The 63,022-nt window shown below is 48.2% G+C and overlaps 8 protein-coding genes across 8 annotated transcripts; 4 read left to right on the top strand and 4 right to left on the bottom strand.

The window, feature by feature from the left end:
• Positions 1–8,618: 8,618 nt before the first annotated feature.
• EI90DRAFT_2958595 (major facilitator superfamily domain-containing protein) lies at positions 8,619–10,784 on the bottom strand (the record flags this gene model as incomplete). Its single annotated transcript, XM_039055452.1, has 9 exons — positions 8,619–8,773; positions 8,824–8,980; positions 9,217–9,335; positions 9,390–9,412; positions 9,465–9,523; positions 9,585–9,736; positions 9,827–10,114; positions 10,173–10,499; positions 10,601–10,784. 9 exons carry the CDS (start codon positions 10,782–10,784, stop codon positions 8,619–8,621), a joined length of 1,464 nt encoding a protein of 487 aa, XP_038907482.1.
• A 1,156-nt stretch (positions 10,785–11,940) lies between these two features.
• EI90DRAFT_3296564 (uncharacterized protein) lies at positions 11,941–15,516 on the bottom strand. The gene is made up of 11 exons (XM_039067473.1): positions 15,154–15,516; positions 15,019–15,101; positions 14,691–14,972; positions 14,501–14,637; positions 13,787–14,198; positions 13,702–13,732; positions 13,338–13,650; positions 13,131–13,283; positions 12,802–13,080; positions 12,328–12,745; positions 11,941–12,264 (listed from the first exon to the last, which is right to left on the bottom strand). The coding sequence occupies exons 2-11, from the start codon at positions 15,031–15,033 to the stop codon at positions 12,061–12,063; spliced, it is 2,244 nt and encodes a 747-aa protein (XP_038907481.1). The 5' UTR covers positions 15,034–15,101; positions 15,154–15,516; the 3' UTR covers positions 11,941–12,060.
• A 131-nt stretch (positions 15,517–15,647) lies between these two features.
• On the top strand, positions 15,648–18,642 carry EI90DRAFT_3161807 (uncharacterized protein). Its single transcript, XM_039066276.1, has 10 exons — positions 15,648–15,687; positions 15,716–16,643; positions 16,700–16,770; positions 16,823–16,855; positions 16,922–16,935; positions 16,993–17,244; positions 17,286–17,673; positions 17,754–17,922; positions 17,976–17,991; positions 18,053–18,642. Exons 2-10 carry the CDS (start codon positions 16,065–16,067, stop codon positions 18,181–18,183), a joined length of 1,653 nt encoding a protein of 550 aa, XP_038907480.1. The 5' UTR covers positions 15,648–15,687; positions 15,716–16,064; the 3' UTR covers positions 18,184–18,642.
• Positions 18,643–22,459: 3,817 nt separating this feature from the next.
• EI90DRAFT_1471344 (uncharacterized protein) lies at positions 22,460–23,455 on the bottom strand. Its single transcript, XM_039051818.1, has 5 exons — positions 22,900–23,455; positions 22,788–22,839; positions 22,666–22,734; positions 22,566–22,618; positions 22,460–22,513 (listed from the first exon to the last, which is right to left on the bottom strand). The coding sequence occupies exons 1-4, from the start codon at positions 23,380–23,382 to the stop codon at positions 22,587–22,589; spliced, it is 636 nt and encodes a 211-aa protein (XP_038907479.1). The 5' UTR covers positions 23,383–23,455; the 3' UTR covers positions 22,460–22,513; positions 22,566–22,586.
• A 153-nt stretch (positions 23,456–23,608) lies between these two features.
• On the bottom strand, positions 23,609–24,141 carry EI90DRAFT_3104593 (uncharacterized protein). Its single transcript, XM_039062606.1, has 3 exons — positions 24,090–24,141; positions 23,760–24,021; positions 23,609–23,705 (listed from the first exon to the last, which is right to left on the bottom strand). The coding sequence occupies exons 1-2, from the start codon at positions 24,105–24,107 to the stop codon at positions 23,872–23,874; spliced, it is 168 nt and encodes a 55-aa protein (XP_038907478.1). The 5' UTR covers positions 24,108–24,141; the 3' UTR covers positions 23,609–23,705; positions 23,760–23,871.
• Positions 24,142–29,989: 5,848 nt separating this feature from the next.
• EI90DRAFT_2958593 (uncharacterized protein) lies at positions 29,990–30,481 on the top strand (the record flags this gene model as incomplete). The annotated part of the gene is made up of 1 exon (XM_039055451.1): positions 29,990–30,481. The coding sequence occupies one exon, from the start codon at positions 29,990–29,992 to the stop codon at positions 30,479–30,481; it is 492 nt and encodes a 163-aa protein (XP_038907477.1).
• Positions 30,482–39,366: 8,885 nt separating this feature from the next.
• EI90DRAFT_3025057 (uncharacterized protein) lies at positions 39,367–41,933 on the top strand (the record flags this gene model as incomplete). Its single annotated transcript, XM_039057914.1, has 11 exons — positions 39,367–39,526; positions 39,892–39,993; positions 40,028–40,038; positions 40,085–40,184; positions 40,232–40,443; positions 40,495–40,697; positions 40,863–40,916; positions 40,968–41,140; positions 41,197–41,421; positions 41,447–41,668; positions 41,734–41,933. 11 exons carry the CDS (start codon positions 39,367–39,369, stop codon positions 41,931–41,933), a joined length of 1,662 nt encoding a protein of 553 aa, XP_038907476.1.
• Positions 41,934–44,622: 2,689 nt separating this feature from the next.
• EI90DRAFT_3025056 (uncharacterized protein) lies at positions 44,623–46,267 on the top strand (the record flags this gene model as incomplete). The annotated part of the gene is made up of 3 exons (XM_039057913.1): positions 44,623–44,756; positions 44,841–45,104; positions 45,178–46,267. 3 exons carry the CDS (start codon positions 44,623–44,625, stop codon positions 46,265–46,267), a joined length of 1,488 nt encoding a protein of 495 aa, XP_038907475.1.
• Between the last annotated feature and the right edge of the window lie 16,755 nt (positions 46,268–63,022).

The following is a 63,022-nucleotide window of genomic DNA, read 5'->3' as shown; positions in this document are numbered from 1 at the left end:
CCCCACTTGCTTAAAATAGTCTTTCTTGGCCGCGGGACCACAAGAAGTCAGCGGCTTGAATGGCTGGGAGACGCTTTCTTATATTTCTCCGTAACGCTCCTGCTAGAGGCCTTCTTTTTCCAGTCACGCACGTCCCATGTATCGCATATCAGGGAGTGGGTGCTTTCGAACGCCTTCTTTTCCAAAATGGAAGAATACTATTGTCTCTCCACCTGTTCTCCCCAAAGGGCGCTCCCTCAATAGTGGTATGGTAACAATCACACGATAGCCGAACAATGCACTCATGCGTTGTTTCCAGCAAGACTTTTTGAGGCTTACATTGGGGCCCTTTACACGGAGCAAGGTTTTGATAAGCTTCATCAGTTCATTGCAGAAGTTTTCACGGAACCACTTTGTGCCCTGCACGATGGCGTAATGAAAATAACGGGGTTGGGGATAAACCACGTTTCAGCGGAAATCTACACGGGCACACCCCCCCTCGACGGGCGCTGGTTTAGTACCAAGATCCTCGCCAATGACTGCTGGCTAGGCGCCAAGCTTAGCACCGAAACCGAAAAAACACGTCTGAGCGACGGATCTCAGCTCCACACCTCGCTCCGACCACGATCTAGAGCCCTTAAGGACGGGAAGACGATGAATGGTACTATGCTTACGCTGGTGCGTTTCAAAACTGAGTTCTAACTAAATTGGCGTATAACTACGTTCTTTGTTAGGGTTCCTGGCAGAAATTATCGGAAGCCCGTCGGGAAAGCCGGCTGCGTTACGCGACTCGACAGGACGACCAAGCTCCAGATCCTGCCGACAGGACAAGCAGAGACGACGCTCCCGATCAGATGGATGAATCGAGTGCACCTAGTGCTGGCGAGGATGGCGAGGCCTTCGAAAAGGCCAAGCCTCTGGTGCGTACCAACCCTGGCTCCAGTCGAACAAATATATATACATATCGTACAGCCAAACACTGTCTCCCAGCCAATGATCACTCCGCCAAAAGGAAGGGAAATACAATCCGTGCTACCTTCTGGTGTACAGGAGTCTCAGGCTGCAGTCCCTGAAAAGCCATCGACCAGACGCAAAAGCAAGAAGAAGGCTGAAAAAGAGGACCTTATGGAAGTGCGCTTCAAACAAATTGCCTGCTGTATCAGTGTGATATTAAAGTCAATCACTCGTAGATTCTCAGTTCATTGTTAGAAGATGCTGAGGAAGTGCCCCACGCCGGAGAACTACAGAGCACAGGCTCGGAAAGTGCGAAAACACCTGGTAAACGCAAACGAGGGGATGAGCAACGAACCGCAATCATGGCGACGGTGCATCGGCAGAAACGTCGAAAACCAAGAAAAAGAAACGGAATGGATAGCTGATCAACGTTGAAAGAAAAGTATTAGATACGATATACCTACTGTTGGAGTGCATATTAACTACTCTGCCATTTTTTCGATTTCCGGCTCATCGTCACATCCCCTTCCCGCGCCTGTCTCAAAAACGTAATGCAATTGACCATGTAGATTGCAATGTATGGTCATATGCGAGGGGGACTAGGAGATAGCATCGCGTTTTAATTTTACTAAAGAAGTTGTGGTCGTTAAATTAATAATGCATCCAGCCGTTGTACCAATTTGCCTGTGCATGTCTACGCGTTGATCAACATCATGCATCTAACTCTAACACCATCTGGATAACTAATAAATATTATATCACCTATACAACCCCAGGCAGTTACATAAAGTATACGTATATGCGCATGTTATTCTATTTAATCGATGCAAGGCCTCTTAATTGCTTGCCTAGTGCTTACCAGTTTCTTTAAACATCACTCACGACTCGACAACGGTGCCGTTTCTATTTTCCAGCCTCTGGGCCTCCGCCAACTTTCACCCTTCCGTTCCTTCCCACTCCAAACATTCCTTTGCCACACCGGACTTCAGTAGAGGATAGCAGCTTGAAAGAATCGTTCCCTTCTCAAAACAAAATACACTGCTCGCTTGTGAGGGAGTTCGAATTCCTATCAATTCATAAACAGGGTGGCGGAGCTTCTGTGCTTAGCTAGCTTCACGGCTGAGAAATGAATTAAAACAAAACTTGCCCGATTGAACTCTTGAGGGAGATAGGTAGCAAGCAACGGTATGATGGGCAAGTCGAAACGGGGTTCGCCCATGACAATATTCGTCCTGGGGTCGCGGAGAAAACAGAGGTGCTTGAGTGAGACCATCACAGCCGTAACTACCACAGAATGTCAAGTCCCACGGAGAGTTTTTTTCCTTGGGAAAAGACTCGCTTACACCTCCTTCTTCCCCGGAACTTCTCCTCTCCGACAAGGTAGTGAGTCCCCTGATCCCAAACTCCAGGTGTTTCCCCCGATCCACCCTCAACACCTCTCAAGAAAGCCGCACATCCATCTTCCAAGCTCCAAGCGACCTCAGCATATCCAGCCATCTCACCGTCCCACTCCACAATCACACTCATTGAATGTCGGTCATTGAGCATCTTCTCTAAATACCTCTTATGATGCTCGTCGTCCCCCTTTCTCTCCACCCCTCGTTTACGCGATCACTATTTTGCCATGTAGCGTATGTTCGGAAGGTCCGTGGGTCGGAAGGATTGAGATGGCGGAGGGTTAGAGTCGAGTTGAGAGAGATGATGTGTCTGCGATAGAGAATAGCATTGGGGGGCGGCTTGGGTGGGCGGAGGGGGTGGGTTGTTAAGATCGGCGGGGACATTGAGTTGGTGAAGCTTACGATTGGGGGGAAGGTCGTCCCGTGGGTGATGGGAAAAGGGCTGGGTGTCGGAGCCAGTGAAGACCCGGAGGGATTCCTGCTGCTTGCCAGAATGAGGAACGAATGAGAATAAGGCGGGTGTGAATAGATTCGGTGGTTGAGGATGGGTCTGGATTGGAAGAGGATGACCAAAAAGTGGCAATAGGTGTGTTTGGAAGGGAGGGAGAGGGATCCGGTGCTGGGTAAGCAAGACCTGTAGTTGTTAGGAAGAGGGAAAGATCGGAGAGGGTTTCATTGGTGAGAGATGGTGAGAGGATGACCGGAAGTCGTTCCGACGTTGTGCGACGGATCCAAAGAGCATAGAGCGTTTTCCAGAAATTTTCATTGGATATCTCGCTTGAGGGGATGTAAAGATGAACGCGGGGACGGGGGAGAGTCTTTCTGATTTAAAGAGGCCGGGTATGGAGGTGATGAGTGTATGGGAAGGGTCCGAGGAGGGTGTGTATAGCCCTATGAGTCTGGGATACTCCCCACTGACAGAAGATGAAGAGTGTTCGTAAATGGAGATCTGATGAATATCTTTGTCCTCAGTAACTGTTAGCTTTGACTCGCCGTCCGGAAGGAAGAAGGTGAGCGTTAGTGGCGCATCTTTGGCGTCATGTTGGAATAATTGCGGGTCAGAAATGACTTGTGGAACATCTGCCATGAAGAGGGCAGATTCTAGGGACTTAAATCGAATCTAGTTGCTTGGCGAAGTAGGGTGTAGCAGCAGAGGACATGCTGAGGGACCTAACGATATCTGATAAGTGGATGAATTGAACGAATCGATCCGAATAACTCCGAGACGGCAAGTTGCGGACGAGGCAAATGACTGGGGGTCAGGTTCAACTGGCATATGCTCTCATGTCAACTTGGCACGAATGGACGGAAATGAAGGGTGCGACGGGAGAGGAACTGAATTCATAAGCGAGAAAATCATGGGGTTCGCTTGCAGCTGTGTTCCAGGAGTAATAGGCCTCTGAATATTCACCCTCGAACTCTGCCAGTACTTAACAACTCACGAATCGTTGTTTGATTTCTCGAGTTGTTTTGATCCTCGTGAGATCCGCCGGGACTCGGAATCGGCCTTTACCGATTGAGTCTGTTCCGGAGACGACCGAAGCTGAAATAATCAGATAAGATGAGTCACAATGAATTACTTGCTCACCGCTCCGCGGGCATAAAGTTCCCTCCCCAATAAAACCACTCAACGAGGCTACCATTCCCCGCTCCCTTACCACCCTTCAGACCATGTCTTCAGCAGCATCGTCAGCAACAGACATCCCCACCGTTTGCATCTTGGGTGCTTCGTATGGAGGTCGGCCTGCTCCTCTCACACCTCTCGGCTGTAATGGCGCTAACTCATGCATGCTCCTTGATGCGTTATTTTCCTCAAACAAGGCCACCGAGCTGTCCAAGTCCTCGTTAATAGTCTTCCTCATGGCTGGAGAATTGTTGTCATCGAGCGTAACACGTAAGTTTGACGTTCGGACGAGATAACCTCTTTGACGTGTAACCGTTCTTTCTCAACTTGTAGGCATTGCAATCGTAAGTACATCCAGCTGCATCCGATGGCCATGAGCACTTATGAGTTGTTCTGTTCAATCAGACCTATACGTCTTCCCCCGTATAGCCGTCATACCAGGGCACGAACATAAAGCTTGTAAGCCACCAAGTTTCCCGCTATCATGCCACTTCAATTTCTCCCCGCTAGTCATACCCTACACCAACATCTTCAAAACATCCCAACACTCACCACTCCACAAACTCCACTGGCCGATCCGTCTTCACACGTCCTCATCCACGGTCACGTTACGGCGGTTCACCCCCACTCCGTTCGATACATCTCCCTCGACCAAGGCGCTTCGTTAGAGGAGCGTCAAGTCAGATTCAATTATTTAATCTATGCACTAGGAAGCCATTTACCAGCACCCATCAATATTTGGAGCGAAGAACCTCTGAAGAACATAGTGCGTCCTTTTCTCCTCTTCTTTGATCGTGTGTTGATCCCATCTCTGTTAATCCGAAACCCTGATTCAATGCCAATGGGGATGATCAAAAACCATCACGTCGCTTTCAATTATGTAGCCCAAGCTCCGAAAAAAATATTCACTTGGACCACCTACCCCTACAGGCTCTCACGCCCCACAACAGCGTCAACTCCATCTACACCATCAACCATAGCTTCTCGTTCTCCCACAAATTCGCTGTTCTCATTTGCACCCACAATAAGCAGCGATTCTAGTACGAACGCCACGAGCACACCGGCACAGCATGCTCCTCACAACCGCGAACACCACCATCATATCCCAGCGTCGATTCGTGCGCTTGGAGGATTGACGATCCCTTCAACACCTTCCCCATTCAATCACGTTCATGATCAGAGGCATTATACCGTGTTAAAGACGAGAAGTTTGATGAAGAGCTAGAGAGACGACTCAAGAAATTGGCAGTCCGGCCGGGCCGTAATTCTCCTTCGTCATCATTTTCATCCTCATCCGACCTCGATTACGAAGAAGCAAAATCAGAGAAAGAAGATGACGGACAACCCTACGTCCTAAATGCAGCTTCCATTCTTCAACATGGTACCAAGCCCGAAGGCCTTTTATGGTTACGTTCTGCGCAGGAAAGAGTGAAGAATAGTGAAAGTGTATTGGTGATCGGAGGAGGTGCATTAGGTGTACAGTTCGCGACGGATATCAAAGGATTTTACGGAGAAGGGAAGGAAGTGACGCTTGTCCATTCCGGAGACAGATTGTTGCCTAGATTTGACAAGTGGATGCATGAACAAAGTGAGTCGTCTTTCCAGTCATTCGAAGCGGGGAATTCAGATTGACGATCTTGTGGTTGGTTTCCATAGTTATTGTTCAGTTGGAACGGCTTGGTGTCAAAGTTTTGTTGTCCTCTAGGGTGGATCTGTCGAGCAAGACGGAACGGACGCTGAGGACCTGTGATGGACGATTGATCAGTGCAGAGTTGATCGTGCGTATCCACTTCTTTGAGTTTGGACCACATCAATGATTTGCTTGCGCATATCTAGCTCCTTTGCACCGGTCAGAAACCAAACACCTCCCTCCTCTCCAAGATAGCCCCCCACAGCATTAACCCTAGAACAGGTCTTGTTACTGTACTCCGCTCGATGCAAATCGGCTACTTTGAGCGACCCACTCCCCCTCCTGTTCCTTCTATTCTCGACGACGCTCCGCTTGCGGCCGGTTTCACCTGCGCCAAGGGATTACCGGAGGATGAATGTCTGTGTAGGGGGAGTAATAGGTTTAATTTTAAACTTCCAAAGGGTTTGGCTGGGCCTTCGGATTCCCCATCCCATCATTCTATTGTTTCTGGGAACCTCTCCAGCAGTCCTACCACCACCCTCGCCACCTCTGATATAACGATGGGAGGAAATTGGGGCGGTGAGATTCACCTCTCTTCGCCGTATCCGCATATATTCGTTATAGGTGACGCCGCCGATGCATTTGGGGCGCTCAATGCGGGCCATACAGCTTGGACTCAGGCGGAGGTCGCTAGTAGGAATGTGATAAGGATGATTGAAAGCGGTGGGAGAGCAAAGGTTGGATCGAAGCCCCCTTGTCAGGACAGAGTTCTGGAGAAGGGGGCGAATCTCGATGATGGACCTCCTTCGATGCCGCTGCGGATCAAATTGACGCCCATGGGGAATCGGAACAAGATTTGGCCCCTCGATCCTGCCGCTTCCGCTTATGACTCGACGTCGAGACGTTCACAGGAAACTGAAGACAGAGAACTTCCCGAACTTGAACACTATATAGCCCCGCCACCCAGTATCAAGATTAGTATTGGACTTGACAAAGCGATTTATCAATCTAAAGGCAATGTTGGATTCAAGGGGCCTGAGGAGTGTCCCATTGATTTAAACGCGGGGGGATGTGGAAGAGGAGGGGGTTGGGGACGGATGATATGACGATTTGAGTCACTATTCTGGTGATCTCAGTTCGGGCCGTGGTGAAGTAGCCTCCGTCTGAAAAGGTGATAACTTATTTTGCTTTCTTGCTACATACATTACTTGCTTTCAACCTGCAAAGCACAAACTACCATCCATTTGCTCTTAGAGCACGTAGATCGTGTTAGGATGTTAGGCACATTAATTCTTCTTTCCTTCGAAAATAATCTATGTATTAATTATTGTAGAGATATGATGAGTTTTCAATCTAAATTATTTGCATGGTCGTTGCGGTAGCGCCTAGAAGTGTAGCTAGCTCTATATACTCGCTCTGCTAGGCAACTCCCCACTGGCACTAACTTCCCTGAGTTTATCTTCTCTGTCATTAGTCTCGTTACTGGACCCGCTTAACATTTGGCACTTTGTGCGCAATGGGCGACCTGGAACTGCGAGGTAGCGTGGCGACGACCCCGACAAAAGTCGAAGCGACCCGGCACGATTTCATATTTGAACTGCCTCACGACCATTTGTCACACAGGAATAGACATGGTCCATGTTGGATTCGCTTTGAACGTTGCTAAATGGTTGTCACCTCCTTCCGCTTTTTATAGTTCGTTCTCGAATAATACTGACTCATATATCACAGGTCAGCAAGGAGTTCATCCGCGGTCCTCAGTATTCTCGAACTTAACTCTCTAGCTGTGTTCAATCTAAAGCAAGACTGACCTTGATCCGACATTTTATGGATGGACCAGTCTGGAGAATATTCGAGCGTACGGGGCGCGCGCGAGATGGGGCGAACGAAAAATATTGCTTTGGCTGTTAGCAAGCCATCTAATAAAGGGAACACTATGCCGTGAGAGAAAATATCATACAAGGTTGTTCTCGGGGAAAGATTCGGAGGGAATTAACAACGAACTGCGACCTTGAAAAGGGTCCTTGCGTGTTGGGAAAGTGCTCGTGAGAGTGAAAGAGATTAATAAGGGACCTCGATGAGGAAAATGGGCCGGCGATTCAGTCAAACAAACTTGCCTGGAAAGGCAGTGATGGTCCCACCTTTGTGAGAACCCTTCATATCCTAAATGAGTCTTCGGCTTTCTTCAACATGGTTCCCATCCTGATTCGCGTGCTCGTCCCCCCTCTCTGAACTGGAGTATGACTTATGCGTGCATCCTTCCATAAGTGGCGATTGCTCATCGCACAATCCATGAATGGGAGAAATACTAGGAGCGTCACGTAAGGCTTCGGTTTGGATGAACGAACCCTCCGTGTGTTGCTTAGGAGATATGTTGGGAGCAGGCCCATCTACCGTTGATAGCGAGGATGGTGACCGGGAGCGGGGGCGTCGGCGTTCGGCGGGCAAGGAGGTGCCTTCTATGACGTTGTGAGTGTCACCCAGGTAATAATTTGGAAGGAAAAGGGCCGCGATAATGGGGGGAATTGCTAATGATTTGGGAGTGCAGATGGTGGAAGGTGAGTTGTCGATTAATTGTTGGTAAGGCGGAAGCGGCCCATGTAGGTGTCGTCAGATGAATGTCCATATCATTTCCGATTCGAAGTGGAAGCGCGGACCGTATCAAGTCGTTCCGTTTACGGAGCAATGATGAGTATGTCCCAAGAGGAAGAAACATTATTGCAGCGACATGGTTCAGGATCCGTGGTTGAGAAATGAAAGCAAGTCCGTTCGGAAAGGAAACAGCGATGGGACGGGATGACAAAGGAAATTAATGAGAACCGCGGTCCGACGCAATAGGGAGTTCAAAAAAAGAATGGGTCCCAGATGGAAATGATTCACACGTTTAATCAACTACCTCAAACACGAAGGGAGAAAGTTAGCCACGCACATAAGAAAAGAGCCCAGAGCCACAATGGACGGGCCGTCTCCTCATAGGCTATTCATGACCAGACGCCTTCAGTTCTGCGTCATTCCAGATGGACCATCTTAACGACTAGCCTTTAATGACGCCTTGCCGTACCGGGTCATTGTACGGGTACTGTCGTACTTTCGAAATAGAGCCAAAAAGTTCTTGAATCTCCTCGTTGGTGAGCCATGGCAAATACTTTATGAGACACGGAACCAGGGTAGTTCGCCACAGCTTCGTAGCTGTACAACCAATGAGCGCCAGAGCGGGGACGCGAGCAGAATGGACGGACCAGTTGCACTCCCAGTAGCAGAACCAAACTGAGTGCATAAGGCCAAGATCGCGACAACGCTTGCAAGGTCAGTATGCGGTACGCTGGCTTGGGACGCAACGCGACTCCCCGCAACATTGAATGCACCGCCAGCGCCTATGAGAACCTGGGATGCGACCTAGGTGTAGGATGAAAGGGTTTTGGGTAGAAGAATTGCGCAGGTTGGCCGTGGAGTACTGGGCATATTACTTACTAGCCAATGCGAACTCCAAGAAAGAATGGATCAGATAACGCTGAGGATGGGCTTTGAGATACTTACGATGCAGTACCTGAGCTGCAAAGCGTCGTCAAGATCATTCCCCTAGAAAAGGGAACAATCAGATGAAGGAATCAAGCACGCCCGGTGGGGTACACTTGCATTAGTCGTATCGAGAGTCCCGTAACTTGGAGTGTCTTGTATCTATGAGTGTACCGCTGTATGAGACCAGCGACAGGACCCAGGATGCACAGAGAGAATGTGGTCGCATTGTTGACTTTAATGAAAGATCGGCCTCCGGTGTCTGACCAATGGTGTGAGCGATACTCACAATAGCTCCACTCTCGGGGTGTCCTGGTGTTCCGATGCTATGAATAGATTCAGGAAGATGGTATAAAAAACTTACCAGTCCTTGACGATATAGACATAACTGGAGAGGTAATTCGTTCGCATCCAACCTGACATCTACCAAAGCTCGTGAGCATCCAGCTCAGAGAAACCGAAAAAGAAAAAACGGGAAACCCACAAAGTACAAGAAGTCGATGAAGATGATGATCAACAATGTGCGGTTTCGGATGAATCGAGATGGGAAGAGTGGATATTGAGTCCATAGTCGCTCATTTAACATGAAAACACTGATGAATAACACCCCCAGCACAGTCATGACCAGCATAGAGGCTGATCCATCGGTCGGCAATTCAAATGCAAGCATAGGAGTGGAAAATGATGCTCAACTGTCATCTCGAAGAGTGAAGACCGCCTACTTACGGTGAGTCCAATCTCGCTGCGCACTCTTCGCAAGTGTCAGAGGCAATAGCAATAACGAGAAGCTTATCCCAATGAGGACCAGTCCCCCGAAATCCATCCTCACTATGACGTTCTTGAGCCTATTCCAGTAAGTCCCATCCTCGTCTTCCAGTTGCTTCGTTCCCGCAGCTGAGCAATTGGAGGGGGAATTCTGGGATACAGACTGCATTCGACGGTGGTGGTGTTTGTGATGGAGGATGTATATCGCGGGGAGCGTGACAACGGGGAGGATGATCACGAACATCCCGTCTGAATAATAGTTATGTGAACTAGGAAAATATCCTGGGAGGAAGGACGAATGACTCACATCCCCATCTCCAAGCATTCCTCTTCAGGACAGCGTTGACGATCTCCGCACCGATGAAAGTGTTCACAAGGAAAGGCAACCCCGTCAAGCTCAGTACAAACCCTCTCCATTTAAGGGAGCTTATATCAGCCACAATGATGTCTGTGACGAGGTTCAAGCCTGAGTGGCCCACAGTATACAACATACATCCAGTGATGACATGTGTAATCGAGGATGAAAGTGCAATCATGAGGTAGCCCGCAGTATAGAACACCAGTGAGCACATGCAAGCTGAGGGACGGGAGATAACATCTGCAATTTTCGCTATGAATGGTTTCGATACGCCATCTAGCGAGCAACGTCCAGAACATCATGTTGTCGCCACAGAATCGACGAGGTCACCACCCTCATGAGCATGAAGAATATGAAGGTTTTTTTTTGGCACTCACTAATGATGCTTTCCACAGTGAAGATTGTTCCGATACTCGAATGCTTTCCATACGCGCTCGCGGCGATTGGGAGGTAATTTGGAGTTATGTTTTGATCCAAACTGTACACATAGGCTACAGCGGCGACAGAAGCGTACAGCCAACCGATCGGAAGACCACTTTTTTCCGTAGTGAGAGACCCCATTCGAGAATCACCACACTCGGCATCTCGTGCTGGAAAATCCTCGTGTGGGGTTGGAAAAGATAGGAGTGCATTGTCCTCGACATTCGGGTTGAATTCAACATAGTATGGAGTATTTCCAATTACAGGGGGAGAAACAGAAGTTTCGTCTGGAGTGGAGTGTGTCGGGCGCACTGGAGAAGTGTTAGAGAGGGGGAGGTAATTGTAGTCTGTCCGGGCAGTGAAGACACTAGGCCGATTACGAGTTGATGTTCTCCCTCTCAGGCATGACCTCACGCTCTTGGAGAGGCTGCTTAGTGTTCTTTGATCCCCGCTTGAACTCATTGGGGGTGAAAGCTGGAGTAAGAAGATGGAAGGGATGGCACGCGCTTCGTGTTATGAGGAAATAGCACCTATTCGTGTTTTGGGGAGGCGGTCCCTGTTGATCCGGCAACCTACTTGCAACAACAGTATTCCGTCACAATGAATACATATCTGATAAGCCACCGATTATTACGGCAATGTCCTCCCATTCAAACTTTTAAAAACCGATTTTTGCTACAAACCAAACTGGGTGATGTTGCAGGATTCCGCTTGCTCATATTTATCATGACATGCCAGTACCACCTGCCCCATATCATCCATGGTCCCAGTATGAGCCTTGGTGGTGTCCATCAGTGAGGTACTTGTGAGGCGCCGAGGCGGTAGTCTTTCGCGCCAACTGGACAACTGTAGGCTGTTATGGTCGTGTTACCACGCTGAACCTGTCTCGTTTGGTTCGCACGCATCTCTGCACGTGGTCTCCGGAAATCTAGCAGGATGCACTTGTATATGAATCATCGAAAGAGGCGCCGTTTTTACACCGTCGGAAGCCATCCGTTCATATGAAAGTTCTATCCTTTACGGCCCCCCACGCTTCGATGGTATCTGAAGAAGGAACGAACGCATAGGATTCCACTGCTCTTGATATACCCAGTTGGGGATAAAACTGAGTGGACATGTATCCTGGAGTCCCTTTCCCACGGTAGGGGACAATTTCACTCACACAGGGTTCCCGGGTGCCACGGTACAAAGATGCGCGTTGCGGAGTGGCGTTTGGTGAGCTTGCCCGCCCTTGGTAAACAACCTCTGTGTAATTCCCGAAAACGACAGGGAATTGATTAACCACGTACAGAGGGAAATCGACCTCTTCAATTTTCTCTTACTCTAGCTTGGACCGAGATAGGGGTATTGTAACCTGCTTGTGACTAATAAGCTGAGGCGGGGTAACGGATGATGATGCTAGGAAAGCATAGATAGCCTAGATACGCTGTAACTGATCTGAGTCTGCAATAGGGGCGGGTGCAGGGGCATCCCGAGAGTCCATACCCCCCAAAAACACCACACCCGTAAGCGGTTCGGGCTCAGTAACACCGCGAGTCATAAGCAAGGACCACAATTCGATCTGGAAACCTGCTGAGCGACGCGCGGCTAAAGCACTCTTTGACATCCAAAATGTCGCTGTCTAATGGCAGCTCGTTGAGTATGAAATGCGTACAAAACCCGTCCAAATACAGGCACCACGTACCTTGGATTGACGATGCCATTCCAACGTGGAAATCATGATAACATCCGGCTGTGGTCGAAAGAACGATAATGCTGGCACCGACGCTGAGGATTTTGCGAGCCGAAGAGCAAGAGCATTGACGCGCTCTGATCCAAGGATAATCATGTCCGGGTAGACGGAAGAGAACGTAATCTGAAATGCCCCAATATCGCAGATGGACAGCATGCACGGTGAACAGACCGTGAATGGTAGGAGGAGCGCCCATAGTGTGGTCGCTGTCCTGATTTCGTCCAGGTACGGACCCAGAAAGATTTTTGTACCAGGGGGTTGCTCCCTAAGCTTTCTCAATGGGACTGGGTTCTCAGTTGCAGGCACGGCATCTGTCACGGCACGATCCTCGAGAATCCTCTCTATCACGTCGGCGAGCCAGTGTGCAGGGCTAGTGATTTAGGGCACATTAAAACATACCATCAGGAGCAATGGAAATAGACATACTATCCGATATCCGCTAGCCTTTTGACGAACAGCAAGAAAGCATGAATATTCAAGGGTTCCCTTATGTGCGTTGGGACGGGATAGTCCCAAGGGACCGGACGCAAGGTTTTGAACAGAATATCATACATAACTCGTGTTATCCTTTGCCTACTCAAGAGTTTCTCCCGGGGCACTGTGGGGATACGAGAAAAAGCAATATAGTTTGCCATGTAAGAATACAGGGTTTCAGCTTTTACACCGAAAGCGCCTTCAACTTCGTCCAGCGAGACCCCGGTATACCTAGACAACAAGCTCAGCCACCTAACAAAATCAACCGCCGGTGGACGCACGTGTATATATAAGAGCTCATGGAGATGTAGAATGGACCTCCTATCCCGTTCTCAAACAATCCTGTATTAAGCAGGCAAGCGAACATGATGCATACACAAGGATGAGGTTTTAGGAGAGCATTGGCTACGGTGAATGTTGTTAGTGCGCCTCCTCTTAGATGAAAACGATTAAGATAAGATCAAGGATGAGGTGGGGGCCTCACTTACGTATAATCAGGGACGTTGCTTAGATGAATGCGATCGTATAAAATGGGCCATTCAGGCTCACGTCCCAACGACGAAAGGCGAATGGACTCCATTGCACGAAGTCCATCGCTAGCGATCAGCTCGATCATCAAACTGCTTGGATATTGGAATGATTTTCTGACCCCCTCAGCAGCGCGAGAGAAAAAGGCAACGGAATAATCATATAGGGAGGCTGTATCGTCATCAGGCTTGAAATTCTTTGGCACCTGAGAATTGAAGAATTCGCTGGCAATTCTGAATGGATCATGGCTCAGAGAGCCGCGCCATTCAGGAGCTGAAAAGTAGAATTAGCACCAGATGACCATGTGAAAGATGAATGACCTGCAAGTGAATGTTATATTCGGGAGCCATGTCCTCTGAAAGAGCCAAGGGTCAGTACTGCCGTTATTCCATACGACAGAAGTACGCACCAGAATAGCCTTGCGGGCCAAATTTACCTTCTCAGCTAGCGGCTTTTGGTACACCGCTCGAGACCTGTTCATGACCTCCTGAAGGATTGGAGGTTCTTCTGACATAAGGTGAGTCGGCGGCCAAAGAACTCGGAGCTCATTATAGAGCGATCTCTCATTCACCGACCCCTCCATGATGTCGAGATTTTCGAACACAGTCTCCAGAACGCCGGTGTCCATCATTCCCTCAACGATCTTCTTGGCCTCAGATGGCCTCTCCCCTTGTGCGATGAGTTTCTCCTCCATTTGAGGCGCTATCATCGATATCATTGCATCACGCTCGGAAGCTGCTTGGTTCTGCAATTGGCTGACATCATTCCCCGGCAACCCCAGCGCTTGGAGGTAGGCCAAGTTCCCAGATTTATCAAGGATACTGGAGAGGCGATACTAGGTCAGCGCGAATCAATGCCGAAAAAATACATATACGAACTGGACTCCAGAAGTAATATCTTCGACGGTGTGTTTTTTGGACGCTTCGTTCAGCCAATAATTTATGGTAGGCCTAATTCCTTTAATGGTGGAAGGCTCGAGAACTACCCATTCGAGGTTTGGGTTTGCATGAATTTTAGCGATGATGTCCATCAGAGTACGGTAGATTCATGGGGGCATCGCGCAAGACCAGCTACATGTCTCCAACAGTCAGAGTAACGAAGGATGAATAATGTGGTCACTTACAACACAAAGTGCAGCATGGCCAGGAGATCCAGTGCCCTTTTATTCGTCTGGACGTGTTTCCCAGGGAATCTTGCAAGCTCATCCAACGTGTGAAGAACCACGAGGTTCCGGGCGATGGAGGTAGGATGTATGTCAACCTTTGGGGTGGCTATGGGTCATGTACTCCAAGAGACCATACATCCAGGCTCACCAAGGTGAAATGAAACTTGGGCCCATGCGACTTGCGCTCGCTCTTGAGTTTTGGCGCAGGAAGTTGTTGGCTCATATCGAGAAGCGTCGCGTAGAGATTGCGAGCATCCCCTGAGCCAATCATCAGAGCAGAAAACTTCCAATCAGACAAGCCTTTCAAGGCTTGCTCGGATGGACGCATACGCAAACGATTGTAGTCGATCTTAGCTCTGCGTTTCTCTTCCTCAGAGGGATTTGTTATCTCCGGACATCCCAAGAGGCTTTGAGGAGCATCTTGACCGACCTGGAACTGCGTAAGACGGCTACGAATGGGTTTTAGGCACACATACCGTGTAATATTCCATGGATGGCGATAACGCGGGACGATAACGGGGTACCGACGCAAGCCTGGCTTCCGCTCCTGCCCTGTTATCTGGAATAAGACCAGTCAAGTGATTAATGGCACCCAACAAGGCCATACAAACTGTTTTGGTCTTCTCATCTATACCCGCATAGCCAGACAAAGAATTCAGCATGTCCAACGCGTCATCTAGTTTCCGCAATGCAATGAACGACCGAGCGATCCTCAGTTTGTTCTTTATTTGCAAAGCAGGAGAAGCATTAGGATCGATTCCCTTCTCGGCAAGGGAAATGACTCTCTGAGAGTTCTTGATGGACTCCTGATACTCTCCAAGTTCATACTGGGCCGCGGACACATTCGACCTCAAGGTAACAGTTTCCTGAAGTTCAATCGCCTCCAGATAGAAGTCCCGTGCATGAGAGAAGCAACCTTTGCGGTAAGCTTCATCTCCACGCACTTTGACCTCTGCAGCTGATCTTGAGCTCATGAAAAGTGTTCTCTGGCAGACAACGCGGTGTCAAGTCTCTGAGTTTCAATTTCCAAAATGGGTCATTGAGGTGGAGGCTTCGGCTAATGCCGCACCCCGAGACCCCGAGACGCCAATTAGACCATTCATATGTAATATTAGCTGTCAGCTTCACACAGCTAATCCGCTTACACACACTCCCACTCCTCCTCAGTTGCACTGCTGTAGGCGCCCCCCCCCCCCCCCTTTACATCCCTTCTGTGAGCAGTAATATTACATAATTCGTTTTTCGCTCATGAGCCCGAGATCGGACTTTGCCAAGGGAATCTCAATTCGAACTATGTTATTTATATGCACTGGAGAAAGTGAATACATATAAAACTGCACATTACCAAGATTTGTCCGACTCGTAGGCGCTTCGTGTATAGCACCTGCGGGAGGGACTCACTTTCATAGTCGCCTTCCACCTTCTCTTTATGATACCTTAGTCTATCCGTCGTTTTGATTCTCTCGAAACTTGGCACCATTGGGTCGCTGGATTTCAACATCGATATCTGACCGGTTTTGCTATGCCACACCCACGTCAACGACGAAGAACTGCTATTATCATCGCCTTTGTCTTTGTCTTTGGTATCACCTACTGTCTCTTTCCTGGGACTGTCAAGAAAGCGCACCATGGCGATTCAGTGACTTGGCCGGACGACCGCCGTAAAAAAATGACGGTCGCCGCACTCTCCAAAGATCCCGCTCAGAATGAAAGAATTGGCACCATCCACCATCCCAAACGCCCCAAATCTTCAACTAAGCAGAATTTGTATCCTATCCCTCCACCGAGGATCACGATAATCGCAATCTGGGCAACGACGAATGAGCCCAGATCATACCTTCCCAACTTCTTCGCATCTGTAGCCGAAAACCCCTCAATCGACCTCCTCTTCGTCAAGTTCGACAAGTATGGTGTTGGTTGTGGCTTGTCGTTGGTACCGCCCTCAATCGAGCATACCAATATCCGCCAGTTATGTTTCCGATACCAGGAGTATTGGGACTTACATCGGGACTTCCTTTGTGACAAAAGGCGATGGAATTGCACACTGGAAGAAAGAGATACCCTTGGCGAAGCGCTCTACAAAAGGGGGAAAATTGATTGGGTATGCTTCTATTTGCCTTATCGGACCCTGGCCCTGACCTGAAAATCTATTTTCAGGTGAACTCTCATTTTCGCCCATTCCGCTCCGCAGTCTTTCGAAAATGGCTAAATCCTGGAACTCCTACATGGTCCGTCCGTGCGCTGTGGTGTCGCCCTGTGTCTACTAACTGATCTGTCAAGGGGATGGTGCGATATGGACACAATGTTCGGAAAGTGAGTTCATCTGCGTTGATCTTCCAACAAATACCGTTTTGAACGAGTTTTCCTGTGTGTTGTTAGCTTCGAGCGGAATTGTACGCCCCATACGCAAACCATTGCTACTAAACATTCTCACATCGAGACTCTTCTAGTTCCTTTTGACGTTTCGTCGCAATTCGATGTTCTCATTCCCGGGCAACCTGCCCACGATGAACAAGTGCTGTTGTTCCATCCCGGACACTTAACCTTCTTTCGTCATTCCGAGCGTGTGATCGACGAGTACATGAAGTATCCACGACTAAAAGATCTCAAGACTTGGCTAAGAATCGGTGAAGACAAGACACTGGAGGAGGACCAGGGCTGGGAGTCACATCGCCTTCGAGATTGGATTAGTGAAGGAGCCGGTGAGTCCGTCGACTTAACGTTTGTTTGCTACCCATCCAAGGTGTCGACGCAGAGGAAGTCGAATACTCGACCTATACCCTCACGAATCCTCGATTAACCTTCCTCCGATTCCCCGCATTGAGCTTCACATCACACCACTTATCCTCAGCATCACTCGGGGTTTATGGTGTCACGGATGGCGATCGTTTGGACTTAATCACGCCAGCTACCAGCGCCGCAAATCGTGAGCTAATACGAAATATTTTGGAGGAGCGGAAAGAGGCGACTGTTCCTCGCCACAACCCGTTCCAACTATTCTCACCCGAAGGCTACGAATACGTTGTCAAGTTACATAATGCGACATTTTCAGGATGGCTTTGGTTTCCACTCCGTTATTCTGTGCACTATGAGCCGGATTTCAAGTTGGCGGATGCGATGGGGTTCAGGAGGTGGGAATGTCTAAGGCAAGCGGCTGCCGCCTCGGTTTTGACGTGTTCTTTTCTGATACATATTGTTACAACCATGTCAGGTATGTGATGCGTCGAGCTGCTAATGGTCCTGTCACGGAACGCCTGGAACCGGCCGAACCCATCTTCATGCAGCCTCCATCGGGCAACTTGAAAAACGATCCGAACGCGAATAAGGAGGCCCGATCTGGGCAGCCGATACTGTTTGAGTTCCTTTACAATCATTTCCAGGTACGGGAAGATCCATATCGCCTGTCGTGCCCTATTTCTAATACAACGCTCAGGTTGAGAAGTTTCAAAGTGGGATACATCTTTTTATCTTTTGTCCCTTGAGATTGGGCTGGCTGATCGTGTACTCTAGAATGGTGGATACTCCCTGACACTGCCCTTCAGCCTTCGGATATTATGTTCATTGATCGTGACAGAGGGATGCAAATCTGGAATCGGGGCGGAACTGTCACTTTCCGCGTCCGAAAAGAGGATGTCGAATGATTGAACCTTTCACACACGCCCGTCGGCCTTACTAACTGGATATTGCGCTGGTTCAAGCTCAGGGATTGCAATTCTCGGTTACGGCAGCAATTATTTATTACACATTCCCAAATAGAATTTTTCTCATGTATTTCTTTTGTTTTCTTCGGCATGCATTTTCCTTTTTCTATACCCATTCCTGGATAGATTGATGCACTTGTTTTCCAATTCCCCCATCCTTGTGGGACTTAGATGCCCGTGAGGACGCATCACGTAGGCACCACGAAGGTCCACCGGCACCCAACAATACTGTACCGAACGCCCTCAGTGTAGGGCGGTAGGAGTGATTTTGGAATCCCCTATCTAACACTACCAGCACCCCAAATCCAAAAAACGTTGGGAATGGGTACTTGATTGTATAAGGCGTTACCGCTTACATAACCTGTTTCCCTCTGTATATAAAGCAAGAAAACGAACCAGTTAGAGCTCGATCCTCTTGTACATATCTGACAACCAATCGAGTTCGTTGGCCAGTGACTTATCTGCGTGACCCGGTGAGTTCCAGCCTTCCCGCTCGCATATATCGCTCGACCTGAAGAGCTCACATTTTTTCACTCCACGTACAACTTCATTAATCTAACCTCTCTCTTTCGATCGGCTTGGGACTGGCCACCCCGAGTCTCTCTATTCTTGCCCCCTTTCTCGAATCACGTTGCAACATGATGAATCTACGGGGCGGACGGAATTACACACCACTAGTAGGTAGGCGCGCCCGATCTGTCTCTGTTGATACCTTGGCGCCGGAAACCCAGAATATCCAACGCCGAAGCAGCGAAGAACGCTGACAAGTACGGCGTAGCGCAAGAACGGGACCCCGATGGATCTATGAGAGATCCGGTGAGTACTCCAGTTTATCTTAAGAGCGATGTGGATTCCGCTCGCGGGCCTAGTCCCGTTATTCCCTCCCTTAAGGTTGAGGATGCCCTCGCAGCCGAGGATGTATATGAGGATGATGCAATTCCCTCTTGTACCCGCGATAAAAATACCCTTGAAAAGGATGTCTGCGTTGCGGATGCCCCTGAACGGGATGCCCTCTCTGATGACGAGGAGGATACGGATTGCACGGACTTATACCTCGAGATAGGAAACCTAGCGATAGATCTAACGCACCGTCTATCCATGCACTCCCTCAGACCGCGTCGCCACTTGACCCTTATGCTAGTCTTAAGGAGAAGTCCTTCTCCCTCTCCGATATTCTGTTAATGCCAGATGACGCCTTCAGTAAGATTACCCGCTTCCACGAGCTCGTCGTGAAGTATGAGCCCGAGAACCCTCCACCACCGGACATGAGGACAGACACTCACTCCGAGGCTAGAACAACCTGGGTCTACTCTGCTACGGAGACCAAGACCGCTGAAGCATCTACATCGACCCTGAAGGGCAAGGGTCGAGAAACTACCCCACCTCTGTCGGTTTTACAGCCTATGTCTGAAGAATCTGAGGGCACCTCGCACCCTGACTCGGATGAGCCTAAATCACACACGCGCAAACTGTTCCGTAAACGTTCTACTACTGAAGCTGTAATGAATGACTTAGCCTTCGAGAGACTCGCCAAGCACAAGGCAAATAAACGTGAATCCGCCTTACCTCGAAAGAAGGATCTAAGGCGAAACCCACGGTACGAAACCATACGACGCTGGAAGTGCCTAGAACATCGTCGTCCGTCCGTCCTTCATCTTTCATCACAAAACACCTCACTCCTTCTGATCCGTCCAACGATGGTAGTGATAGTTCGACATCCCATTCATCGTTTAAAACGAGTACCATACATTCAAGTGACTCAGATCTGTTGAAACTAGGGAAGCTGAACAGGCTAAACTTGAAGTCTCTTCCTCTCTTTGTTGGAAAAAGACAAACACTCTGGCTCGCGCGTTAAGGTCAAAGGACTGAACCATACAACGGCGAAGCTAACTACGATAAGTTTGAAGTGTAAAGAACTACTTCGAACTGAACAAGGTCCAAAAACAGGACGAGGTGAAACACCTACAACAAATGCTGACTGGGAAAGCGGCTACATGGTTCGTATCAACAATCGCGTTGAGACCATGCGCTACCAAAGCTCTGTTTAATGAGTGTTCCCCCCCTGAGTTCAGACAAATACAGCGCGATCGCTTCGAGCGATGGAGTCAGCGCAACTCAACAATTCAGGGGGAAATGGATCGCTTCCGGAATAGAATAAATGATACAAACGCCTCGCAAGCTCGGCTAATTACAGATCGCCAGTTTGTACAACGAGTGTTCAATGGCTTGGAATTATCGAATCAAACTTTTGGACTACTGATTCAGCCCCGATACTGGCGAAATAAATGAGCTGCGCTAAGGACCTGTGCTTTAATTATAAGTAGTCAGAGCATCTAGCAAAAGATTGTCCCATAACTAAGGATGGCCCGAATGTAAGCGCTCACGCTGTGAATGTGGAGAATTTGGAAAGTATGATAAATGAAGAACTCACCGAGTTCATATACGCAATGAGCACTTCTGTGCCTAGTGTCCAAGCTAACGTAGTGACATCCAGAGGGTCAAGGCTCCGAAAGGAGGGCGCGCAATTAGTCGATAGCCTTGAGCGAAACACCGCCACTCCGAAGGATGTTACACGCGATGTAAGCCTTTATCATCATTCCCAGGGGTAGGATTGCGTGTAAGTAACATCCTTCGGAGTGGCGGTGTTTCGCTCAAGGCTATCGACTAATTGCGCGCCCTCCTTTCGGAGCCTTGACCCTCTGGATGTCACTACGTTAGCTTGGACACTAGGCACAGAAGTGCTCATTGCGTATATGAACTCGGTGAGTTCTTCATTTATCATACTTTCCAAATTCTCCACATTCACAGCGTGAGCGCTTACATTCGGGCCATCCTTAGTTATGGGACAATCTTTTGCTAGATGCTCTGACTACTTATAATTAAAGCACAGGCCCTTAGCGCGCAGCTCATCGCTTTCCTCTTTGGACATCCTAGTCCGCGCGTGTCTGGACTTGCGCCCTCCAGACTTTCTCTCTCGGCGTTCATAGCAATTACCTTTAGCTCATCTATTTCGGGGCTGAATCCGTAGTCCAAAAGTTTGATTCAATAATATTGATCCAAGCCATTGAACACTTGTTGTACGAACTGGCGATCTGTAATATTATTTATTCTATTTCGGATGCGATCCATTTCCCTGATGTACTCCTAGTTGCGCTGACTCCATCGCTCGAAGCGATTGCGCTGTATTTATCTGAACTCAGAGGGAAAACACTCATCAAACAGAGCTTAATTTGATAGTCGACTTTAATGTCCACTAGAAAGGTTGCTTCGCAACCATGACCTTGCTTGTGGATCATGTGAACATTTCACAGGTTGTCGCAACATTTACTCATGTGAGTTCAAGAGAATTAGCAATACTAGCAAACGAACATATGGGTCGAATCGAAGACAAATTCTGAGTTGAATCAGGGATGGGATGCGGAACTATCAAGCGAACATCGTGAATTGAATAAAAAAGGCTCTTCTTGTGAACATATGTGACCCTTTTGAGTTGAATCGTGGATGAGTTTGTTCACGCAATGCCATAAGATGCTAGGTCTGGGGCAGAGTAGGCAAATACTGAGTGGTTCCCTTCGTTGGCGGGGTTGAGACAGACATACCTATTTCTCAAGCTTCCGTCGCTTCGTGGGAGAGAAGGATGGTCCGGAGAACAGCCGCTTAGATGGCGATCCAGAATCTGTACGATTACTGACAAGAGTGGCTGGTTTTTTGAGGATTATTATCTCTTCAACACGTGCGGAGAAAGTTGTTTTCTTCCCGGTGCGAGATCCTATCAAGTGGCACGCAAGTGTAAAAGACATTTGTACAGTGGCCCCTGGAAGCGCAGTTGCATACTCCGAAGGAGCAATAACTCCTTCAATTCCTTCACGATATGCGCGAAGAGGATTCGTCTGCCATCTTTTCTCCTCGAACATCTTGTCTCGGAGGTCAATGTTTTCTGGCGCCACTGGCCAGTGTTCCAAACCAAACTCGGGCCCCAAGAAGCCATGGACTGTTGGCACCATCAGCTTATGCACAGGATATAGGTGATGCTGAGGGAACAAACCCGATTCATCATCGCTGCTATCATCGTATCCACCCAATTCCGGTAATGCTGCGCATAAACTGAATGAATTATCACGATAGTTGGTGGGAAACTTCCTACCTTTGGCTTTGTTTTCTGGTGTGCTGGGCTCTGTTGGTGGTGTCGTACGCTCCGTCTGTAGCGTGACTGACTCAAGGTTTGGTGGTTCACCCAAAGCGTTCGCCGTTTCGCTGCAGGAAAGGCTCTCTGTTCTTGGTGTTGAGCTGTGCATTGTGCAGAGAGTGTGTTAGATGCTTACTACGTGGATCATCTAATGGTGTTACTGTTCCGCTGCAGGAAGGGCTTTCTGTTCTTGGTTTTGAGTTATATGTTGTGTAGAGTTTGCGTTAAATGCTTACTACTGTTAGCCAATCTCACAGCAACAGGGTGATCCCCAGGGGTAAGCTTGTACCGCATCTTCAACTTGGCTATCACCAAAATCAGTTGGTCCGTTGTAATTGTGTGAGACCCATCGACATACCTTCAATATCTTGCTGAGGTGTTGTTGTCACACGAATCGTATCCCAGCAGGACTATAACGTGCCCCTCTCAGCAACCCGCAGCAAAACGGAAAGAATAAATATAACACTTACCTCGAACATCCTATGAATGACTTTGACCTGCGGGCCAGTTGCACCTTCGTCATTGACCAATGAGTGTTGCAGCGAATCACCGGCATGCATTAAACTCTCAAAGCCCTTGAGGTTCTTGATGTACTGCGAAAAGTCATTGTATCCAAGAAGGTCCTTGTCATGAACTTTCTCCAGCCGCGCCCAAGCATTTGTTCTTGCCATTGCCTCGTGAAGGGGTGTGTGACCAAAGTATAGTTCGGCAGTAGACTCGAGAAAACCGCCATCAGGAACTAGCTTGAATGGGTGTCGGGCCAAGGTGAAGATTCCATGAAGCACCACAGGTGTGGGATTGAGAGTGGTCTTATTGATGCCATGAAGGCAGAGGACGTGACAGCGTCGAGCCTTTGCATAAACCCAGACAGCCTTAGACGCAATATTGGCATCACCAAGGTATAAGCTGGCAAGACGCTGACGAAGTTCGGTATTGTCAGGCAGAGAGGACATTGTGAGATGTGAGAGCGGGAGCTGGAGATGGTCTGAACGAGCAAGGGGATGAAGGAGGAAGAGGGTTAGTCAGTCATAATATTATAAACGCTTTGAGTTTATACTTACCTAACAGCCCATGTTGCCACTATATTAGGGGCCCTTTTCAGGAAAGCGTCGAACATCCATGCTTACCCAACAACTCATGAGTGTCACTTTAGCCCGTTTATGGGAGATATCTATTGGAAAAGGATTCAGGTGTCCGGGATAGTGATGGACATATTGGCATCAACGTAATGGATATTGGGGTCAATGTGAGACTGACGGGTGCTTCTAGTTCAGCGCTAGGAGATGGCCATTTCATGGTGAAAGACAGAAACCAATAAGTAATCACTTACGATCCCGACTCTAGAATCACTTCTGAAGCTTCTCTAGCTGAAAAGAAGCGGCGGTGAAACAGTACATTGACATATGGATTGGCTGGACTAAAACAAGAGCAAAATCAGTTACTCAAAAATCACAAGCACAGATATGTGACAGAGAGAATGGTTGAATTGTCGTAATTGATCGAAGCGAAGCCTGGATTCCCCATGACAGGTAGCTTGGTGGCGGTGGCAGATCTGATTCAAAGCCTGGCCGACAGTCAGAGAACGACCTATGCTTCTCCATAAATTAGCTAATTTGTCCTCGGCACCATGACAGTGCCTGAGATAGAGTGGTCTACATACAGTTTCGCTTCGAGTCATGATTATGAGCTTCCCCTCTGTATTACGTAGGAACATCCCTTCCATCAGAAACCAATAATTAGGGTTGGTGTTAGAGCTTCGAAGGCCCGAGTACACCGAACCTATATGCTTACCTGGACCTGTAAGAGCCTCTGTATCACGAAGCGCAAAGAAGATCTAGCTGGAAACATCAGCACTAGCCATTCGGAGAAATCCGAACGCGTTTCCATCAGAAAGTAATCATTGAACGACGGGAACTAGCTCGCATAAAATGTCAATTTACTGTCAGGATAGTGAATATATGCTTATCTTGTCGCCCATTTGGAGAAATCAGCACTGTTTTCCATCAGAAAGCAATAGTTCGACGACTTCAAACGGCTTGAATGAATGTCAATATGCCGTGCTGGGTAGGCAGTATTCCCGCATGCCTGCGGAACCGAAGAGTGTATTGAGAGATACTCATACTCAGCGCTTAGTAGCAAACTGGAGCAACGACAGCTGCAAGGCCATGAAGGACTCGCTTTCACCGTTGACGATGGCAGATATTATTGCAATTTGCAAAGAGCACTCCATCTTGGTCTCCACCAGTGCTCGTCGGAACCGTGAAAAGTTGCTCGATCTTATCTTAGCCCTTCCTCCTGATGTGCAAAACATCTTTGAGCAACATCGTGATAACAAGCAGTCAGCCCCTCCGCGAAATAAGAGAAGATTGGGCTCACCGACACCGGGACCAGCACCAAAACAAAGGCAACAACCTACATCAACTTGCGTTGACGGCGAGGATACAGAAATGAATGAACTAGGCCCCACAACATCCACTCTTCTTGTTGATGATAATCACCATGCCGCTTCCACCCAGTTCCTGCATATACCCTCTAAAGAAGAACTTCATGATTGCCAGGCCGCCTTCTTGGAAAGAATCTCCTCTGCATCAGTTCGAGAGGCTGTTTGCGCTGCATGTGCATGCCTGCACTGGGAACGCGAGTGTATGATGGTTGATGTGAACAAAATTCCAAATGCCAGTCATTTGAAACCAGCCGCTCAGGACCGACATCCTGCTCAGATCCTTATCGATGGCATGTTGTTGGAGAGGAAGGGAGTAATTGAGACTGAAGGGAAACGGTATGCGATGCTTTGTAGAACGTGTCTTCAGGACCTTCAGCGTAATAAAATCCCTCGGTTTTCCCTATCAAACAACATGTGGATAGGCGACGTACCTGATGTACTCTCCTGCCTCACTATTCCAGAGCAGCTTCTACTATCTCCCATTTACCCGCGCTGCTTCGTCGTCAAGATGTTTCCCAAAGGTGGACCAAGGGATGATCCTACACGCTTGCAGTCAGGATTACGGGGGAATGTGACGAGCTTTCCTATGAACACAGAAGATATCCTCAGTATGCTTCAAGGGCAGAAATTGCCCCGTCCTGTGGAGATCCTCGCCTCTGTCATATCAGTAACTTATGTTGGTGTCGGCAATGTGCCGCAGCATATGCTCAAATCGACATTTTGTATTCGGAGAAAGGCAGTATTGGCTGCACTTCAATGGCTGATGAAGCATAATAAATGCTTCTCAGAATATACGATGGACAAGGCTGTGTTGAACTCCCTGCCAGAAGATGACGTACCTTTGGAGATAAAGGCCGCCATTCGTCAAGAAACAGAAATAAGTGCTCTCCTCAAAGAGCATGACTCATACGTACCTGGAAATGGTGTGTTCCTGCCTGCATTCAAGCACTCTAAACTTACCTTCTTGCAATGATAGACATTGATGACGGTGACGAATCATGTAGCGAGGAAGGGGTTGACAAACCTAGTACCTCTTGTGGTGAGTCCGGTCATATTGAATACTTGAATATTACACTTACGGCGGAATGTTAGACGAGGGGGATGTCATCCCATTGCAATATCTTGGCAGCAGCCAAACGGAGCTCACTGCAGTCTCCACATCAGAGTTACTAGCCCAGGGAGTAACTAACCTGGTCAAGGAATCTGAGGCAGAACCCCCATACGCTGTTCGACACGGATGGAAATTAGTAAGAGATTTTGGCAAACTACGAACCAACGAAGCATCTTTGGACCCTCGCTATCACATACCCAAATTTAATTTTTGGGCATTGGCCTTTCCAGTTCTATTTCCGTATGGAGAAGGTGGGATTGAAGATAGTCGGCCGGTGAATGTGTCCTTTACGGAACATGTTCGTTACTGTCTTGAGCATCATTCAAGACGATTCCGCACTCACCACTCCTTTCCATTTGTTGCATTTGGTATCGAGCAAAGACGCCAGGCCCTATCCTCTGCAAAGGTTCAAATGGGAAGAAAGGATTTTGACTTCGATGCATCCCTGCTGTCCAAAGTAACCATCGACGACTTGAAAGCGGCAAGCCATGAAGAGGCACGGGGACTTCCGATCTCAAATCCGGGAGTGCAGCGACTAATGAAGCATATTCGAGCGACAGCGAGCCGGGTGATGGGGACAGATCCATCCCGTGCAGCGATTCGCAGCCAAGTCTGGAGCACGACACTAAAATATGGCCCACCTAGTATCTGGCTGACTGTCAATCCAAGCGATATACATGATCCACTGGCACAAGTCCTTGTGGGGAAGGAGATTGATTTGGATGCTCTAGATAAAGTAATTAGCAACTCGATCGATCGTGAGCGGGCAATTGCAAAAGATCCCTACGCGGCTGCGAAGTTTTTCCATTTCACAATTCAAGCGATGTTGAGCACACTGTTGGGGATTTCGGTTGAAGGGCACCGCATCAAACGGAAATGTGGCATTTTGGGTTATATCCAAGCATATGTCGGTGTTGTCGAGGCACAGAACCATGGAACCCTGCATCTCCACATGATCATCTGGCTACAAAACGCCCCAGATGCAGAGAAGCTGCGATCCAGCTTCCGTTCGGTGGTTTTCCGTGACAAGATGAAGGCGTATATAGAGGCAAATATCCGGGCCCACCTCCCTGGTATGGACGAACAGACGTTGAAGGCGATGCAACGTGAAAACGATGTCGGGTTCTGTCGTCCGCCCCATCCCAATAATGCTGATTTCCATAATCAAGCTGCTGCACTTGAGAGACGTCTTATGCGTTCCTGCCAAATCCACACATGCAAGGCCAACCTGTGCCTTCGAGAAGACTGGAATACTCACAAGCTGAAATGCAAGCGAGGAGCACCATTCCCCTTATCTGACAGTGCTGTCGTGGATGAGAATGGAAACTGGAAACCTCAACGCTCATATGGCTATGTGAATAACTACAACCCTCACCTCCTTGTGTTCCTGCGCTGCAACCATGATATTAAACTTCTCACGAATGGCGAGGATACCAAAAATATCTGTTGGTACATCACTAAGTATGCGACCAAAGCGCAGACAAAGTTAGCCAATGCGTCAGCACTGCTGGCTCAGAAGCTTGCTTACCACTTTGCTGAAGATGAGCGTACAAATGGTATCCGTGACCGTAACCGTAAGCTGGTGTTTCGTTGCATAAATACCCTTAATAGGGATATGGAGCAATCGGGACCCCAGGTGATTTCATACCTGATGGGTTGGGGAGATACATTCAAATCTCACTACTATGTACCGTTATATTGGACATCGTTTTCTCGCCTGTTACTGCGTCAATGGCCAACACTCCAACATACGACATGGTAAGGAGAAATATTAAAAGATGTTTTCATAATTGACTGACCTCTCGTTAGGAAACCTGGGCCCGATCAAGACCAGCAAAGAACTGAGGATATGGATGATAATGGCAAAGATGTAAGCGGCCATATGGACATCCCCACAGATGTGGACGAGGACGGCTGCAAGTCCACCCCACCAGATGCTGTTCAAGCTTCTCAGGGCTTAAATTGTGACATCGAGCTTCTGACATTGGGTCTGAGCCCAGAAGGGGCCTTGGTCACAAAGTCGCAGGTGGATGACTATGTTTTCAGAGGCGATGAGCTGGAAGACATGTCACTCCTTGAGTTTATCTCGGACACTTACGAGGAGCAGGTTTCCCACAAGAAAGGGCCCATATCTGAACAGGGGGATAAAGTCCGAAATGACGTCGCTAGACATGCGGGCAGACCTACAAACATGCGTGTCAAATACCACACACAGCATCCATGGCATGCATCTCGAATCCATGCTGTGCGCCCCAAGAATCACCGCACCATTGCCAACATCGTCGGAAAATGGCTCCCTCGGTCAGATGATGCTGATGAAGCAGACGTACATAGAGCCTCTATCCTTTGCCTTCTCAAACCATGGCGCAAGATGAGCTCACTAAAAATGTCCGAGGAAACATGGAAAGATTCTTACGACTCGTTCTTGCGGGCAGCAGGCAATGACAAAGTCGCCATGATTGGCAATGCACAGTTCTACTACGATTGCAAGGATGCTGCTGAACGGTCACGCACACAAGATACGGTGGTGAATGATTTGATCGATGCAGGAGATGAATCAGACGATGGTCACGAAAAGGATGAGTCCAGCCAAGGCTTCGACCATGACCTAAGCGAAGCAAATTTGGAAGCTTTTGTTAGCAAGCAGGAACCTACACGAGAGATCATTCATGGCTTACAGGCAGTTGAACACGCAAAGGCGGCACATGTCTTCGGGTCATGGGTTGAGGCTTGGGGAATTGAGCCCGGCCATTCCGGCATTGGAATCTACAACGATGAAAGACAGGCAGTATGGAAATCAGCGATCAAGAACGAGCGTGGAGGGTGTGCAGAACCTGGCGGATCACCGATGGGAGCCGTTGGCACCGTAGAAGTCGTTTCTGGGACTGCAGAGCCAGCGATCTCGCAAGGTGGTGTAGAATCCCTAGGCGGCAGCACTCAAGTTGCAACGCAGCAAGCGGATTCTGCGCTTCAGCTTGGAGTTGACCAAATACGAGCGTATGACCTCATTTCAGTTCACGTCCTCAATACAATAAGAGGGATTCACCAGGATCAACTCTCCATGCTTCTTTTGGGCGAAGGGGGCACTGGGAAGTCTGTGGTAATTCAAGCTATTACCCGTCTGTTTGAAGCAAACAACTCATCTGGTATGCTTGCCAAAGGAGCTTACACCGGAATTGCGGCGTGCCACATTGGAGGTAGGACACTGCACACCCTGGCCGGTATCCCATTGGGGAAAAAAATGCCGACAATGCAACAGATTGCAGATTTGGCTAAGGAATGGCAAATGCGGCGATATCTCATCATTGATGAGTGCTCAATGATTTCGCGATCATTCTTGGCAAAACTTTCATCAGTTCTTTGCATCATCATGACGCAGGTGCATGGAACTAGGCAAGACGAACCATTCGGAGGTTTAAACCTCATTCTCTGCGGCGATTTCCACCAGTTCCCTCCAGTCAGCGAGGGCACCGCTGCACCCTTATACTGGCCATCATCCCTCTCGGATTCTCCAGAGGCAGCTTTGGGAAGCAGCCTGTTCGAGAAATTCAACACAGTTGTTATTCTGAAGGAACAGATGAGAGTCACAGATCCGGAGTGGGTCGAGTTACTTCGGCACTGCCGCGATGGAACCTGCAATCCCCAACATCTGACTTTGCTGAAGAATCTGGTTCTGTTATCCAGAGACGGATCCACACCAGATTTTGTGAACTCACCGTGGCGCAACGCGAGGCTGGTCACACCTCGACATGGGGTCCGCGAGCAATGGAATGCAGCGGCTCTGGAGAGTCACTGCAAAGGAGCGCATCAGCGATTGTTTTCATGTGGAGCAGAGGATACCATCAAAGGGAGGCCACTCAACTTACGCGAGAGGTGGATCCGCGCTGCACAAGGAAAGCTCTCCAAAAACAACAGCAAGGCGGTCCTTGAAGGCGCAAGACTCCCTGATATCATTCATTTCGCCATCGGCGCAAAGGTTATGGTGACGTCAAACATAAACACGGATATGAATATTGCCAATGGTACTCGCGGCGAGGTTGTGGAAATAATCCCTGATCCGAGGGAGGCTACGACATCCAACTGGGGGCCTAGAGTATCGCTGGTTTACCCACCATCGTGCATTCTTATTAGGCTGGAATATGGCAATCCAAGCCGGGTGGGAGACTTACCCGATGGAGTGGTGCCAATTTTCCCTAAGGAACAAACATACCAACTGAAGATTGGAGGAGGGAAAGCCAAAAGTGTGAAGCGGAAACAACTCCCTATAACGGGAGCATATGGTTTCACGGACTATCGCGCGCAAGGCCAAATGATCGGACATGTAATAATCGACCTAGCAAGTCCTCCTACTGGAGCACTGACACCATTCAGTGCATACGTTGCATTATCGCGGAGCTCGGGGAGAGAAACCATCCGCTTATTGAGAGATTTCGATGAAACCCTTTTCACACGGCCTGTGTGCGAGGCTCTAAAGCGGGCGGCCGCACTCACGGTTTGAAGAGTTGAACAAGAAGACAAAGGAACACTGGGAACAGCGTTGCGTTGCTGGAACAATGGCACACACATGAGGCAGAGATTGCGACCACGAGGACCATGTGATGGAGCACCATGTGATGTGTTTGCAAATAGTAATTGATTCAGAGGAACCATGTGATGTGTTCATAGGAATTTGCAATAGTTACATATTTCCCACGGCAATTATGACCTGGCAATGACCTTGCAAGCAAGGTAATCTGCGTGGTCTCAACCCTCAAGTGTGGGAATTACCGCACACGTGAGGAAACTTTGAACAGAGCTCCACTCACTCGTATCAGTTTCAAGTGTCATCTAAGTCGCTCGCTGAGATGTTTGGGTGCCTTGTAGCTGGACGGCTTCTGTGCGCACGCATCTATTTCTTTATCACCTCTCAAAGCGACATTGCTTACATCTGGGCTTCGATCGTTCACGCATCTTTCGGCGGCAGGCAAACCAATCTTGTGCAAGTCGATGAAACAAAGGCGACGTTCTCGATCCCGAATCCCGAGACGTAAGTCGTCAGGATATCTGCTCGCGCAACCCTCGACGTGTTGTTGTTACTGGCCTCTGACAGTTTCAACAAATGTCATGAAGGATAAATCATCTATGTGTCTTTCTTCTTGGAACTGGTGAGAGATTCCAGGGGCTGTTTGTATTTCACTGCCAAGTCCGATTGTGCAGCAACTTACCTCCATTAATTTGACTGTTGACATGAAGTGCCATTCCCCGATGGCTACGCCGCCACTGTGCATTTTCATTTACCGGGGAAGGGATTTCAGCTTTTAGGGATGTGAGTGGTATTTTTGGCCCACGGAAACTCCTCATGCCTTCTAAAAATTGACCTCATCCTCAGGCTATCTAATGAAAAGCCTTCCGCCATTTTTCGAGTAAAATCAGTCAGCCAGGCACTCGTCGCCGAACCCAGCGATACGGAGGCCGTAGTAGGGGTCTCCATCGAGCCATTACAAGCGGTTCTGGCACAAGTGGCATCCCTTTCATCGAACCAAGCAGCACTTGCTGTCACCCACCCGCCTACAATACTCCCGTCACCGTCCTCCCGTCTTGCAGATCCGACATTCCTTGCACAACAGATAGGAAAACATCTATTCAATTTCCTCTCATCATTTGCTGTATCTGGAGCGAGGGGACAAGGAGATAGTGTGGTTTTTTCTATGGCGGACCTGAATCATTGGTATGAGAAATTAGTGATGAAAATTAGGAATGGAGGAACAGCGTTTTTGGAACGAGAGGCATGATTGCTTTCGTGTTGGACTCGTCGCAAAATCTTCATACTTGGGTGGTACAGGGTACAAGTGCAGGCTGAATGTGCGGTGCATGTTCGCGGCTGCTGTAAATACCATTGCTCGTGTTACATGGCCTGTCCTGGAGGGTAAGTCGGCTAGTTGAGGTGGGGTTCCGCAGGTCAAAGATGTTCATGTGATATAACCAAACCTTTGCACAAACACGGGCCCGCGCTGGTTGCATGTGTGCGCCTCACTAAATGGCCATTGATCTTCAGTAGAACTTAGAGGGATAGATCCCACACATCTCCAGGAGGGCCACAGTACGGAGCGCGGGTTTTCACCGGCAGAAGTTCAAGGGAGAACGATTGGCGACTGGTGGTTACTTCCGTGATTCCGAAGTAAAGGCGACAAGCCAGCGAAACGGGAACTACCCGAGTCCGTGTTTGATGGTCAATCCTCGAGCATCCGAGTGAGCCACCCTCGCGGTGAAACTTCTCATCTTCATGCAATGCGCTGACACGCGTCATTCTTCTGAGTAGCTCGGGGATTCAAAGCTATTTTGACATTGCCTCCCACCAAAACACTTTCCTGACTCACCGGTCTATGTTACGCGGAGGCATACTTTTATGCTTCCCCATTATTCTATGCATCGTTATACGTCCAGCCTTAGCGCAGACTGACTCCGGGACTCCAGTCTACTTTGCACCTCCACCAGAGACAACACAGATGAGCTCCTCATCCACTTATGATTACTGGTGGCCTTACCCCCCTTGGACCGCTGCTCAGCTTTCCTCCACGACTCCGGGGTTTAGTCTGACAGCTGCTTTAAGTACTTCGAGTCCTTTCTCCTCTCTTCCCAATGCAATCTCCATCTCTACTGTTAGTGCTATCCGCAGCGGCCTGGGTTATTCTGGGTATACACGCGTATCGCTGAATAAGACTGGCCCAATGGCGCCGTCTACAACGCCAAATAAAACGACTACTGATTCCTCCCCTTCAAGCACGGATGTCATCAAAATTACTGCTACTACATCGCCAAAACCTCATCTTTCTTCCTTACCCACTTTCAAACTCGTTTATCTGACACCCTTGTTTGCCATTTTGGGTATATTTGCCGGAGCAACTGTAGCAGGTATGATGTACTCAAGAGTAGTTCGACGCTACCAGAGGAAACTTCAGCCTGTACAGCCGTCTCACCTAGCGCCCGACCCTTTTCCGTACCGATTCCCCCCTTCTCGTTCTCTGCAAATGGAGCTTGGCAGGAAGCATACTTTACGCTCAATGCATTATGAGTGGGTGGGTCCTTCGGAAGGCGACCATACTGGAGATGGACTTGACAATAACAGGAGAAACAAAGCGGAGAGTGCTCATGAAGATAGTCCCGGAATAAGGGCGCTTAAAGCATTCATTTCTGGTTCTGCGCCCCGCTGGTTTGTCGATAACGAGGGGGACAGGGCTCCTCTGGTCTCGCCCTACCCCGATCTTGCCCAATCGTCCCACCTCGATGCTAAGGGACCGCCTATCGGTCCTAGCGGTGATCTAGTAGCTCCAGGGATTGACCCAATAACGCCTTTAACGGTTGCTTCTAATGCCAGCCTGGATGACGATGAGAGAATTTATGGCCACAAAACTCATGGCAGCATTCGGCGCAAAATAGCTGAGCGACTTAGGATGGGCTCAAGGAGGCTCAGGCACGGGGGTCGGGAAACTGATGCTACTGAAGACGAAGGGGGCTCTAGTGCCGATCCTAATGAGGGAACTGTGCTTCTCGGAGTCCCAAACCCAAATGGGCTAATCGACTGTGGTCCTAGCGCAAGTTCTGCTGGCGTCAGGAAGGTATCTGGATCTAAAACTAGAGCGGAGGGCACACAGGCCTTCCTGCGCTCTGCCCGTTCTCACCGAGAAACTGGTCGCGATGATTCAAGCTATATAGACTCTTCCCACTCGCCCGCATCTCACAGAATCGTGCTTCCTTCTGATCGCATCTCTCCATTAAACGTATCACGCTCGGGTAGGTCACGAGTGGCCCCTGCTTCGATCCCTAGAGATCCGTCTATTAATGAGGCACCTATCACACCGACGGCATCTCGCTACAAAGCCCGTTCACGGCCTTTCGCAGATTCCCCCGTGGCACTCTCAGCGGCTCATCATTCCCATCCTATTCCCGATGCACCACAGCGAGTCATTTCTCCACCTGCGCATCCGGAGTTGTTCTTCGCTGACCCGATTCTTGGACATTATCTTCCGTCACATCAGGAACGTAGGAAGGCACGTCGTTCTCGCGCACCTCTGGCTCCTCCGAATGAGGGACCATCTCGTTCACGGCGTATGAATCCTGGTTTTCAGCGATCACCAGCTCCATCCCCTGAGGAAAACAGTCCAAACCCACCGTCCACTGCATCCTCCTTTCTTCCACCAGCAAAGACGAAAGAGGTGTTAGGTCGTGTCAATGCCGTAGTGAAGAACGCATACGGACTCCGAGAAACTCCCCAAATCAACGTCAAGAATGCCTTTAGGGAACACCAGGAGTTTACTGAACCCATAAATCGTGAGAACTAAGAGGGAGGAGAGCTGTAGGATGGCGAGCAGCTTTGGAAATCCCAAATGGATTGGAACTCCTGCGGTGGTAGCAAGAAGTGAGTATAGAACTATGGACTCGTAGCAGATGATTGATGAAAGAACTGGCTGGGGCAATACTCTTTGGATATTATCATAATATACAGGAGCTTGATCATGTTTAAAGCCAAATAGTGGCAAACAAATGCTGGTCAAATCCACGGAGCCCTGAAAAGTGGAGGCGCATTGAGAGTGCCAGGCAATGTATCGAGTGCTACGAGAAGTCGAGAAAGAGCGGGTTTCGCAAATGAAATCTAACTTGTTCACAGGAATACTCCAGCCGCGGGCAACGTAAAACGAACATGAACATCCAACAGGCCAGTATATCTATCCTGTGTGTTACATCTCATCAAGAGCACATTTCCAGAGTCTCTGCGGTATGATAGGCTGGGTCTTGGATTCAGAGAGATCTTCTATCACGTAAGAACAACGAGTGACAGCTGCAGCCAGTGTTGGCCAATGCAGTTCTCGCGGACTAGCAAAGAGAGAACACAATCCAAGGCCAACGAATACGATCTGCTCGTGCAAAAGTATAATACCGGGGTCACACCAGTAAAGGACAAACAACTAAATGGTCGTGTTTGAGTGTTGTGAGATACCTGAATTATTTACTGAACGTAAAGCGACTGCATCTGCATGAGGCCATAAATACTCGGTAGTGGCTGCTGGACACCGATAGAACGATAGAAGACACGCACGTAGGTCGTGGAGAAGTATGGGGGGCTTTTCTATGAAGGAGTTTTTCGTTCAGCCGGTGTTGTCCCGTTCAGTGGACACAGTAGTGGTCTCGTGAGGGGTGAATCATGGTTTAATATTCTTATTTCACACGACTAATCTCGACGGTAATTGACGCTGAATGGTGCCGCATGGTCCTGCGTTGTTGCAGCGTGGATGGGACTTTGCACTATCCTGGGTTTTTCGCGTTCCTCACGTGTTTTTTGACGTGCATGTGATACTGGCAGAAGGTTTCCTTCCGCCTGCTCCCTCAGCGCTGCCTTCGCGTCTGCTCCATCGGGACTGGTAAGTCCTCAGTTGGTTGCAACAGGGGCTGGAAGCTTATATGTGCGCCACAGACAAGTCATCTGCATTTAAGCTCCATTCTTAAGTTCATATTGCGCTGTGCTTTCAAGTAGGTCTACTTTACCTTGCGCAAACTCCGTGCAGGTCTCACTGTAGCGCCTGTGCTACTTCTTTCAGCTTCTTTTAGTTGTTTTGCCTTCTGTCGCGTCTACCCACCACCTCCCCTTTCACCAACCTGATATCTGCTGTATCTCGCTGAACTGTGTATTTGGATATTCGTGTATTCTGTTGTACATTACAGGTTGCAGGTCGCACAATGCCCGTGCACGCCAATTCACAGGCCAGGTGTAAGGAAGGGGTCCTACTATTTTATTCATTTGTTATTTTCTTGTTGTAACCATGTATTTACATATGTGTGGCCCAGAGTCGAGTGAAGTCCCTTCACTCTTCTCCTCACCCACGTTGAAATACTAAGTTCTGTATAACCTAGCTTTCAACTGCCTGGGGATTGAAGAGGCACCAAGGTTGGCACCTACACTGACCTTACACCAGGACCGCTTGGGTTCCGGCTGTTTCCACTAAAAGTGCTTACACCATCTGATTAGACAGGGGAATGTATGGCCTAAATGGGAAGTTGGCACAGCCACCGATCCCATGCCTGTTCAGCACATTACCGGCACATGTAGTCCAGTCGATTGACCCCTGATTCTGCTTGGAGCAATGGAGGACATTGAGGAAAGACTTGTGGATGCATGTGCTTGAATTCAAATCCAGTGATTGTCCTGAAATGGCATGACCAGGGCTGAATATGCATTGAAACTTAGGCAGGTGACCAGCCTCTTACAGCAAGCCAAAGAAAAATCGGCGCATCCGATTTGGATGAATGGCCAGTTAGGTCATGTGATTGACCCTATTTAGGAAATTGGAGATCGATCATCATTTATTTGCTACCATTTTTGGATGATCACATGATCCGCACAGCCATTCATCCAAATTGGGTGTGCCGATTTTTCTTTGGCTTGCTGTAAGTGAAACTCCATGAATTTAACATTGTATAGTGTAGCAGCAGGGCCTTTGCAGCTTTAAGTACATTGGGAAACACTAAAATATGAAAAACGGGATCCTAGCAGACATAAATGACCTTACAACAGTCACAGAAAGCTGTCATGAATGTCTTTCCTTGGAGGATAGGTCGATCGCTATCCAGGCGATGCTGTCGGATGGAGCTTGGTGTTCCGGGTCATCTGATGGTGGGTCAGAGACAGACCAGAGGTGGGGCGGAGCTCTGAGGGTGATGGGGTGTTGAAGGGACTTGGCTTCAGTGACTCGGAACGGAGCACTGCACCTGGTACGTTCTTGTTGTCCCCATTTGTCAGGGGAGCTGGCGACAGAGGAACTGAGGCCACCAGCAGAAGGGGCCTGGGGGCCCTCCCCTCACTACTTAATGGAGGAGGCATTAGTGAGGGTCAATTGTTCATCACGCAATTTGTTGGGTGTTTGTGAGGCCCCGGCCCATGTCTATATTCCGCCCACAACATCAGTTGATGTTGTGTTGTGTAATAATTATGTCGCGACGCTAATTTAGCATCGCGGAAGCTTCTCTATTTATTTGTGCCGAGAATGTATAAGATTGTATATAAACCCTCGGGGTAGCTGTAAAAGGCGGATCAGCCTTTACTTCTACCCCATTAATATACAGCCAAATCAAGCGTATACTTAGACGGACTACTGAGGCCTGAGGCGAATGGGGGAATGGAACGTTACCGTCCCCAAACTAGTAAGATACCTTTCAGTGTTATACCAAGGTGTCTCTGGGAGTGCCTGTTACTCAGTTCTTAGGGGCGGCAGGCGAGTGGGACACGATAGACATCCTGGAAGAGGTTTTGGAGGGCTGAAGACTGTTTATATTATAACTGGGGGGAACTATTTACTAGAGGGGTACACATGTACATATAGTGGAAACAATTGGATCCAAAGGTAAACAAAGGTTACCAAGGGAGGGGAAGGAAGTCCACAAGACAAATAGGAATAGGCGAAAAGCCTGAATTACGTTGCAAGAGGGCTAGCGGCTCTCTATGCCGACTAAGCTCGTGGGGCCAAACTCTCCAAAACCTCTACTCTCTCTCTAAACTTCGCTTGACTCTCGATCCTTAAACTCCGTGTGGGTTCTCCGGGATTCCGCAAGGTCCGGGCTCAACTAATCTACTACCCACTCGTTGTGGGCTAGACAGTTGCCCTTATTCCTACTGTTGGATTCCACTCACTCACACCCTCTCTAGCGCGTCCTAGCACCTTAGAGAAAATGGGGGAGGGGAGAACTTCTATTCCAAAATCCGGTATGTACAGGATATAAGGAACAATTATTTTTAGAATAATTGATGAGAAATATTGGTACCATATGGCACCTGCATACCTTATTAGGCAAAGTAATAAAAAAAGGTAACAGTAACAATAAAAGAATATCAATCAATATCTGAAATGATGGCAAAATATGAAAATAAGAGAAAATAAGCGATATCTCAATGGATTTACGGAATTAAGAGCCTAAATTGGAAATGTAGCCGGAGATAACTCTCACGCAGCCAATGAGCATTTTTACCAATTTATTAGACGCCGTGGGAACGAGTGAGGCTGGAATTCTGGGTTGCCGCCTGAGATTCCCACGCCCGCACATGCCCGTGACCTGCTGTGCCTAACTTCTCCAACACGGAACTCCGTCAAATCTCCACCGATTGGGACATTCTTGGTATCGTCAGAATCGTACGAATTAGGACTATTTTTGGATACCAAATTTGTACCGAGTCGTCGCGTGAATGAAAGTTGTTTTCTGATCGTGGAAGTGGGTATCCGAGCCGAGTCTGTGCGTGGGCGATTATCCCGCCTACAACGTCTGAGGTTTTGTGGAGTGAGAGAAATAAAAGCCAACTGAATGGCAAGGTCTGGAAGCATCTATGAACAAGCAGGGAACTACAGAGAAGACGTCTGGAAAGATCCAGAGCCTGGAAGTTGTAGTCCGGAAGATTGGGGTTATAGAAAATATCAAATGATAAAACAATAAGATTATCAAGACCAGAGGTAATATAGGAATGAGGAGGTACTGGAGGTAAGGAGGTACCGGAGGTGAGGAGATACTGGAGGTGAGGAGGAGGGTGGAGTGACAAGTTGGGATTCATCAACAACAAGCAAGCCCATCTCCTTCAAACAAGGGTTCTGAGGAGGTGGAGGTATGGTGGTGGAGGTCTGGAGGTGGAGGTCTGGAGGTGGAGGTCTGGAGGTGATGCGGACGTAGGTGGGTGGCAGAGTCGGAGAGAGTCGGAGCAGGAGGTAGTCCTAGGTTTGTTGGCATCGACCAGAGGCAGTGGAGAGAGATTGGGAGGGCTGGTGGAGGTCATAGGAGTCATGTATGGATAGAGCGGAGGGAGGTGGAAGATCCAGGATATGACAAAAGCGCAAAATACCAAAATTGGTGTCACACTGGTGCATAGATCATGCTTCTGTGAACCTTTGGGGGAAATAACTCAGAACAACGTGCAATGGTGGGTAAATGAGATAGAACGGTTTTGGAACAACTTAGGTAGACACACTCATGTCCAATCTCTTGGATGCAAAGTCAGGATTTTGATTGCGAACCTCCGTGAATGTAACATTGTATGGTGTAGTGGGGTCTTTGCAGCTCTAAGTACATTGGGAAACACTAAAATACAACAAATGGGATCCTAGTAGACACAAATGACCCCACAACAGTTACAGAAAGCGTGAAATATCACATTAGGCATTACACTGGCCATGTACATCATGCTACTGTGAAACTTTGGGGGAAATAACTCAAAACGATGTGCAATGGTGGGTAAACAAGATAGAACAGTTTTGGAACAACTTAGGTAGACACACTTAGGCTGATCTTGGGGATGCAAAATCGAAATTTTGAAATTTCCGATTGCAATTCTGAAAAATCCCCCTCATCCATTGGATGGCATCATTTGAAGACATGTCTGAAAACATGTCGAATGCACCAATATTTTCCTTAGATGTTGATAGCATTCCTGATGGGTTAACTGTTTTTGCTGCAAACCCAAGTGTAAATGAGTTCCTCCAGGCTGAGGAGGGCCCATTTGTGCGGCTAAGGGAAAAAATGGCAAGAAGCTGCGGTACCAAGGACCCAATCTTAAAGCCCTTCCCATCATTTGAGCCACTTGTGTGTCAGGGCACACCCTGACTAGCGTGGACCTGGACTTGCATCTGGACCCACTACACTTCCCACATGTGCACTTCCTGCACTGCATGCTCCACACACCGCATGATCCAGCCCCAGATCCTACCTCATGTGACTTCCGGGTATCCCCAGAAGTTTTCACCATATTGGGGCCACTGTGGGAAAGTGAGAAGTTAACCTTCTTCTCACTTTCTTACCCACAGTAGCATTGTGCCCTGAGATGGGCTGTTACAGGTCAGGTTGTGGGTTATAGAGAGAGGGGTCATGGGGACCTGGGTTTGTCCCCTGACATTGTGGCAGGCCTTGTTGAAACCCTGTGGGGACACACTAATCCTGAAAAGCAGGAATCCATTGGCAACATGCTTGATGAGGCTGGCATTACAGATGATCTTCAGTTTGAAAGTATGTCCTTCATTCCATGTTATTAATGTCACAGGATTTCTCAATGTATGAACAAGTATTTATTGAAATGTGTGCTGTGGCATATGTGCAGAAACATGGAAAATCACTGCAGGAGGTGATGAAAAACCTCTGGCACTACCATCCAGCTGTCAACGCCAAGGCTGGATGGCAGTCCTGGCTGAAACTTCAATGTAAGTTCATCGCTTCACTTACATTCAGTGTTAAATGTCTCCAGCAGGGACAGACAGCAAGGAGGCCGCTGTACAACTGAAGCAAGAGTTGATGGCCCTTGAGTCACAATACCCTGATAGAAAAGAAGAGGCCAAAGCAATGTATCAAAAACTGCTGACTCACTATGCTGATATCAGCATGAGCAAGGGTGAAAAGGAGATCAGTGTGAATGAGGGTATGTTTTTACTCGCAAAGTCCACTGCCACCTACACAGCCCAGGTAAGGACCACACCAGAGTTTGTTGCCTTTGTTCACATCTCTATTCGATAGGTGACAGCACTGAGTACATATTACAATATTGGAGTGGCCATTCTAGGCTTTATTGTTGATGAATCACTTCCTCCTGTGGAATCAACAATTGCATTTACCAGTTCACACACTGTGGCAGAAATGGTTAAAATGCTACAAGTTCCAATCACTCAGGAAGCTGCACTGGCAATGTGCCAGCTCTATGATGGCTTGTCCACATTTAGGTAAGTGAGAATGACATGGAAAGAGTTAAGTAGTTCTGATGTTTCATATTCCTCAAGTCCTTATCAGCCAAATGCTCAGAAACAAAGGTGCATTACAATAAATTACCTTGGACATCTAATAGCATCTGAAACTCAATCCAGAAACTTTATTGAATACCTCCACAGGTTTGAGGGAGAGAGGTCCAGCAACAAAGATGTTACTCTTTCTCACCTGATGAAGTGTGTCATTAGCCATACAGCACATAGTGTGCATTTCACTGATCATCTCAGTGAAAACCTTGGAGAAGATGCAGAGATGAAGCTTGAAGATGTGGAGGTGGAGGTAGATGAAGTTGACATCCATACACCACAGCTGGTGGGATCACTTACTTCGGCAGACAACAAATTTGGCAACCATTCACAAAGACATACTCAGTGTGGTGCATTGCTCAAAAACCTGATAGGTAAGCCCTAGGGCAAATAAGAGTCGATATGCATGCTGACCTCATGTACTATTCAGGGGAAGCTGTTGGTCAGAAAACAATCAGTGCTAGTTGGGGCACTAGCAAGATATTCCCATTTTTACTTGAAAACCACCTGCACTTCAAGAACTGGCATCGTGGCGTTCCCCTCCTAAACAAAAAGCTCCCATCTTCATGGAGTCCATGCAAAAGTGCATGCTGCATAGTGGTGCTCACCCATGAGCGCTTGGAAATCAAACTAGAGGTAGTTAAAATGACGCTGGGTGAGATGTTGCCAATTATTGTCAGCAAAGGAAATGAGCTCACACCTAGTTGGGCAGATGAGCATGAAAGGCATGAAGTCATTCATTATGCCCTGGATAGAGATGGCAATATCCTTGCCTATTCTCTCAGAAAGAACGATGCAGTTAGAAGCACAGCCAAGGTGTCCTGCTTGGAGAAAAGGAAGGTTGCAAGCTCACCTATTGAGGAGGATGTGGTGCCCAAGACCCCACCCCAGAAATGACAGAAGTCAGTGACAAAGGGGAAAGGAAGGTGTGAAGACACTCCTCAGGCAAACATTGTTCATCATGCAGGCACTGTTCCAGAGGAGATTATGCTGACAAACGACTTGCACTCAGCGAAGGCAAGCAACAACGCCACCACCGCAGCCCAGACCAAGGTGGAACCAGAAAACATCCCGGAGGCTGCAGCTTTCAATGGCCTGGATCTTGCCAACATCTTAAATGACGAGATTTTCGTGGAAGCATCAGGAGACATGGCAGATGGTGGCTGATGGCCCTGGATGGCAGTACCGCAGTGGGGGCTCCTCCCATTCTAATTATCCACCCCACTCCAAGCAGCAGCCCAACAAAGTCACAGTTGACTTTGGATAGGGCACCTGTGAGCATGACCCATCTTCATGTTTCCAGTGGAGGTTTTGGCAACCTGGGACAGGCACACTCTGAGACTCCCTCCTCCACGGGGAGTATTGTTGGAGACACAACGAGCTTTAATTCAGTGCTCAAACAGGCAAGAAACGGTTTGTGGGTGCTGGCAGTGTAGGAGAAATAATATTCAAAGAATAAAACAATGATCTATCAGAATAGTCAACAAAAAGGTGACAAGTTCAGACGTTTAACAGATCTCATGATCTTTATGAGACTGGACAGACATTAGAAGATCATTATAAATTATCTACACCCATGTAGCATGAGATTTAATCTACTACAAGCATGCCTAGAACCTGGCATAGGTGTAATACTCAAAGAATATATCCCTACAACAAGAAAATAGCACATAGACAGCAGAATAAGAAGGAACATTGGGAAAGAAATGTGAATATCTCGAGAACCAGTAAACTTTTGACTGTAATCTTTTTACCATCTGAAAGGACTGTTTCTAAACTTTATCCACGGTTTTGTTTCATTCTAAAAGCTTCAAAACTGACGGAGATATCGCTCAAACGGCGAAACACCTTATAATTCATATATATTTATTTGCTAATTCTTATAAAAAGTAATGTGACTCAAGGGAAATATATTGGCGCCCGGAAGTCTGGCGGACCGAATACCATATGACAGAGTATTTCCTGACGTGGGCGGACAGTTTTTGATCGCATCAGAAGAGGAGAAAATGCTAAAAAACTGGATCTTGTATATTTTCCCATGATTCATCAAAACTTTTTGATTTTAAGCTCAAATAAATCGGAACAAAGGAATGATTGATGATCTGGATCTCAGATTATAAGCATAAAGTGATTCAGAAGTCCGCGGATCAGTTAATTAATTGGGAAAGCTCTAGAACATTAGTAATGATGCGGCTTCACAAAAAGGGGTGAATTAGAGAACAGTCTAGAAAGTTCCTTTATAGCCGAGTCATTTCTAAAGATAACCGTTCGTAATTAAGGCAGTGTAGAGCATAGCTTTAGCGCTACAAGACCCCGCTAAGATCGGCCCAAAAGACAAAGAACTGAATTACTTATTGCTGAGTCATGTCCTAAGTCCATTATTAAGCTTACACAGTCCAAGCCCCTATATCATTCTAGAACTATCTATAATACAAATGTAGCACATGTAACTAGTGCGAGGCGTGGGAGTAGAGAGGCCTCTGAAAAGCATAAAAGGCCGCCGCTTCTGCCCCCTCTCAAACCTCAGGTAGAAATAAAAGTTTAATTCTCCTCACCAGTGGTTGGTTCATTTGCTCCAAAAGATAAAAGCAAATATTAGTTGTTAGCTAATATAAAACTAACACGTCACTCTAAGCATGAGTTAGGGTCAGTTAGACACAGCTGAACAAAAGTGTCATAGTGAGAATTAGTGAGAATTTGGTGGAGGGACTTCTTAATTGAATAATCTCTCAGCAATACTTGTTATCACACCACAGGAGAAAAGTGAGCGATCCTGAACCTGCTAGATAACTAGCATGCACTCTAAGCGATAAGAGCAGTTTGGTCACTCCTGTATTGAGTAACATTTATTGCGGAATTATTTAGTAGTTTTCCTTCAGTAAATTATCAGGAAAATCACGTCCTACTGAAAAGTGGTATATCTAGGTGTAATATTGACTAGAAATCATAGTAAAGTCAATATAGAATTTTATCCATAGACGATCTATACATCAGGTGAGATCGTTGGGGGGTGTTTATTGTTGTTTAGACAGTGAACAATTATATATTTGGCAACCAAAACACGGTCAGTACGCAAATCAGCACAAACTCTAATATCGTTATTGGACGTAGGAAACTGGTTACATAAGGTGATCCAGCTCCGCTCCTTCAGCGGACAGTGCGGCAGCTAAGCTCTGGATGGAGGCAATCAACAACAAGGATTTGGCCATGATAGTCAGGACTGACATCATTACATCCTACATCCAGAGGATGGAGAAGCGTAAGGAAGGGATGGTGACTACATTATTCCTTTATTATTCCTTGTTGTACTTTTGTATTTACACATGTATGGTACGGAGTTGGGTAAAGGGTTCTTTACTCTTCTCCACACCACGTCGAATACTAAGTTCTGTATAACCTAGATATCGACTGACCTGAGGACTGAAGAGGCACCAAGGTCGGCACCTACACCAACCTTACACCAGTGTAAGGGAGATAGGCCACATACTTGCAGCCCTCCCTAATTCATTTTCTCATTGGTACCATGCAGTCCCAAGCTGCACTAATCACATGTAATTACATTATGTATATATAACCTACATGAGAGGGGATAAAGGCTTCCCCAGCCTTTACTCCCCCATTGATAATATAGCTACATACAGTGTATATCTGACAGACTGGGAGTGTGAGGCAACACTTGACTATCATGAGATCACTCATGAACTCAACAACCTTAACAACGCTTACACTTTTTTACGCTCAGTGAGTTATATTCAACAAACCCCACATTACCAACACCCTTGTTGGTAAGATCAACACCATGAAGCGCATCAATCTTTAGTTCCTGCTTCACACAACTACTGTTTCTACTGTCACCATGGGACCCAACTGGTTGCCCCATGGTTCACTGCCTTCTTGCAACAAGAAGGCAACACGGTCCAATGCAACCGGTCCTAAGGCTGACAACTACGGCACTGCCGGAGTCGGTCCACCTGACATTTGCAATGTCAGGTGCAGTAACACATTTATGAGACCTTCCCAGGTCTCTGACATGCTTATGCCTTCCCCAATGAGGCAGAACAACGCAATAGATAGGTCAACACCAGACCTTGTTGCGTCCCCATCCCACACATGGATGTTCCCGGATGTGTGTGTACTCACTGCTATGGGTCTACCCAGCAGTTATCCCCCTGGATCCCATGATCAGGGCACACCTCACTCTCCTAGTGAGTCAGGTAGTGATGAGGACAGCATCCTCAAATATGTCCCGACCCTCATCCTGAAGGTCAGCACACTTTTGCATTCATGGGGGATGCACAGCACATCTGGTGCTGATCTCCATGTTGACCCCCTTCAGAGGTACATGCAATGGCGTCAGGACCCTCACCAGGTTGACATGCATGCACATGCATGAGATTCTGCCTTCCGGAAGGTGGAATCAGATTGCAATGCTGAACTCTGGAGAGTCTGCAAAGGACTTACTCATCCCTCCCATGTCTTTGAATGGGAGAGGCACTTGGAAAGGAGGTTCAAACGAGAGTTTGGATGTTTTCCCAGACAGTGGCCAGGTCACCATCTGGTCTGCAGTTTCCGCCACAGAAACTGTGCTGACTACCCTGGTCCCAACCTTTCCCTCTCATTGCGAGAGGTCAAAGACATTCTATCCGACAGTCTTCCATCCAGTTTCATGCCGGAATGAGGGCGGCTCAGCTTCAGCTGAGTGCCAGCTCACCGAAGTGCCCTGCACTTCGGTTTCTTCTAGGGCCACTAAATCTCCAGCCTCTGCCCTTTCCTCTCAGTCTGGGAGGACAGCGATAGTCCCTATGACCACTTCCCCACTGTTTCTGGTTGGGGGAAAGCACTTACCAACCCAGGCTGGGTGCCAGTTCACTGAGCACCCACACACTTTGACCCTTTCTGGGTCAAACTGTCCAGTGGTTTCTACCACTGTTCCTGGGCATCCAGCTCTACCTGCGCACGTAGGAATGACACAGGAAACGTTTCCTATGTCATTTCCAGCCCAGGAAGATGGCTTTTCAGCCATTGCTGGTTGTTGGCCCTCAGGGCCAACTTGCGCAGACATTCCAACTCGGTCTAAGGAAGTAGGGGTTCTAACCCCTACTCACTCTTGCTCTGGGTGGACACAAATGGCATCTCAAGCCATCTCCTTACTGGGTTTGGGCCAGACGGATGGCAGCTCAACTGCTGGTTATCCAATCATTGAAGCGCTGCCCACTTCAACATGTTCCGAGCCTGAAAAGGCTCCCCCTTTTTCTCCTGAACTTGGAATTGTCCCAGATTCCCTCATATGCTCTCTGTCTCCTGAGGAACCCCAAATCCTGGAGTTCCAAGAGGAGAGTGAGTCTTCTGGGGACAACTCTGTGCTTGCCATTCTGGCAAGCACAATTCTTCTTCTGCCCAGTCGGCATACTGGGCTGCATCACCTGCAATCAGCTGAAAAGGCTGATCGCCTCCCTTCATATCTGAAGGGAGAACGTGACTCCAAAGTGAAGATCAAGTGATGATCCTCTCAATGGGGTGATGTGCAGACTGGATAACAGTCAGCACTAATTTGCTGCCAATCAACGGCAGCACTCCTCTCATTCTGAAAGGCTAGAAGCCTCTCAGACTCTCTGCTAGCTCAGCACTGGCATACCTGCTCCTCAGTTGCTGAGGAGCATTTCACAACTTCTGGAAGTGCTCTGTGCTTCATCAATTTTTGGGCTTTTTCAAAATAAAGCCTTATCTTTTTTCCTTTCATGCTGAAAGGCTTTAGACGGTCTGTGTGACTGTCTCTCCACTAGTTTCGCACCGGTATTGTGGCTCTTCAGCTTCTGTTGAGAGCTGACTCCTAGAAGCACCCTGCACTTTGTCGTTTTTTTGGGCTTTTTGAAAATAAAGCCCCCGCTTTTTCCTCTTATTGTGAGAGGCTATAGATAGTCTGCCCGACTGTCTATCCACCAATTTTATGCCAGAGTAATGGCTACTCAGTGTCTGCTGAGTGCCACCTGTTGGAGTAACAACGACCCGTGACTTACCAACCAACACCACATGATCCCTCTTACATCCGTATTTGCCTCGTGACACAATGTATATAATTGTATATACTGTTTTCGCTCTACTTTCCTTTTCTCCTCAGTTCTTCATTTACGGAGACTGAGCTCCCGCTTTAGCCCTCCTATTAGGTTATAAGCCCAGAGGCTCTCTAATTCTAACCAGAAAGAACTCCCATCAATCCAGTATCAATCATGACCACCATTTCCCACAAAGTCGATACCAGAATCTTCGAGAATGACCGGCTACGAGCCGATGGATCGAACTCGTACTCGAGAATCACCACTTACTGGAATACATTGATGGTTCAATCCTGAAACCTTCCTCCACTCCCCCTGCTCCCACACCCACTACTGCGCCTGCCAATACTGGTACAGGTTCAGGAAACACTCCCCCTGCTACTCCTGCTCCACAACCCAGCACCGCGTTAACTCCACTCCAAATATGGAAAGAGGGTAATTCTGTGGCTTTACTCCAACTTGTCGTGTCCGTCGATGAGGAAGTCAAACTCCTCATAAAGGGTATCAAAGAAGCTCCTATAGCATGGGCGGAAATCAAAAAGAAGTTTGAAGGAAAAGGCGCGAAGTCTGTCTTTTACCTTATGAAGAAACTCTTCCGCACCGTTATGCCCCCCGAAAAGGATATCTACAGTCAAATTCAGGAGCTAAAGGATTTGTTCATTAAACTTGACTCACTCGGAACCAATATTAGCGAGGAAATCCAGACAGTTGCCATACTCATGGCACTTCCGGAAGAGTGGGAGATGATTCAGGAAATTCTCCTGAACAAGGACAAACTTACCCTGCAAGATACAATAGACGCGATCCTCGTACATGAGAGTAAACTCAAGCACAAGCAGGAAACTGCTATGCTAGTCCGAGTTGGGAAGGGAACCCCAAAAGGGAAGGCCTCTTCAGGCCAGCTGAGTCAGAGATCTAGGGAGGGAAACAAATTAACGTGCGGCAACTGCAAGAAAGAGGGGCACACTGCAGAGCAATGTTGGGCAGAAGGAGGTGGGGCAGAAGGGAAAGCCCCAAAGGGAAGAGGTCCGAGACGGAAGAAGTCGGGGAAAGGGCAATCAGCTAAAGTAGCTGAAGCCGAAGAATCAGGAGAGGGGTTATTGGTATACCTCGCGCATGAGACCCTCAAGTCTGAGACTGCGCTAGTAGCCTCAAAAACTTCCCCCTTCACCCACTTTGTCATCGACACAGGGGCTTCATCGCATATGACCCCCGACTCCTCAATGTTCTCGACTTATCAGAAACTCACTCACCCAAAGAAGATCAAAACCACTGACGCTTATATCGACGCAGTTGGTATTGGTGATATCGAGGTCCAAACATTCATGGGAGATCAATCCCATCCTGGCCGATTCACAAATGTTCTTCATGTGCCCCACTTAAACGAAAATCTTCTATCTGGCCGACAACTTGCAAAGAATGGTCTCAGAACCATTATTGAGGATGACCGCATCGACATCGTAAATTCCAAATCTGGAAGAGTCGTTAATCGCGCATACCCACATGGAAGTCTCTATAGACTCCGGGTAAAGATCATGCATCCCGAAACCGCAAAGTTTTGTCGAGTCGAAGTTGCAGAGGATGATGAGCATGCACTCACGACCCAAACCATGTCAACTTCCAAAGCCAGCCTAGCCCTATGGCACCGGAGGCTTGGACACATTACCGAGGATACAATCCTAAACATGGAGAAACATGGGTCAGTGGGCGAAATGGAAATTATGGAGAAAGGAAAGGGACGCTGCATACCTTGCCTAAAGGGAAAGCAAACACGCGATCCAATCCCTAAATCCACCTCAACCCGCTCATCCGAACCACTAGGCCGAGTCTTTAGCGACTTATGCAGCCCAATCACTCCAGAGACCTGCGAGGGTCACTGTTATTTCATCACTTTCACCGACGATTATAGCCAGTACACCCATATCGGACTTGCAAAGACCAAGGACTCAGCGCTAAATCTATTCAAAGCCTGGAAAGCGAAAGCTGAAAAGGAATCTGGAAGAAAGGTTAAAACCCTGCGCACAGATGGAGGTGGCGAATACACATCCACCGACTTCAAAACTTACCTTGAGTCCGAGGGAATCACCCACGAGATCACAAACGCCTACACCCCGCAACAGAACGGAGTTGCCGAAAGGGTAAACCGCACTCTAAATGACCGCGCACGGTCAATGCTAGAAGATGCGAAAGAAGTGCTTAAAGTCAAGCAACTTCCTCCGAGTTTCTGGGGTATTGCCATACGACATGCTGTCTGGATTAAGAACCGGGTATTAACCCGAGCACTAAACCAGAACCAGACACCCTTCGAGGCATATTTCGGTCACTTGTGCGTGGGCGAAGGCGCAACGGATAGCGGGGCCGTCGAGCGTGGCGATGGCCCCGACAAGATGTCGAAGCCTCTTGATTTGAAGCGAGCCGGTAGATACAAAAATCCCCCCCAAAAAAAAGGAGGTGAAGGGGCAGGTGGAGGGTAACGATGAAGACAGACAGAGAGTAGCAGCAAGAAGCGCCAACAAAAGAGAAGAAGTGAAGTTACAAGAAACAAGGCATGAGCCGAAAAATGAAAGACACCATAAACATCCGGGATCCAACTTGCAAAGGGTAACCAAGGCTAACTGCCTTATCCAATGCAAGACCGAATATTCAACACCAACCAACCACCCTAACCAGAACTAATAAGAGAATTGGTCAGAAAAATATGTCAGAGTCATAGAAAAAGGAAATAAACTCCAGCGTGCGCAGACGCAAGAGGAGGTAAAAGACTGTAGAACAACAGCGTGCAGCGGACGCGAGAGGTGGTGGCTGAGAAGCCAAAGCGTACCGCGGACGCAGAAGAGAAGGCACGGAGGCCGAAGCGCTCAGCGGGCGCGCATAAAGGAAAGAAGGCACAGAGGCCGAAGCGTACAGCGGACGTGTGTAAAGAGAAAGAAAATCCACTGACATACCAATCAAGCAGCAGAGTATCAGAAACATGGACACAATTGCATACCAGACAACTGAGAAAAACTGAACATCGCGGATGAACAGTCTAAAGGCATAAGGCAATGAAAATTGTGTACAGACGAGGACTTGACCTAGCAAGGGGGCACGGTGGATACCCAGAAGAAAACTGAGGCGCTGAGGCCGGCGCACACAAGTCATATTTAATCTCGTGCCTCCATTAAATTTAAAAAAACCTTCACTCAAATCACTGCGACTATTCGGATGTGTTGCCTATGCACACATTCCCCAAAAGTTTCAAACAAAACTTGGGGCCCAGACAGTCGAGTGTATTCACGTTGGGTTTGCCGAAGACAAAAGAGCGTACTTGTTGTGGGACCGCGCTAAACGCCAGATGATAGAGTCGAGGGACGTTGAATTTATTGAGGGAGGTGAACATGAGAGGGTGAGGGTGAATGTAGATGATGAGGAAGAGGGAGTGGAAGACGAAGTTGGAAGCCCTAAAGGAAGTCCAAGTAGTCAGAATGCTGTTTCAGGGGGGGACAAGGATGGAAATGGCGAGAATGATACAAAGATCAACTCACCTAACGTACCCAAGAACCCGTCAATCGAGAACCAACATTCCGACCTTAATCCTAAACCCAACACCGCTCCGAACCCAAATCCCAATCCAGACCCAAATCCTACTCTAACTCCACCACTCCGTCGGACGACTCGTAAGAACGCTGGAAAGCGACCCATCAGACCGGATGAAGATCCGAAGATGGATTTGGGTTCTAGACGCACCCAAGTAACCATGCAACCAATCCTGAATGCGGAAACAGTGGGCGATTCTGAAAAGAATACAACTTCAGTGGGCGAAAATGAAGAGAAAGTTGAAACACTCAACTTTGCTATCGTGCGCGATGGCGAAGAATTCGCCTATGTCGCAGCAACCTCTCCCCGGAGTTACCACGAAGCGATGAAAAGGAATGATGCTGATGGCTGGACGGCAGCGATAACCGAAGAATATCAGAACCTTGTCAACTGAAAGGTATTCGAGGAAACCGATGTTCCCGAAGGCATTCGAGTCCACGATGGCCGATTGGTTTTTGCCAAGAAAACTAATGCCGAAGGAGAAATCGTAAAAAAGAAAGTTAGACTGGTGGCAAAAGGATATACCGAGGTTCTGGGAGTGGACTACTTCCAGACTTACTCACCCACACTTGGCCGTGACACTTTATTTGCATGCCTCACCTATGCCGCTGGACACGACCTCGAAATCCACCAGTTAGATGCCGTCGCTGCTTACCTGAATAGTGACCTCCAGGAGGAGATCTACATCAAACCTCCTGCCGGAGTCCCGACAACACCGGGAAAGGTGTGGTTGCTAAAGAAGGCCCTGTATGGCTTAAAGCAAGCCGGCCTGGAATGGTACCGCACGCTCCGAAAGCACCTGAAGTCACTCGGATATCAGCAATCTGGATATGATCCATGCTTATACTACGTGGATCACTCACGCTTCATCCTCATCTATGTCGACGATCTGTTACTCGTTGCTCCGAAGCCCGAGTTGGCCATCATGAAGGCCGAGGTTACCGGAAAATTCGAGATGCGGGACCTAGGAGAAGTCCATTGGTTTTTAGCGATGGAAATCATGCGCGATAGAGCTGCACGTACTATTACAATAAGCCAGCGACAATATGTCACCGACATCCTCGCGTGATTCAGGCTGGAAAAAGCACAACCAATGAGTACCCCAATGGCCGCAAATTTAAAACTTGAAAAGTTGAACTCACCAGAAATCGATCAAACGCTTTACCAATCAATGCTTGGGTCACTCATGTATGCAGCGATCAGTACCCGCCCGGATATTTCTTTCACCGTCGGACTATTATCTCAACATGCTGTGGCTCCCGGACAACAACACCTATCCGCTATTAAGCGGGTGTACCGATATCTGAATGGGACGCGTGACTTAGTCTTGACATTTGATGGAAAGAGGTTGAAAGAGGGGGTATGGGGATATTCTGATGCCGATTGGGCTGGAGATCCTAGCACAAGGAGATCAGTGTCAGGTTATTGCTTTATTTTCGGTGGTGCCGCGATAGCGTGGTCTTCGAAGAAGCAACCAACAATCGCTTTATCAAGCATGGAGGCCGAGTACATGGCCACAACACATGCTGGAAAAGAAGCTACATACCTTGACAACTTATTCGACGATTCCGGGATGTTTTCCGACGAAATCCCAGTCAAAATCTTTGTCGACAACCAATCAGCACTCGCTATTGCCGAAAATCCCGTGTTCCATGCTCGAACAAAGCATATTGATGTGCGACATCATTGGATCCGCGAGAAAATCGAGAACGGTATCTTGGAGCTTGAATATATCCCTACAGCCGATCAGGTTGCGGACATATTCACCAAAGCGCTGCCACAGGTAAAATATGTGAAGTTTAGATCGGAGTTGGGTCTAAGGTAAAGTCAACAAGCGTTGAGTGGGCGTGTTGGAGTAACAACGACCCGTGACTTACCAACCAACACCACATGATCCCTCTTACATCTGTATTTGCCTCATGACACAATGTATATAATTGTATATACTGTTTTCGCTCTACTTTCCTTTTCTCCTCAGTTCTTCATTTACGGAGACTGAGCTCCCGCTTTAGCCCTCCTATTATCACCTCATAGAGGTGCCTAGTGCTTCGGCATTTTTGGGAGAGGTCAAGCAATTGACCTCCATCATCTCACTGGGAGGATAGAGATGATTACTACGACCGTCTCTATACTGGTCTTATGCCAGTATTGCAGCTCTCCAGCTTCTGCTGAGCACTGGCTTATTGATGCACCCATGCTTCAATATGCTTCGGGACTATTATGGCCCTTACTTCCCTCTCACATGCCGAGAGGCCCTAGATGGCCTACGCAACCATCTCTACTGGTTTTACACCAGTACTCCCACTCCTCAGCCTTTGCTGAGGGCCAACATGCAGAAGCGCACCTGCGCTTTGTCAATCTTTGGGCCTGCATCAAGTATGCGGCTCTTCTCATTCTGAGAGGCTGGGGACGGCTTGTTTGGTCGTCTCCATCCCTATTATAAGTGCAAATAGGCACTTCTCAGTTGATGCTGAACACTGGGCCATAAAAGCGCGCTGCACTTGAAGTCCCAATCCAGTTTTACCCATCTGGGTGAAATTCCCGTTGTCCCTCCCTAACAATCGGTTAGGGAGGAGCAGCTTCTATCAGCCTGGGTTCATTGACCCAGACACAACCCTAAAAATCGTTTAGGGAGGAGCAGCCATTGCTGGCCCTCCTACTTTATTTTATTGTTTCTTTCTCTTTCTTATTCTACTTTAGGTTTATTACTGGCAAAGCAGGAATGAACCATGAAGGTCTACCTTTGAGAACAGAGGCATAACTGCCTCCATCTATGAAAGCTTTGAAGAAATTGCACGTTGCCTGCCCAGACTTACTCCATGATATCCAAATGAGGTAAACCAGGTGACTGGACAAATGACATAAAATGGACAAGCCTGGTATCGAACCCAGGACCTCTAGCATGCATCCATACACTACTCGCCCGTTATGCCAGGGAGGTTACTCCATCCCATATTCCAACAAGCTTAACCGCTTTCATTTCCCATATTGGGTTTGGCAAAGGCCTAACTGCCTTTGCATTCTATTTCTTCCTTTGCTTCTTGAACCATCAATATAACGGTTCTGCAAAAGCTTAGCTGCTTTTGCATTATCTTCTCTTTCTGGACTGTCAAACCAACAGTTCTGTAAAAGCTTAACAGCTTTTACTTAATTCTATTCTCAGATCCATCGAAATAATGGATCCGTGGAGGCTTAATGGCCTCTACCTTACATACATTTTTGCTTTGGTCTGTTGAAACAACAGACCCATGGAGGCTTAACGGCCTCTAACTTGTATCCTTTGGTCTGTCAAAACAACAGACCTGTGGAGGCTTAGCGGCCTCCACATTACACATGTTTCTAGATCCGTTGAAACAATGGATCTGTGGAGGCTTAACAGCCTCTACTTTATTTCTATTCTCTAAAACCATTGAAAGAATGGTTGTATCAAGGCTTAACAGCCTTGTATTGTTCCATGGTGGATGGCTAACACCCCTCCTGGTTATATTCTTGTTATTCTTGTTATTCTTGGAGGGAATGGGCATAACTGCCGTTCCCCACTTTATTATTATCTTAAGCAATAATAACTTCTTGTTAAACCTGCCTGTGCGATATTAATATCGCAAGGGAGGAGAGTGTAAGGGAGATGGGCCGCGTACTCGCAGCCTTCCCTAATTCATTTTCTCATTGGTACCATGCAGTCCCAAGCCGCACTAATCACATGTAATTACATTATGTATATATAACCTACATGAGAGGGGATAAAGGCTTCCCCAGCCTTTACTCCCCCGTTGATAATATAGCTACATACAGCGTACAGTTGTGGACATGCAAAGACTGGAAATTTAACTCAACCCAAAATTCTCATGGGAAATACCTGAATTTGTCATCAAATCATCATAATTTAGCAATAGAAGTCATTATCCACACTCAGAAGCCCGAAAACAAGCATTTGGTTTTTTGTCAGACTCGAAAAATTTGCGGGGTGCTAAAAAATAAGCGCCCAGGTGCAATCTGGGGCTCATTTTGTAGCTTTGATGGTCTACATGATGATTACGGAAAATTGGAAGCAGGAGTACTGTACTAACATGACCAACAACCTGTCACGCGTCACGCTGGCCTCGAGGTCCGGCCCAAATCAAGGTTTTGTCACGCATCACGCTGGGAAAAAGGTTGAGTTAGTTGTGTCACGCTGTAAACCTGGTTTGTGGGTGGCTGTGCAAACTGTAATTCAAATTTCCCTTTTTCGGAAGTAAATACATTCAAAAAATGACCATTTCCTTGTCCAAATGGCGCACCTGTCTGGCCCGCTTTCTGCGGCCAAAGTCACACTTCTGTGGGCTTGAGGGGGGTATCCTCAGCACAGGTTGATGCAACTTGTAAGGTGCCATTGCAGCCTAATCAGCCAGGATCCAGGCCCAATAGGCCTACTATGGGTAAAAACTACCTGGTGGCTTGGGATATTATTTCTGTATGAAATAGGTTCATTTGTGCAAGAACAAATTTGTTGTGCAAGCGCAAAACCATCCATATGTGATATCTGGGTGCAGGAAATTTTTCAGAAAGGCGCTCTAAGCACATTTTCAAATTCTTTTGCATTTAGTTACTTATTATGGCAATACCCGATAGTATTGCATTCCTTTTATGGTAAGTTCGCCGGTTGGGTGTCACGCATCAACATGAGCTGCCGGTTCAGTACTTTTTGTCACGCTCCGGATGCAACTGGTAGTTGGTCGTGTGAGTACAGTAATTGAACTGAGGCATCAAAGTCAATTTTCGTGAAACAACCTGAATTGGTTCCGACCCGACTGCAAGTGCCTGCACATGCCACCAAGAGCAGGCAGCATAACTTCAATCTTTAAACAACCTATGGAGGGCATTGAATATATTTCAGACTCAAGTGATAAAGATAATGATGACTGGAGCCCCTACCTTTGCTGAAGTGATGCAATCACGCAATATCAGAGAGCACAACCAAGCTCAAAGCTGACATTTTCTTCTTGAAAGCGTATATTCTGTTCCAGATTTTGTAGATACATACACGGAAATGCTCAAAGCCATTAAATAAGGATTCCAAAATTCAGCTCAAATTTTTGCGGGGTGCTAGAAAAAATAGAGAAAAATCTAAGGATTGTGTTTTTATGCGTATCCTGTCAAAAGGGTTCCAATTTTGACAAAATAAAGCTAACTGATTCAAAGAATCCTGCTGTAGAAAATTTCTTGTCTTTGCATGTCCGCAACTGTATATCTGACGGACTGGGAGTGTGAGGCAACACTTGACTATCGCGAGATCACTCGCGAACTCAACCATAACAACCTTACAAGAAGCCACCTCTGACCTTCGACTTCGCCTGCCATTTCGAGCTTATCGATTCCGCCAGAAATAAACTGGTAAGGCACGGGATGGGCGAGGACGACGTTGCCTGTATGGTAATGCAACTCCTTAATAAGGTTGGGGTTGACGTCGACTCCGACCCCAGCGGATTCATGGCAAAGTGGTTTGACAAGCTCCCTGCCTGAAGGAACTATGGCCGTCCCGAACACCTGTAATTACCCACCATTGTCCCCTTCACTATGATAATGCACGTCACAAAGCTAACATGTAGTGAGCAGAGTCTTAAAATCTGTGTTAGAATAGTATGCGTACTTGAGGAATAAAACAACAATATAAGAGTTACAGGCGCAAGAGGTGGCAGCGAGTAACTTGCGGGGATAACATGGAGTTGCTATGGCTGAAAGGATACAAGATGAAGCGGTGGGGACTAAGCGGGATCATCGAAGGTATGGGAACACTTACGAGACACAGAGGAAACGAAGAACAGGGTAGGCGTAGAGCCAGACGAAGAAGTAGATGTCTATATAGGTAGGAAGGACTGACAATATGGATGGGGAGCGAACGCAGGCAGGAGCCAGGCCAAACGAGAGAAAAGTGATTAATGGGATGCCTTCTGAGGCGGTACTTTGTAGGATACACGATAAACACTTGCATGGGTGCAAATCAACAAAGGGGCTACACGAACATGACATAGACGTGGAAGATGCTGCTCCAATCGGCAAGAAACGACGTCAAGCTCACGAAGACAAGGCAAGGAGCAATGAAAGAGTACTGGGAAGTGGGAAAGTCAAAGTAAGAACGTCGGCTCGATTCGCTCCGTGATGCGATCGATGCTTCGAACGGCGAGACGCCAGATGTGGCAGCTCACCAGCTCCAAACGTTGCGTCGACAAAGACTGCACCAACACAAGGTCGGAGGCGTCCTTACTCCAAGGAATGCAGGAAAGTGGAAAAGCCATAGGAGTAAGGATTTAAGCTCGATTTTCTCCGTGACACCATTGGTGTCCCGGGCGGTCGGGGGACAGGTGTTCCGGTTCATCAGCTCCAAACGCTACATCGACATTCAACCAAGTCTTCATCGTCGAAGAAGACAGCGCCAGGAAGCTCAAGAATGACGCTTCCCTTACTTCCGACGTGGTAGCATAGGAGGGGGAGCTGTGAAATGAATCGTTGAAGAGTGGAGCACCCGCTTGAGGCAGCATGTTTCGACCAAACGCTCGAAAGTGGTGTTGGATCCTACTTCGCGCGTACTCAGAGTACATCGAAATGGTGGACCCCACTAGCTCCCCCTATGCTTTGCCCTCTAGCTCGGCCTGGGTTGGCTTGTTCCGAGGAATGAGAGGATCCTCAGCAACCTTAAGAGTGTAACATCTAGTTCTGGGCTGCCAACGAATAGATTCGAAGAGGTCCTGTGGAGAGCTACCTGACCTCCTTAATATTTCATTTGGCCTTAGCTCGAAACCATCAAACAGTTGCGTTGCCTCGTTTGAAATGAAGTTGAGGACACGAGGATACAACGATCCTTCTGAAGGGTAAATCCGCTGACGGAACGAGCGTTTGAACCGGGTCAATCGACATAGCATGAGACAGAAGCGAAGGAACGCATGGTATTCGCTCTCGTTCAGTCCAATGGGTCTGCACATACACATCCGTTCGAGTAAATCTCGCCCGAATACCACCTCAACCAAATTTAACGGCTTGCGTCCTGCCTCCGACGTCGTTTGCGATATTTTGAACCGACCATACTCAAACAGGTCCTCCGAGTACATCCGCTTCCACAACTGCGTGTTCTCCTCAGGCGAAGTGTCTAAGCCTTGGGGAATGAGAGCGGCCGGGGCATGTGCCATGAGCGCACTGACAACCGTCTGGTTGAATCCCCTGGCGAAAACTTCACTAACAAATCCAAGTTCAAACACCCCGATGTATCCGGTTGGAGCATAATCGCATACAGGAAAATTCATGATCAACGTGCAAGGGAAGGCTGTCTGCAGATATTGTTTGACACGACGGCTGTTATGTGTGGTTTTGCATAGCAGGTTGAGGCAATGAGTCGACCCATCCCATCCGCTCACCCGCCGATTCACTGTCAAATCTCGAACTTTACGGTACGCCAGAACCCCCCTGTCCTTGACTGCCTCAAGGCCATCCTCCAGCTCAAGAGCTGCTCCCGAAAGGCGTATCGATGTACCATACCAGATATCAGTCATCGATCGAATAATTGGTGGTGATGGTGGTGATGGGGCAATGGAGGTATCAACCAGAGGCGTTGTCTGCATCCATGTAGGAAGGGGCTCTTCGGGATGATAATATGAGATTGGGGTTGTGGTGAACGCCCTCATGAGGGGTGGATGTGCCCCAATAGGAAACGGCACCCGCATGTTCTTCCATCTACTACCCACCAGCCCACGGTTGTTGTATGGACCCTCCTCGTACCTCAGGCCGAGCCAGATCCCGTTAAGATTCCATTTCATCTGGTTGGAGAAATCACTAAATCGGAGAGGCTGGTGAAGTGGGGCGAGAGCTAGAATGCACCTCTCGAGGAGAAATTGTTCCATCGTGGGGTCAAAGGCACCAGAGAAGATATGTTGCTGTGGACGGCTGCACGTCACCGTTTCAGTGACGACAAAATCAAATCCCACCACCAGCTCCGCTCGCGCATTGCCTTTCGGGGCAGTCGATTGGGCACGTCCGCGAATCTCGCGCTGTAAGGCTGCCTCACGGGCTGTGTCCACCATGGGGGGGCATGACCTACAAACGGCGAAGCGCTTTTCGCCTAATTGAACCCTCCAATGAGGGATCCCCCAGCGTTCCAGCGTTGAGGCAAATGCTTTGGCAGTCAGACTCAGGGATGAGTCATGGACCTCAAGTTCAATGCCGTCAGAGGCATCAAAGATAGTGCCAATGGCGAGTTCGTTGATTGGCCAGATCGGCAGTTCAGTACCACCCAGTATGGCGCTCGCATCGAGACAAACCATGAGACAATAGCGGATGATTGCTCGCAGCTCAGCTATGTGACGTTCGGCCTCGAGGACAGTTTCCTTATGGTAGTCTTCCGTTTCCGCCACCATGCGAGATAGGAAAAGTTGTTGGAAGTACTGCTGGGTCTCATATCTGATGAGGGTAGCAAACTCTTGGTGAGAAGGGAGAATCTCCGCATTGCAGAGACGCGAGACAATGCCTTGGGCGAGATTGAGAAGTTTCATCAGGTTAGACTCGCTTCCCATTATCTTTTCTCGCCATTCAACGGATGGCACCCAGTTTGCGTCGTCAGTCACAGGCAGCAAGTCGATGTTAATTATCGGCGCTCGTTGGTAAGTAAAGGTTGGCCTTTGCTCGATGAGCGCAAGATGCAAGCGAAGGGGATCAAAGCTCACGGGCCGCCTGGTGAAATCCAAGTTATCACGACGGTGCAATGGAACCTTAAGCACGCTGGGTTTACGTCCCGCCTTGATGCCAACCCAGGAAGCATAAGTGCCGTTGTACGAACAGGTCTGGTGCGTATTGACGGCGATCACGCGGACTGGCGCTTGGCGGTACGCCCGTTTAGGCTGATCTGGCAATAAGATGACATATTATGCACGTAAAAAGGAACCAATGCTCACTCGATACCTCGTTTCTCCACCTATTGACGAGCACTTCGGCTTCCAAAGTCGGAGCGAGGGGCTGGACAGCTCGGATCGGGGCACCTGGAAAGTAGTATTAGAAGATAAATACAGCAACCGGAATGATTCCAACGTCACCTTGGATAATTGCGATTTCGCTTGCCCAGTTTGGCTCAGTGTCCTCCGTGCCGCACAGCTGTTGGACAGTGAAACAGCGGTGAAAGTCGGGCAAGGGGATGATTGATCGTGGAGTGGGATCGAATGCAGGCTGCAACCGGCGTGGGATAGGGATGGAATTGGGAAGAAGTGGTTGAATGCTTTGGCTGACTTTTCTGCTCATCAGAAAGACTGGGACGCGATGGCAAGGTGGAAGATGGAGGGCAACGAAGTTCTGGTATCGACCTAACGGGTATCGACTCGACAGAAGGCGGACAATGACGGAAGGTGCCTTGGGAGCTGGGTCGACCTATAGCTCCAAACCCACTCGAGGGGGTACTAGGCAGTATGCCGCGTGAGTCCTGGGAATAATGGCCTGAGCAATCCCCACCCGATCGACGTGCATGCTCATAGTCCCATGATGGGCTTCCGGGTAAACGATGAGAGGCGTCATACCGCGTCCGAAGTGGTCGGTTCCGGTGATCGAACGAACTTGGAGACTTACTGTTAGGGGATGACGAGCGGCAGCGGGAGTAGGGAGACATTCGATATGGAGAACGTCCACCCCGCGGATGGCGCCGAGGTGCTGAGTGGGCTGGCCGTGAAAATGTTTGCGGCTCAGGCTCAGGACGGCCAGTGGTGATCGTATAGTCGGAGAACGCGGAGGATGATACGTTGTGGCAACCGCCATTAGCTAAGAATGATGTATTGCTTTGAGCTGGATGCCCTCCCACATGAGCGCCCCCGTTTTCTTTATCGGGCAGGGGGAGCTCTTGTGGGTGACCACGGAACACAGAAGTCTGGCCCCTGAACATGGAAGAGAAACGAGCGAAATGATGAGTCCAGCGAGGCTTGCGTGCAGAGTTAGCGGCCTCTAGGCGTTCTCCTTCACCAAATGAAGGGGGAGGCACAACCACAAGCAAATCCACCCTGGGGGTGACTCCACGCCACCAGAGCGGCACACACTAATTGCCTTGTACGGCCTTACGACCCCCGTATCAGCAGCGAACCACAATGGAACACCGATGTTCAGAGAGGGCAACAGCGAGGGTAGGTGACTGTCGGCTCAACATTGAAAGCGTAACAAATAAGCCAGCCTGGTCATAGCCAAATAAACATTGATGCTACTCGCCTAAGGTTACCTCTTCCACGCTCGGCTGTCGCGATTCCTGCTCCGCTATGTTTGGCGGATAGCCGTAAGACGATGCTTCTAGCGTTTGAATGAAGACGGAGTTGCAAGGTTGCTGTACCGTGGACTCTGGACACTGGACTGTGGACTGAGGTTCAATTCATTTACGACTGAAAATGCAAGGGTCGAAGAATTGAGAAGCCAGGTCATTGAATTGAGACCCCCCATAGAGAAGGATCACGTTCATCCATCCTTGTTTTTGTTTACTTATGTATGTATATGCTCGATTTGTTTATTTATGTCAAGTTTGCATCCGGATGCCACATAGGACTCATGGACTCATATAAGGAAAGCTCAATGGTCATTGACACCTCTCATCCACACTCTCTACGTTGCGTTTCATCACTTCAACCTATCCTTATCTTGTCTTAAACACCCCACATCGCATCACTTGACAATGTCTGGCCGTGGAAAGGGAGGCAAGGGTCTCGGAAAGTGAGTCCAATCTCGGGGCCTGAAGTGAACACATCGAGTCTCATTCTTACTCCCTTGCTCTTCAGGGGTGGTGCTAAGCGTCACCGAAAGATCCTTCGCGACAACATTCAAGGCATAACCAAGCCTGCCATTCGGCGCCTCGCCCGCCGTGGTGGTGTCAAGCGTATCAGTGGTCTGATTTACGAGGAGACGCGTGGTGTGCTCAAGATTTTCCTTGAGAGTGAGTCTTCGTCTAGCCGTGTTAACTACCGCTCTTTGGATGCGTTAGATTTATTTCTTCATTTATTCGTAGACATTGTTCGCGACTCTGTTACATACACAGAACATGCGAAACGCAAGACTGTTACTGCACTTGACGTCGTCTATGCTTTGAAACGATCGGGGAAGACACTGTATGGTTTTGGTGCCTAATTCCTTCTCGTAATGTCCATTCCAAACCTGTACAGAAGACTTAGTTCTGATTATTTGCCTTATTCAGTTCTTTGTATTTCTATCTGTTGTCACTATGGATCAGCTACCTTAAATTCTGCGCGTAGCGAGTCTAATTCTGGGACGTTGTGGGACAATTGCATGCTTGCATATTCGAACTCTTAAGTCGGTGCTCCTGATGATGGATGGATGGTTCGGTTTAATTCGAAGTAAATAGTACATGTTACAAGAGAACTAGTGTATATACAGAACCGGAGGCACATAGGCAGTTGTGTGCGAGGGTATGACCGTCGTGGTTCGTGTTGGCGCGAAATGAAGCTAGTGCCGTCATAGTCGTGGCTTTGGCTGCGTCTCGTGGGTGGTCGGGAGGAGGATGGAGCCGAAGTATTTATCGATTGCAATGAAGCCTGCCTGAGTGATTGGTACAACGATACCGACTAAACGAAAACCCGTTTGATGTGAGCGGGGAATAATCAATCGTCAACGACAGAGACACACCATATCCGTCTGGACGGCAAATAACAATACCCCCGTCATTGTCGAGGCCATACTTGCGATGCACTCCACCAACCGTAGCATCTCCATCTTGTTTTGGCCAAAATGAGGTGTAGTGAGTATTGTGACGCACTGACGCAATGAAGCGACAACATACCGGCATCACCAATCTTATCGCCTCCTTGTTCCTCATCATCAGCGTACAACATCGAGTTCAGACCGGGGAAGTCCTTGAAATCCTCCAAATTGAATCGGAAGCGACTATTTCGAATGATAGTAAGGATATTGAACCACAGATTCAGCTCCCTATCATTAACCAGTAATTCAGCCCTTCGGTCAGTTCTGAGGGATCACGAAAACTCACTCGTAACCTGTGACACCCGTATTCATAGCAGCAGGCAGAACACTCTTCGCACCCTCCGGCAATGCGGGCTTGAACCTCTGAACGAAGCTGTTCGGTTTGAGAAGGTACGTAGAGAAGGCCCGCAGTCTTCGCTTGCAGGAGTCAAATGCACCACCGAACACATAAAGGCGGAAAGCACCAGGTGCATCAAATTGGATCTCGTGAATGAGACGAACAGGCTGAAGGTTCGACACCCGGGTGACGCTAGAGTGCAAAATACGGCCGGCCAAAGTGAGATAAGGTTCCTTTGAACCAAGGTTGAATAACACTTACAAAGCAGATAATAACCGTTCACCAGCACGCAGCTTCAGGTCTTTGATAAGTTCTAAACCAAACTTCAATAACTTGGCATTCGAAACCGTAAGTGGATCATCTGCATAAACAACCCCAACCCCTGAAGTGAAGTCCGCATTTCTCCGTTGAACGTGAAGGAAATAGTCCGCCAATTCTTCCGCAGATAATTTAGCCAATTCAGGCCGATTCTTTGGAATCTCGCCTGAGAAAATTGCAGCGTACTCTGCATCGAAATCAATAAGTTGTTTGCCTATTTTCCACCTTTCGGTGTGGTAGGTGGAGAGAAGATTTGGTTTAGCTAGCCCAGAAAG

Source organism: Cantharellus anzutake (assembly GCF_015039405.1).
Source record: "Cantharellus anzutake strain C23 chromosome Unknown EI90scaffold_327, whole genome shotgun sequence".
Taxonomy (NCBI): Eukaryota; Fungi; Basidiomycota; class Agaricomycetes; order Cantharellales; family Hydnaceae; genus Cantharellus; species Cantharellus anzutake.
Note: the sequence above shows the minus strand (reverse complement) of the source record. Positions and strands in the feature narration are given on the sequence as shown.

Excerpts from the sequence above, each read along its gene's own strand:
- EI90DRAFT_1471344 (XM_039051818.1), bottom strand. The coding sequence starts at position 23,382 with ATGTCCTCTCTGCCTGACAATACCGAACTTCGTCAGCGTCTTGCCAGC. Across the intron at positions 22,840-22,899 it reads TCATTCATAGGATGTTCGAG|TCCTGCTGGGATACGATTCG; the intron begins GTAAGTGTTATA and ends GGCACGTTATAG. Across the intron at positions 22,735-22,787 it reads ACCTCAGCAAGATATTGAAG|CCAAGTTGAAGATGCGGTAC; the intron begins GTATGTCGATGG and ends TTTTGGTGATAG.
- EI90DRAFT_3161807 (XM_039066276.1), top strand. The coding sequence starts at position 16,065 with ATGCCACACCCACGTCAACGACGAAGAACTGCTATTATCATCGCCTTT. Across the intron at positions 16,644-16,699 it reads AAAGGGGGAAAATTGATTGG|GTGAACTCTCATTTTCGCCC; the intron begins GTATGCTTCTAT and ends ATCTATTTTCAG. Across the intron at positions 17,245-17,285 it reads TTGGATTAGTGAAGGAGCCG|GTGTCGACGCAGAGGAAGTC; the intron begins GTGAGTCCGTCG and ends TACCCATCCAAG.
- EI90DRAFT_3296564 (XM_039067473.1), bottom strand. Across the intron at positions 14,199-14,500 it reads GCCATGCTGCACTTTGTGTT|TATCCTTGATAAATCTGGGA; the intron begins GTAAGTGACCAC and ends TCGCCTCTCCAG. Across the intron at positions 12,265-12,327 it reads AATGGCATCGTCAATCCAAG|ACAGCGACATTTTGGATGTC; the intron begins GTACGTGGTGCC and ends AGCTGCCATTAG.